We start from the raw sequence: 62837 nt of genomic DNA, 5'->3' as shown, positions 1-62837 counted from the left end.
AATGTATGCAGATATTTCTTTGATAGGTAAACCATCCGCTGCGTGAAAGTCTGACTCTTATTTCTGCCTTATACATGCGACAATTATGACACACTGTGTTGTGTAACTTTACAAATTATTTATGTCCCACAGAAAGTCTCATGATGTAAATATAGTAAAATATTTTCTGTTTGATTTCAATATCAATATATTTCATTTCGATTTAACATAGAAACACAAATGATTTATAAAGAAGATCACGCGGGTATGACCCTCAAAGATTAAAAGACATATAGTTTGAAAAAGAATAGAAACCAAAATCATATTTGCTGTTAAACTTCTTTCAATACAACAAATCTGCCACAGGTTATTCAAAGGTAAAAACACACACGGTGGACCAATGTACCTAACCTACATCTGTGTGCATGGACATTCGCATTTATACGCATGAATAAGAAGATATACGTATACAATGAAAACTGTAGAGACATTACATTTGTATCTCTCGTTTCCTTGACGCTTGCTGTTTAATTAGTGATATATTGGAATAATCGCATCAAGGCTGTATCGACGCAGACACCAACGCTGGTGTATGCTTCTAATAGCGTATTTTAAGGCCAATAACACATTTGCATTGAACACTTTCCAATTCTGATTGAAATGACACAAAAAGCTTCAAAACTGCAATAATTAGATTGTAAAGCTAACAAGATCGTTCTAAATGAAAACCAATCAGTCGGATATCAGGAATGTGAACTTAAGATCGAAAAAGTGGAAATAAAAAGAGATTACTACAAGGCATAATGCAGACAGTTCAAAAAGAGAGAGAGAGAGAGAGAGAGAGAGAGAGAGAGAGAGAGATGGTAATTTGCAGACTTGTATGTTTAGAGCCTGTCAAAAAGACCCTGATAAGGAAGACAAGAATATGCATGAAAAGTAAGATTAATTGAAATCCTCATCCACATTTCAACTTTTAAATTAAAAAATATTTAGCAATCCACCTTATCAAGGTTTATCAAACATCTCGATTTTGTGGGTAGTTACGACTGAAGCGGGTCTAGTTATGTATCACATGCAAAAGCCATGTACGATGTGAGACTAAAAAGACGTTACGACATTACGGCCCCATTTCAGTGAGTGGAATACAACTGTGTTATTCAGACAGCGCACACCAGCAACGAAGAAGGAGGCAATGCAGTGGTGTCACTAGGGGGTGCGGGTGGTGCGGACCGCACCGGGTGACACCAACACAGGGGGTGACACCAAAATGACTGTCTATAACATTCTTGAATTCTTGTGCAGGAAAGGGGTCCATGGGGCACTAAAAGTAGAGGAAGCCGCCGGAAAAAAAGAATCGATCGGGATGTGGGACTCGGCTAGGATTAGGAAGAATAGGAAAAGAGCGGAGAGGAGGAAAGAGGCACAGGAGTTTGTCTCCAACCAAACACCGCACTGCCAAGTTGAACCAGCCCCAATGTCGATACCCACTCCTGTCTCCATATCGGCAACATGTCGGATTCCCCCTATCCCACCCGACCAGTACTACAACACTGCGACAGACTGTAACTACCGAGAAAGAAATGCAGAGTGAAGAAGAACCAGAACCACATTGGTAACACTGGTCAACAGTGAAATCATTACTGACTTGAAAAGGCCCTAATCTGTAGTATTTTGGTGTGCCGAACACGAATATAACCGTGAACAATTTGTATTGGCTCTCGTTTTGAAGATATTCATATACCTCATTTTCTATGTTTCACTGTGTAAATTTCTCCAGTAGGACTGCAGCAACATCCGGAATAATGATGTAACATTGCATAATACCATCATGCTCACATCATCCACAGTTGATTGCATCATTTTCTGATGCAATGCAATACTAATGCCATGCGGCTGCTGAAGTAAGTTGACGTCAGCAGTGTACTATACATGTGTAGGCCTATTATACTAATGCCAGGCGGCTGCTGAAGCTGACGTAAGCAGTGTACTATATAAAGCCCAATCAGATAGGTTCAGCATTTAAAATATTTTAGACGTTGTGCGAGACAGTTCAAGCTACTGTTACATAAAACTTATTATTTTATCCATTTACGTACAATAAAGAACAGTAATGCCTCGAAAGTGTGTTAATACCGCGGACAATTTTTGCTATATTTGTGGGGAAGTGACATTTGCCAACCAGAAGAAAAGTATCAATTCTCAAGTGAAGAAGGCATATCATCTTTACTTCGGATGCAAGGTTGGTGACCAAGACAAGCCTTGGGCTCCGCATATATGCTGTGCTACATGTACAACACAGCTTTCACAGTGGTTTAATTGGAAAAGGTCATCAATGCCGTTTGCAGTCCCAATGGTGTGGACAGAGCCAAGCAACCACCTAAATGACTGTTACTTCTGCTTGGTTCCTCCTCTTTCCGGCGGAATAACGAAGCGAAAGAAGTCGAGAATAGTCTACCCAAACATTCCGTCTGCATTGAGACCAGTTCCACATGGTGAGGGACTTCCTATTCCAGAACCTCCAGCAGAATATTCTCTTGATTCATCTGACGAAGACAAAGGTGAGTCGACCTGTTCTTCTCCTGGTCCATCAGCATGCAGTGATCCAGATTTTCACTGTGGTGCATCATCAACCCCACACAGAATAACACAGGAAGAACTAAATGACCTGATTCGTGATTTGGACTTATCAAAGAACAAGGCAGAATTGCTAGGATCAAGACTCCAACAATGGAATCTTCTAGAAGAAGATGTCACAATTACTGCATATCGAAAGCGCCACCAGCAATTGGAGCCTTTCTTCAGAAAGGAAAGTAATCTGATATTCTGTTCCGATATTGAGGGCCTCATGAATGCTTTAAAAATCACTCATGACCCACAAGAATGGAGACTATTTGTGGACTCTTCGAAACTGAGTCTCAAGGCTGTGCTTTTGCACAATGGAAACATTCTTCCATCTATTCCAGTAGCGTATGCTGTCCACATGAAAGAGACATACGATAACTTAAGGCAGCTACTGAATTCCATTGAGTATAACAAGTACAGCTGGCACCTCTGTGGTGATTTGAAGGTAGTTGCCCTTTTAATGGGACTGCAGCAAGGATATACAAAATACATGTGTTTCTTATGCGAGTGGGATAGCCGAGCAAGGGAAATGCACTACATGAGGAAGGAATGGACTCACAGGCAGAATGTAGCCATTGGAGAGAAGAATATCCAACACCCAGCTCTGGTTGAGGCTCAGAAAATCTTGCTACCACCCCTTCACATCAAACTAGGTTTGATGAAGAACTTCGTGAAAGCCATTGACCGGACTTTGCCAGCATTCCGATACCTGCATGAAAAATTCCCTCGACTCAGCGAAGCAAAGATTAAAGAGGGAGTTTTTGTGGGTCCTCAGATTCGAGAGCTTTTCAAAGATGACCGGTTCAACAACTTGCTGGAAGGTGACGCGAAACAAGCATGGAATGCTTTTCGCCTAGTTTCTACAAACTTCCTCGGAAATGTTAGGGCAGAAAACTATAAGGAACTAGTAGAAGACATGTTGATGAAGTATAAGAAACTTGGCTGCAATATGTCTCTAAAGATTCACTTCCTTCATTCCCATTTGGATTTCTTTCCTAGCAACTGTGGTATTGTTAGTGATGAACACGGCGAACGTTTTCATCAAGATATCGCAACAATGGAACAAAGATACCAGGGAAAATGGTCCACTACAATGCTGGCTGACTACTGCTGGACACTCCTCAGAGATGCTCCCGAACAGCTGTACAAGAGACAGGCGAAGAAATCTAAGATGTAGTCAATGACTTGATTTTTTATAGGTAGGCTATTACAGTTGACCTTTTACTATTGGAATGCATTTCGTTATGTAAACATTAATTTCTTGCAGATTACAAAAAAACTAGAGCCAATTTTGCAATTTGACTGTCATATTCGTGTTCAGCACATAAAAATTGATAAGAATTGACTAATTTTATTTCAGTAACATGACTTTTGTAAAAATTTGTTGTCCAGTGTAATCTGAATACGAATCCGTAGAGCAGAAAGAAAGAGAAAGAAGAAAGAGAAAAGCAAAAAGTCAGAAAAGAACTAATAGACTTGGGACTGCCTGATGCACTGGAAGACAATAGGAAGACTAGCCACCGTGAAAATGCCTTAAAGTACATTGCCCGGCGGTCGTTGAGAATATGGCAACAAAAACCATCACAGTGGCAGTTTTGAGTGCACGTAATGCGAACAAAGTACTGGGGTATATACACCTATTTCATCAAAACAGGCCTAGTACGAACAGCAAAAGAGAGGACGGAAATACACGACCGGCACCAATTTCCGGAAGAGATGTACCACGAGAGAAAGAGCGCAGAAGATAGAGTGACAGAAGATCTTCGGAGCCGAAAATACAGTCTGCCGCAGTAAAACAGCCCTGCAAGGGCTACATCTTGGATATTGCGCTTGCCACGTAAGACCCGCATTTAGTCACACAGCTCTCTCAAATTGTCTAAAGTAACTGGAAATAAGAATAACGAATTCAAACTGACATTGTGCCACAAATGCCCTTAACACTAGATTAAGATCACTAAAAGAACGAAGGAAGGGAAACTTATACCTGATGATTGGGGTAATTGCGTCTTTACTACATGTTTGCTTAGTACCAAAATTCAGATCTACTTAAATCTTCCAGTTCAAAATGATATGATTTTATGCAACACATACATGAAATAATTAGGGACAGCCCGATCATAGATAACAGGGCGAAATTTGACAATATAGAAGGGCATAAATAATGGATAACAATTATACCCGAGGCTTTCATTCTGACCCGAAAGCCTTATTTGGGCGATAAATGTCTGGCTCGGAAAGTATCCTAGCCGAGTCGAGACACCCCAATTAAGATCACAAAATTTTACTATTACTGTAAACAGACATGATTGGTTAAATTTTGAGGAAATATACGAGCACACATAGTACCCGAAAGCAATAAAATGCATAGCAGGAAAATTCACAACTCAGGAATATTGGATTTGGCTGTGACTTTCACTTGTTTCGTGTTAAGTATAGGAGCCGTCCCACTGACAAATAGGAAACGTTAATATAAAAAATAACGGTGACAGACTTAGGTAGAGGGTGAAGGTTTGGGGCATTCGGGTCGCCTTTGCTTTGTGTGGCTTTATTCGGTGGCATGTTACAGAGGTTATCACAAAATTTAAGCGGCACGTAAACGCATTTAATGTAGCGAGTAGGACATGCGTGTAGGCGGTACACAACAATAATCCAGAGGGAGAGAGAGAGATAGAGCAATTACAAAAATGACCTTCAGACTTGAAAATTGCAGTTTGAAATTTGGGATTGTGGTACATATACTTCTGCTATGTACTGCTTTGTTTTAATACAGGTAACCAACTACATGGACCTTTTAAACCTCACTTGTGTATTTGATTTTTCATGATTTTTTTATACTAGGTCGCTGATTGCAGCATTATTAAATTTGTACATAAAAACTGGCCCATGCCCTTATAATACACACTGCATACTTGTAATCTGATACGCTATTTATTTTCCGACTGTCTCTCGTTACATTTGGCAGTATTCCAAATGCATGTCAATAACTATGGGATCATAAATGATTCACCAATGTAAACACATCTTTGGTTATAAGTGAAAAAGGTGTTAGTCTTTTGTTTCCCTACAAAGTAAGGTGAATTGAATTAGTACGTTTGTCCATAGCTACAACTGTATATGTGCACTTCGGTACATTTGGGATGGGTGGGTAGGTGAAAGGCACACATAAAATTGAAAAAAGAAAACTGGATATGATGGGCCATTATGATCATAACTGACATTGCTAGTGTGCCGTTATAATATTACCTTACTTCATAATTGTCGTAACTGTTTACAAAGACCATCCTGACGACACGTCTTTCAAAACCCATACAAATATTTCCAATCTAATATTAGCTCTAAAAAGATAAAGTGTTTAGCTTGCTTGACCACTAGGACAAACGAAGTCATGTTACAGTCCTGAGTCTGCAGTATGACATACATCGTCTATCCTACCACGTGCGTTATGCACCCTATTAGCCCGTCTATATTTGCAAAATGTCATGAATTAAAACATTGAATACTATTAGTACAGTTCAAAGCTTTTCTTATCTTATCGCCATTAAAACAATTAATGCAGGATATTCTTGAATCAAGTAAACATAAAAATGGTATGCACTAAAATAACAAGCACGTACGTATATATTATAGACTTATCTGCATATAGTTTCAGACTATACTGTATCCTCTGCAAAAAGCCATTCTCATTAATATATTACGTTTCATGTCATTGTGCAAGCATGGAAATTCATTTGCGTATCGAAACATTTTTGTTTAATCTTTTCATGAATTCAAAGTTTGTGTCGTTTCATACTACTCCACGTGACGATACGATTGTTTAGCGCGTCACTTTGTGGCACACTTATTACGTCATTGACAATATTTGTGTTGTATGATACCCCGTAGTCAAGTATATTCATATATTGGTTGTTCTGACAAAAATAGCAGTAATTATTCTACAAACATTTCTAACTTGTTCTAGAAAAAATTACAAAAATGCTACAGAGATCGAATCAAAATTCTACATAATCCTTATTTTACATTTAATAATAATAACTGCTTTATCTAAATCAGAAAAAATATTTTTAATATAGATCCGTCGTATGTTTTTTACTAGAGTGGTGGCATTATCTTTATTTTGTTTAATTAAATGTCTAATTAGATGCAGATTTTCAATACTATTATATTTTGAGAAGAACAAAAGCATTCTGGGATTGTTTTCTGGTAGTTTACGTTGTTTGTGAGTTTTCGAAATTGTGTGACCATAAGTGGTGATTATTATTCTTCGTTGGATTTCTCTTTACGTGTCTTGGTTTCTTATGGTTCTGGTTGGTTCCAATTATCATCACATACTCTCATTCTCTCAGTGCCATTCTTGTTCCTGGTTTCTGTCACGTCATACGACAAAGGGACAAGAACTGCACTGGGGACATACTTTGGTTAACGTTTAGGTTCAAGGTGAATGAAAAGTTAAACGAAGAACACAAAAAAGCAATTAAACTTCTTTGAAAGTTACATTTTCATAATGTTTCACACAATGTATTATACAGCTAAAATTAGAACTATCATTAACACAGTATCACTGTTAATATTGCTACACTGCATACAAACTTTAAAAATACATTTACTCCTGAAGAACAGCAATTGATTAGTTTTCTACTTTGTTTTTCTATGTTTTGTTACTGTAGAAATCAATATCAATAACCTGTATCGAAAATTAATCAGTATATTATTTGTGAGAATGTCAATAATTTCTGTCTTGTATTTACTCAGTGCCGTGCCATTTTACATTAAAGCATCTAGAAAGAGAGGGTATCATTCGAGGCTTGATATTATTTTCTCGAAGTCTTCTACTCTATCCACAGGCACAGGCACAGTTTTTGTTGTTCATTGAGTGGTTTAATGATTGTTTTCGCAAAGAAAGCGCTCTATGCTCCCTATTACATGTTCAATTTAAAAGACGTTGCAAATGCAGACAGCTGATCGTTTGATAATACTTCTACCATAATCACTAAATCTTTTAGGTCTAATGATACTCTTTTTGTTACTGAATAGCGGGCAATAAACCCCATTCCGTGTTATACGTTTGTTTTAGAAAAGAGCAGATCTTAGGAATCAAAACCCAATCTAAATCTCTGCCAATTCATATTCACTCACCGTAACGAAATATCGCCAAGTTTAAACGACCGATCCGTCAGCAAGGTGTCAATGATAGTTACTTGTCAAATGTACACTCACCTCGTACATTTAGATTACGCCGGCTAGTTTCGTTAAAAGCCTCGAATAATGTTTACGTGGTAATTTACAGAAAAATCTTAATATGTGTTCGACAGTAATGTCGACGAAGAAAAAGAAATTTAGATTCCATTAAGTGTAGGTTTGATTGAGATGTTGCTAATGATAAAAAAAGAGACGGTTAGCCTGAATGCTTTAGATTGTAAGCTGTCCCTTCACAATTTCTACGTATTCATCTTTTTAATAACTGATTTGTTCCGAACGACAGCAATCCGTATGCATTTCAGATATGATCCATCGGATAGATCAAGACTTTGAAAATGACAATGCGTCGAGACCGTCCACATCTCCCTGCCATTTCCGCCCCCACCGTAACGGTGTTGCGCTCATCGTGGATCTTCGTGGATCTCGCAAGATGGCCTTATTGTCACAATATGTGTCTTTTTAACTTTTATCTCTTTTTTGATGCAGGAAATGACTTTGTCAGAACATACTTTTTATTTTTCATATTTGTTTTATTTTTATCTTCCATTAACCTATAAAAAGTATTTATCCTAATTAGTTAAAAGACGTTGTACTAACATGTTTTTACCCCGTACAGACAGTAAAAAGCACTAATATCGAGAATTTGGAATGTAAAATAGTTTAACCCCGATTTAGAGATATACTGAAAACGTAAGAGCAACCATTCTCCAAAATTAAATGATTCGCCCACACTTGATTCAGCCTGCTTGAAAATTGAATGATTAAACAAACACATATGACCAAGTTACACTAACACGCATGCCAGCCTCATATTCTTGATGTCTAAAAACTCCGAACTAAAATAAATCTCAGCCGCAACATGCAAACATGTTTATAACAATTCACAAGGAATTAAATTAGATTTCTAAAAGAGGAAGTAAATTACAACGTTCACGGAATACATGTTACTGAGTTCGATATTAATCACTAGATTGGTATTTTGTACATTACTCTAAACTCAAGTCATTGTCAATATGAACATTATAATGGCTAGGCTTCTAAATAAACTATAATTTTATGAGTTAAATCTACGACGAATATAAATATAGTTTTGCCATTAACATTAATAGTACCACCGTATTCATTTTGACAAATTTTTTATTGTTAAACTATATAGAAAAAAAATGGACTCATTTAAAAACAAAATATGTCCAATGCAGGATAATAGCCTCATGGCGTAATCAGGAAACGGATATCTAAATAGTGGATATAATTTCTCCTCCTGGGTAATGTTTACTGTGTGGGTCACTGGAATATCATAGCTGGTTGTTTTCATTTTATTCATCCTGTTTTGTTCCGTATTTACTCGTATCAAACGTTCGTTTTATGCTTCCCAACTAAGAAATATCGCTCTGTATTCTTTCACAAAGCTACACTATAGCGTACGCAAATAAACATTGATATATTTTTCTTGGAGTTTGTCGTTAGAATATCAAATCTGTTGGATATTTCTATGGTTGAACATTTTTTCTGACTTACTGTCATTACGGTTTCCAGTGTCTTCGGAGTTTACTCAGGAATTATGTAAATTCAGATCAAGGCAACAATGTGGCGAAAAATCCTATTTATATTATTTTTCCCAGTATCGTCTGAAACAAACATAATTGATCTCGATACTGGGAAACATTAAATAAATCGAAGTTTGTCTTTGGGGTGATCGTTACATTACCAGATGTCACCACAACTAAAACATTCAACCTTCAGCATAAATTAAACTATTTTAACTCTGAACATATTTAATTTTCCTTTTGGGGTTGTTGCTGTTTATATTTTCGAACTTATATTTTGCTAGCTACTGCTAACTAAATATATATTTGTGCTATGGACGCAGTGTTTACATGTCATTATCTACTCCAACATTCTTTGGTAGACTTCATGGTCGCACACAATACCCATCAGGAATGTTTGAGAGGCAATTTAGCACAACATCTATCTCTTTACTTCGATTGTACAAAAGTACACGTTCAATTATATATGAATCTAAAGAGAATACTAATCAACAGTTTGTCAAATGGATGTGGACTAAAACAAAGCATGTTGAGAATACGACATCCATCGATTGAGGGAAATCGGGTGGCACGCCAGTAATGTTTTATTGGGACTAGTCCAATACTTCATAAACGTGTTTGTGTGGATCCGCATCCGGTTGCCAAACCTGGTGCTGGCTGCGCCGATATGATGTTTAGGACCAACCCGACTTACAACCTTGGATTTAGACAGCGTCGATTAAACGTCCATTGAGATTCATTGTATTTTTCGTGTGCAATTTTCCTCAGTCATATATTTTGGGTTATCCGAACCGGCAAGGGTGACAGAGACGATGCAATTTGTTGTGCTACTTGTAAAGTTGAGTTATAAACGATTGTTGTTGTTGTTGTTGTTGTAGGGTTTAACGCCATTTTCAGCACATGATAGGCTATTATTGGTGGAGGAAGAACCCGGGAAAACCCCGGAAAGAACCACCGACCCACGAGAAGCTACTGGCAAGCTTTCTCGCATACCCACATTGGCTGAATCCGAGACTCGAACCCACGCAGACAGTTATAAACAGTAACAATATAGATCCCTGCCCTAATTTTTACGATGATCACAGCATCACTATTGTTGTCGTTTATGCAGTCTCGAAGCGCGTCAACTCTCTCGTTTCTCGTGCACGACACGTACTCGGAGAAAAAGGCTGTTCAGGGACAGTTTATATTGCGAATAAGTACCAACGATGGTTATAACGCTCCGAAACACGTGCCCTTGGCGTTTGAAGATGTGGATCATTCTGACAATCAAGAGAATAGTACGATAATAATTGACCAGCTAGGAGTGTTTTAAGTTTTTCGGTTGTCAAACGATCCTCAGGAACCCAACGAAAAAATTTCATTTAGCTTCGCAGAAATTAAAGTAGCAAATAAATATCATAAGCTATGGTCGTAAATGGATAAGCAGCTTGAAGCAGGTCCGCAGATTTTACAGACTGACTTTCTTACGTTATATCCTATTTATTACTTTTCACTATAACTCTTGGTATTGCATAGGTAGTCCGAGGTTGACATTTGCTTCCATGCACGTATTATGATCTGGCTTATCCACCCGGTTTTGCTAATTACAGATATATTGCGGTGAACCTTTCCAATAAGTTTATGTTCCTGGAAGTACGGGTGGCCAAGTAAGGGTCAATGACGTGACTACTGAAATTTCGTACAATCGTAATAGACTAATTTAATTTAATGCCGGTTTGCGAATATGTCCCCTGCCACTTTAGACCGTAATGTTAATGTTTGACCAAATTGTGTAATTTTATTGAAAGGTTGGGCATATCACGCTTACAGTTTATGAAGGTTCCTTCAAGAAAAAACCCAGCAAACTTTTAAATACTGATCATGATATGATGTGCACTTCGTTTTCGATAAATATTCTCTTTTTTAGGTACCCACCATAAATATACAGCTGCGTAAGATAACAATAAATATTAATCATTTTAGGTCAATCCTTTTAATAAACACAATATACTTGAGTGCATGCTTTGTATGGAAATATTTCAGGAACATTTTTTTCAGCCAATCAGTGATCTTCAGTTTTTAAATACGGTATTCTATATATTACTACACATAGCCTGGTTCCATATCTTGTAAATTATTTCGTTGCCTGCTGCCAGATGCTTTACCAATCGTAACGCGTATTGATATGTTCTGATCTTCTACGAGGGAGTAGTAATGGCACGCACTCTTTTTCTCCAACAACACATTGTGAAAGATAACATTTAGGGAGTGAATCAACTCTGCCGAGACAAAAATGAAAACAGTGCATTTGTGTCATAGTGAAGAACTAAACTGGTACAATATAGCATTGCCATATGGTATTTTAGAAGCGGACTTGAAAATGAGAATTACTTTTCACTAAAGACGTATATAATATCCAATAATGTATTGGCGCCAATAGATCACTCGCCATCACATACTCTAAACCTTTTCGTATCAGTTTGTGCTACATTCTCCTTGTCAGCATAAAGCCATGCTATGCTTATTTCAATACACGAAGGTTTATTTGCCCTTTTCCACGATAGCGACTCAATGTAACAAGGTCAGACAGTGAATCTTTACATTCAACTTTCAAAGGCGTATTGTCCTAATAGGGTCATACTTTCAAAATGACGGTGTAATGTTACATTCAACTTGTTAGCATATAGCCAGTTTGTCCACTCTCAGTCTTTCGATAAGTACTACTATCAAATTAACTGTTCATATTCCCATGTATCTATCTTTTTAGACGTATGTATATACATGTTTCTCTGTATCTATGTCTTTCAGTTTGGTCTGTCAATGTGTCTTTCTATATATTCCGTCTCTGTCTTTATTCGATCAATATAAGTGCGTATGCCAGTTTTATGTGATTTGTTAATTTCTGATTCATTTTTTGACGTGACGGTTACGCATACCTTATTTCAGATAACGACTGATGTCAAGAGAGTATTTAAGGAATGGGTGATTTGTAAGTTTTGAGTATTCTCCTATAATAGTGTCAAACATTTTGATAGTTTCTATATGTTTAACTTTTTCTTTTATATCAAGAATGCCACTCACTGGATACTTTGACAATTATTAATCTGTTTTCTGGATTAACCTAATCTCTCAAATTAGTAATGTCACTAGAAATTCTTGAGAGCGATCGAAACTGGTTAACTTTAAAAAAGCTTTCCAGAAATTTTCGATATATACTTTGAGAAATTACATTTATGATAAACCGAAAATATGTATCTCAAAATAACGTATCTTCTCGTTATTTTACAATAAATTTCTCTCTCTCTTTCTGAGAAGACAAAATCAAGAAATCAATAAAGCATTCAATAAAAACTTGAGTGATGCAGCAAATATTAAGCTGCCATGTGACAAATACAAACATGGTGAAGGTAATCAAGTGTATAGTATGTTCTTCGCATATGAAACTATGCCATATCAAGCATTATGCTATTTCATTATTTATGACATGACATTGTGTTATGTCTTTCATGATGCTGTATCAATCATTATGAAATATCCTTCTTTATATGACAAAGTTATTCTATCTTAATCATTATGCTATGAATTGTTACGTCATGCGTTATTTTATATAATTCTTAATGCTGTGATGATATATTCTCAATATGCCGTATCATTCTTTATGCTATGATTGTATGCTATATCAAGCATTATGCTAAATCATTAGTTTTGTCATGAAATTTTGGCTTATCAAGAATTATGCTATATAATTCTTAATGCTATGAAATTATGCTATAACAATCATTATGTTATATCATTCTTTATACATTAAAATAATGTTACATCAAGTTCAGAGGGCACCAAAAAACACATTTCTCCCATTGTTAGCAAGGTCTAATGTAAGTGAAGTTTCAATATCCACGCAGTGGCTCAGAGAATAAATTAAACAACTTTAATTTATCCATGCAACAATTTCATCCTTTTTTGCGAATTTGCATGACCTATTTATGAAGTTATTTCATGATTCTGTAAGTTAGCCCACGACCGTAAAACGTAAATTCAACACAAAACGGTATAAGATACATCATCTATAATGTATATATATATATATATATATATATATATATATATATATATATATATATATATATGAATATGAACTGGCTTTAGACTGGTACACGATAGACGTTTGCAGAGCTTATGTCAATATAATGTCGTTTATTCCATTACATTACCATATATCGTTATAGTTTGTTCTGTTAGTAAAAAGGTAAGATATTTAAAAATAGAAAATACTGTCATTTTGCAACGTCTACTAAGTAGTTAGGGCGTCCACCTCGGTTGCCGGTGGTCGCGCGTTCAAGCCCCGGTCAGGTCATAACAAAAGATTTTAAAAATGGTAAGTCCTTTACACAGCGGATGTGTGTAAAAGTTTGGAAATTAATACAGCATTACCATGGCAAGTACATAGGATGCTTTGTCACATAAATATAATCTGGTTAGAATAAATATTTCATATAATTTGCCTTTTTTAAACTTACAAAAAATGCAGCCAGTGTATATGTAAATATATAAAGACAAGGAAAATGGAATAACGTGTATGAAAAGTGAATATGTTATTGATTGCAATTCCTATTTCAGAAGGTAATCATAGAGCACTGTAAATAAACCATTTGAACGACTGTTTACTGCCCGGTTTGTTAATTGGTAAAAAAAAAAATGCTTGTTCATTGTAAATAGCAGCGGGTTGTAGCAGTGAAGCAGAGAAGGCAGTCAGAAAATTATTTAACTCAGCGCCCATGAAGCCCATTGGATGTTAATATTAATACTGATCCCTTATGCATTTATAGCTTGAACACACTGTACCTGAATCAATAGATCGATCATATGTAAAACCATTATGCAAACAGTTCAATTTTACTAGTAGCTTTGATTTCCTTAAATAGTACTTGATCTAGTATTAGGTTGTGACATTTACCTGGATAAGTAAACGAGTTCATGTATTCCATAATAATGAATTAAATAGATATGTCCTTAGAAAATTTGAAAAGAATGAAAGAATTAGCGAAAGAACGTTCTAAGTACATCAGTGGTGGTACAATTAAACGGTTAAAACTCTTATTTCATATCGTGCTCTCTGTTTCTTTATCTATATCCCAGTATTTCTCTGTCTATGATTAAACATTGGAATGTTAAATATTCCATTTTACTTAAACATATGCCGTGATAATGTTATCCTTTATTTAAGGACACGTGTGTATTCCAGATACCGATATTATGTTGGCCTGGAGAATAGGAATTTCATTATCTTCACCTTGCATATAACATACAAGTCCCCACCTCGCCATTTTAAAATTTCACGGTTATTGTTTTTTCAGTCACCCTGATCTGAGTTAAAATAAACTACAGGATATTATTTGGATATTTTAATAAAGTAGTTAACGTATTTCATTGTCTATAATTACAAATATACTGGTGCAAAATGATATAATGTATCTATTACATGGGCTTTCACTTAGCATAAGAAGTCTTTATGCGATAATTATTAGCTCATTCACATAAATATCGAGCTATTAATTTTAGTCTTCATTCGCCCTGTGCTACCCCTTTGATGAGTATCGGACCTTTTTCATGCAGGAAAAGAGCTGGCCAAACAACATATGCAATCTTTGGTCCTTTAGCTGTATATTCTCTGTACATGTCTCGTATAAATGTATGCCCATGTGTGGTTTGCAAATCGATGCATACTGGTGGAGTTTGAACTTGCATATGCCAACAAAGTTTTACGCATTCTTCAATGTATGTTCTACACGGTTCCATTATCTTTTTATATGTTTTCTTCTTCTGTTTCTTCGCAACAAAAGCCTAGATTTGAATGGAAAAACGAATTATTAATCTAAGATATACCATTCCTCTGCATCCCCCACCTCTAATTAGTCCCTCTGTCAGAAATAAACAATGTGCATGATGCCTTGAAACTTTATGGCATATCTTTAACTTAAGCGTTATCTATCCAGACACATATTTATATCTATATTGGTAGCCATGCAGATAGATAGATAGATAGATAGATAGATAGATAGATAGATACCAGTACTTCATCTAATCTTAGACTTTCATAGATGTTATTTATCTGGCTTTTGTCAAATATACCTACATGGCACGAAGAGGCAAATCCTAGGAGAGTCTCAGCTATATTTCTTTATTATAAAAAGCTTGAAACAGTAATTCATAAGTTTAGTATATGAGCAATTTACACTCAATGTACAGCCGTGAGGTTGCTAAAGGGCCATTCAAATCTGAAAGGAATTGTAGATTTAAAATTAACTTATGGACGGATTATTAATAAACTTTCTCCTCGTTTTGAAAATGTCATCGTTAGCTAGTTTTATACAGTGACGGAAATTATAACTAACTGCACCAAAAAAAATTATTTACAAAATATTTTACAAGGTTTTCTGCACGAGCCTCGACAGTTCCACATTGTTTGTAAGGCCTTTTGCTCCTGTTGCTGACGACTTTCAATTAGGTAACTTTTAAAAATTAAATATCATGGGTGCAAAAGCTAAAATGAATCTTTATGGGGTTTATTTGCATATTGGAAGTATGGTCATCTGAAAAGATATCTCACCATTCTATATAAAGAGTTAAGACAAAGCGACCGCATGTTCCAACCGAATTTCCCAAATTTTTGAACTGAATTTCTAATCCAATAAATGGCACACAACGGGTATCAGCTTTTCCCCTCGCCAATGTACCAGGTAATTTACTCAAGGATCAGTTATGATTCGGTTGGTGAATATTTCTGAATTTCTTTCTCGTACTATCACCTAACTGGTAGATAATTTTAAATAAAAAATGATTACCGTAACAATATTTGAGCTTGCGATGTTACTGCTCAGTTTTGTTGCTTCACTTAAATGCTTGGCGAATATTTCACTGACTTCATCCTTTTTTGTTACCTAAAGTAAAGCGATGACATAGGCAGTTATTAGCATAACAATACATTTTGTGCGCCCGTAGAATTATGGCAGCAAGATAAGTTTTTTTAGAACTGTGAAACATCCGTAAAATATAAATAACGGAGGTCATGACATCTTGAAATGCAAATTATATGATTGATCTGATATATACAGTTTTACACACGAACATCTATCTATAAATCACATTGACGTATTCATAGAAAGAAATATAATTTATTGTACACACTTCAGTTATCAATGCATGGTTATAATAATCAATCTATTGCACCAGTCCTAGACTGTAATGCGTTTCAAAGAAACACACACATTTTCGAAATATAGTTTAACAGTAAATAAAATGGTTCTCTCCTACGTTCTAAATGACATATTTATAACTTGTAAATTTGTTCGTGTTCAAGTCTATGCTCTATATGTCATTCACGTATTATAATGTAATGTTATAATGTTGAACGGTAATATTGTGGGTGTTTCGAATGTTGGCATTTTAGTTGAGTAAGGAGACCACCAATTAATAACGTTTTGCTTTATATTTGAATGCTAAAATGTATCTAACAAAATCTTCACTTTACATATATTTGTCATAGCTTGGTGTGTTCTGTTTTTCATGAGCAAGTATATGTATGTAACTTGTACAACATAAAATGTCAAATGCATTACATTACTCTGCACATTCCTTTATTGAATTAATAATGTTGAACGAAGATCTTAACATCACAATGAGGTAAAAACCACTGGGAGTAGACTAATTAAATTTAATATGCGTATTTACATGTTCATGACTTTGTTCAATTTTTATAACAATACGTTAATGAAAAGTTAGCTACTAACTTGTAAACTTTAATTTTTTTAACTTTTTTGAAGGGAACAAATGGAAACAAGAATAAGCTTTCTAACTTATATATTCTACAAGACAGATGGAGCAAATAATTGTAAGTGCCGGACAATTGCTCAGTTGTACCCAAAGTGTTATACAGTAGCATAATATATCACACATGTTCGAACCGACAGTCACACTGTACATCCATATAAACCTTGGTGAAAATGTTAGGTAAATTAATACTTAAAGGTCAACTTCTCCCACCCACCTTCCCACAAAAATATATGAAAGAAATTGCACAGCTGATCGAATACAAAATCGAGGCAAATAAGGCATCGCATGGAGGTAGAGAAGGTTCTTACTTCACTTTCTTCGGAAAACTCTACTGGATCACACATTATTTCTGCGAGTTTCAATTTCTGGCTATCCCGAATTTTTTGGCAGAAATAATATCCATCCTGTCGATTGCAGAAAATGACAGATATTCAGAAACCATCACAATCTGTGTCAAGGGGATACTAAACTTAAAGCTTTACTAAGGCTTAATAGTAACCAAAACGTATGTATATACATTACTACAAGTTTACTCAGATTTGTTTTAAAACAAAATAGTAATCGGTTGAACTTAGCACACAGTAACAAAACAATACGTAATAGCCCAAGCACGACCATACCAACTGAATGCATAGTTTTATCTTCATGTGTGTGTTTGCTTTACGTAGATAATTGTACTTTTCGGTATGGGTATATGAGGTCATTTGCAAAACAGCCTTGCTGATACAGAGTTGACGCTAATGGGGTATTTTATCTACAGATGGCTGCGAAAACAGAGTTTACTTCGAGACGGCAAATCCTATACAATGGGTTTCCTTTGCGTTGCATTTTTCGGGGGTGGGGGGGGGGGAGGAACGTAGCTTGTCGTACTCTCGGTGAGTAGCTGCTCGAATGAGAATGCATTTTGATCGCTCTGAGATGTGAACGTGGGTGACATTTGGAAGCGCAATTAAAAGTGTATTTGTGGTATAAAAGTGTATAGAGACCGATGCCTATAACGAAACAAGTTAACTGGCTTGGCTAATCCAGACCTGTTAAACCAGTTGAATGTACTCATTGTTAAAGCGTTCACCGTCATGGATCACTACCATCTCACCTCTGTCTGCTTGGGTTCTAGTCTCAGTTCGGCCAATGTGGGTATGTGAGAAAGCTTGGCGGTATCTTCTCGTGAGTCGGTGGTTCTTTCTGGGGTTTCACCAGGTTCTTCCTCCAACATTTATATTGACTGCTATGTATGGAGTATCGTGTGCTGAAAAATGGCGTAAGACCCGAAAACAACAACAACAACTCCTGATCGTGAAACTAACAAACTAGATTCAAATCCTACTGCCCACTGCTTCATCTGGACCATCTCTTCCCCTTACACCGTTACACTACTGTTACGTCAACGTTCTTTTCATGTATGTTATGCTGTTAAATGTTAGACTAGGGGCAGTATTACTTTGAATGACGAATTAAAGTAAAGATTTCATATATATATATATATATATATATATATATATATATATATATATATATATATGCATCATACACAAAACATATTCAAGACTATTATTTTCTCAATATATGTTGCTTGGTGCTCATCCGTTTAATATTTTCTTAATACAAAAAATTCATATTACTCTCCAATTATAATGGCAATTCGCAGCATTACTTCGCGGAGGCCTTAGATAACGACATAATATATGAACTTGCATTAAGAAATGACACTTAAAGTTGGCGAGTCTTACTTACCTTAAGAATATCATACAAAAGACAAATCAGAGTCTCATCAGATTCCTTTTGATTCGTTTTCGAAAGAGCTTCAAATGCATCCGTCCACTGATTAGAATAAAGCTCTGAATACATTTCGGCCAATTTTGTGGGCCTGTTTGGGTCACTGAGATCAGCTATAGAGGGATTGCCATGAGTTAGCTTAGCTCCAGCAAGTTCACTCAGCCTAAAAATAGAACAATGCAAATATTTAAATGATTCAACTCAGTAAGTATCTTGTAATAGCCGCTGTAATGGTGTGCAAAAGAGAGAAACAAGGACAACCTCTTGATACTTCACACGCACGCACGCATACATACATACATACATACATACATACAAACATACATACACTCACATCAATTGAAATTGTTGAAACAATACTATTATTGTGAGAACAAACGTTTCCCCGAAACGAAAACATGAGAATTAACTGCGACGCTTTGTTCTTTATTTTGCACATATAGTACTGCTAATAGAGTCGGCAAATCATCACTGTTACAATAAACATGTGTATACCAGAGAAGTAAGGTGAGGGTTCAATGTGTTATTTAATGAATTGGAACCAGGTGTACTCTTTTATAAAATAATAGTTATACGTTAACGCGTCATTTCCCTTGTCATTTTCCACATCCACGTGGTCTTTGTACCAGTACCGATTACATACCTCGTACGTAATGAGTTCACTTGTTTCACGAGTTCGCTGTTCTGTTCTGATAATTGCTTATGCTTTTCCGACATGTCTTCCAATTGTTTGGTTTTTGTCATGAGGTCTGCGCGTATGCTGCAGGGAAAAACATTTAGAAGAATCCAAAAATGTATCTGTGAATCAAAATTGGATTAATATTCGAAGTTGATTTTTTATTTATTTCACAAGATATTAACGGTGTTTCAATGCTAGTAGTATAGAGTGATTATCTAAACACAAACGAATCTGTTATGTTAAACAGGGTAAACCGATCCAGATTAAATAAGAATTTGACATGGGGTATGCACGCTGTACCCAATAGAGAATTTAACATGGGAAAAGAAGTAAACGGCATACGGATGGAAATGTATTGAATCGAATCACTAAAATATTGTTACAGAAAATATGTTTGAAAAAAAACATTCTCACTCTGGCTGGCTAGAGTAACAAACATGCGAGCTTTAGTTTGATTTCATTCTAATATTAGCAAAAGGCTGGCATACTTTTCATTTATACGTTTCTGAAAAGCACAGTTATATTACAACAATGTCGAATACACTAAATTATTCTGTCCGACTACATTGCCTATCACCATTGCTGGTAAATGGGAGTGCTAGCACATCACCACTGCTGGCAAATGGGAGTGCTAACACATCACCACTGCTGGCAAATGGGAGTGCTAACACATCACCACTGCTGGCTAATAGGAGTGCTAACACATTAAAATGTTACAATCTCTACCATTAACTGTAACGTTTTTTGTTTTATTCAAGGCCTGGAGTGAAAAAGAACTTCCACCTCAATCGGCGGTCTTAAACCAAATTATTGAAAAATCAGCTGATAAATCCTTAAATGTTTTCTTTAACCAATAGGGATTGCATATTTTGATCCAACTATTTCCCAAAGCCAGACTTGGAAGCATTATGTTATGCAGATACGGTTCGACCACGAGTGATAACAAAACTAGTATGTCAACTTTCCTTGTCCAAGTTGTAATTGTAATGATACTCTCACGCGCGGAATTTTATTTTACTATTTTACAGTTTGTGTAACCGGCTGTGGTTTATATTGGGTAAGTTGTCTCACTTGACGCTGATTTTCTCTACTATCAGTATTCCAGCTTTGCGAATACATCTTGGTATTAGTATTCAAAGCTCTAGAGCCAGTTACATGCAATATTTACTGATGACACATAACATAAATGAAACTAACAACGGGCAAGCACGGAGACACCCATAAAAAGCCCGAAAACAACTGAATACAAAGGATGAACAAAACCCTTGAAAACATCTGAATACAAGGGATCCATGTAGAGACAATTTGAGGTAAGGTTGTCCGATCTTACGTGATGTGGAGAAGAAAACTATAGGCTGAAGTCTAGATTAAATATATACAAGGCGTTGAGCGATTTCGAAACAGAACAATAAGTCAGTGCTCGAAGTTCGCCATTTTAATAAAATATTTATAGATTATCCAGCAGCGAGCCATAACAAAATGCACCCACAGTCGATTTCCAGTTTAAGTTGGACTGAACAGGTGGAGGTGGGGGCGGATGGCCTTGCACATGTGCTTCTCTGTGAGAAAATCCCTAACGAATTCAATAATTCCGAAACCATGTTCAAAAGAATACACGCATACAAATATACACAAACGAAAATTTATGTTACATTTGGACTTACTCCTTTCCTTCTAACACACTCGATGCATTGTCCGAGTTTTTTCTGAGCTGTCCAAAGTTCTCTGATGGTTGCATTTGTTCATTTTGCTTTTCTTTCTTTTCAACCTTTGACTTCTTTTTGTCTGTCGTACTAATCTGTTTTGGTTGTGGCTCGCTAACAGCGTTCTTGGCTTCCGCTTTTGAATCTCGACTCAAGTGTTCGTTCATTTCATGTGAACCTTTGACCGCAGATTCTGATTCACTTTAAGAAAAAGTGAAATGTATATGATAATGAAAATATTCGCTTTATTAATAAAATGCAGTCTTTATATTTAGATGTCAACTTCCCGTTAAATATAAACCAAGCAAGTCACATTTGTTTATTTGAAATAGGAAATCAATCTCATCGATTCAAACAATTTAAATCCCGTTTGTTTTATTTATATGTGAAATGCGTCTAAAATTATTGTCGTTTTCATTGTGCTTCTAAGACTTTTGCTGACCTTTGAGTGAGGTAAATTTATTTCTCACGCAAAGATATACACCCTCAAGTCACGGCGAATACAGTTGTATCTTTCAAGTTCACTTTGTCATCTTTTGAAATGCAGTTTGTCTACATTTTGCGGTACTTTCGAACATACTGTTTTGCAAATATCAAACAGAAGCACGTAATATAAACGAGGTTGTGTGCCACTGCATGTTATAACAATATAACATGCTATACAAGTTTATTTGTAAGATAATGATGATTATACGAAATTCGTGCGTCTGTTAAAACGACAATCTCTCAAGTGCCTATCAATATCTGAAGGAAAGAAAGCAAACGAAACCACAAGAAGAGAATACCCCACAAAAATCAACATAGAATCAATCTGAAATAAGAAGTTAAAAGTAATTGCAGTTTCAGATAAGTTAGTGAAAGGCCATAACAGAAGTCCAACAAAGGAGTAGATAGATAGATAGGTAGATAGATAGATAGATAGATAGGTAGATAGATAGATAGATAGATATATAAATATGTAGATAGATAGGTAGCTAGCTAGATAGATAGGCATACTCATATATTAGTAGTTAAGTGGGCCACTATACGTACAATGGAAATTAGCATTACGGAGACCCCTGGGCCACTATACGTACAATGGAAATTTAACATGGCGAAAAATCGTGGGTTAATATACGTACAAGGGGAATTAACATGGGAAAAAACTGTGGGCCGATATACGTACAAGGGGAATTTAACATGGGGAATAGATCGTGGGACTGTCTAGGGACAATGGGAAATTTAACATTACGGAAACCCCTGGGGGATATAGCCTCAAGGGACTTTAACATATGGAAATTGAACATGGTGGGTCTGTATAGCGTCAAGGGGAATTGAACATGGTGGGATTGTCTAGGGACAATGATGGTAGAGGGTCAAACACAACAGAGACAGAAACATACATACACTAGTACAAGCGTGAGATTTATATATAAAGCATTACCAAGACCTGAAATCTTTCTGGGGTGTTCAAAAATTTGCATAATTGTAATGATGCTATAAATAGCTATAATCAAGGAAATGCTCAACGACAAAATGGATGTGACTAAAAGTAACGTTAAAATGACGAAATTGTCCCAGAATTTAAAGGAAAATAAACATATCCCCGAAAATTAAGTTACAATGGTTTAGACTAAAATGGATAAAATTAGTAACTACTTACAATATCAACTTCTGTGACGATCGTGGATAAATACCTATGTATCTATAATCAGCTGAAATTCCTATGAAATCCCACTATCTATTTATAGCTCCAACTTGTGGGTTTTTCCTTTGGAAAATCCCACTATCTTTTTATAGCCTCAGCTTGAGTGACGTTCCTGTTTATGAATTCTAGTATATATGTATAGCTACAAAATGTGGAAATCCCCAAGTCGATATTTATAGTCTCAAAATTTCCAGCGTCAGTGACGTCACTGTACTGAACACTAGGGGATAAATGGCAACAGTGTTGCAAGTGGCTGACCTGAATACGCGCTACTGTAGGTAGGTAGGTAGAGTGTATCTGATAGGGATAAAGTGAGTTTTATAGGGACAAACAGAAACCAACACACACACACACACACACACACACACACACACAACATAGGCGCGCAGACTCACACACACACACACACACACACACACAAAGAGGGAAGAGGAAAAAACAAACCACAAATATACTATCCACACTCGGGAGGAAGAAAGAAAACAACCAAATATACGATCTACACAACGTACGCGAACACACACACACACACACACACACAACATACGCGCGCAGACTCACACACACAAACACACACACACACACACACAGAGGGAAGAGGAAAAAACAAACCCCAAATATACTATCCACACTCGGGAGGAAGAAAAAAAAAACAACCAAATATACGATCTACACAACGTACGCGAACACACACACACACACACACACACACACAGAGGGAAGAGGAAAAAACAAACCCCAAATATACTATCAACACAGAAGGGAGATAATACAAGCCCCAAATAAACTATCCACACAAACGTACGCGAACGCATACAAACCCCAAATATACTATCAACACAGAAGGGAGATAATACAAACCCCAAATAAACTATCCACACAAACGTACGCGAACGCATACAAACCCCAAATACACTATCAACACAGAAGGGAGATAATACAAACCCCAAATAAACTATCCACACAAACGTACGCGAACGCATACAATCCCCAAATACACTATCAACACAGAAGGGAGATAATACAAACCCCAAATAAACTATCCACACAAACGTACGCGAACGCATACAAACCCCAAATATACTATCCACACAACGTCGCTAACGCATACAAACCGCAAATATACTATCCACACTCGGGAGGAAGAAGAAGAAAAACAACCAAATATGCGATCTACACAACGTACGCGAACACACACACACACACACACACACACACACACACACACACACACACGCACACCACAGAGGGAAGAAGAAGAAAACCATTATACACTATCCACACGCAGTGAAGAAATAACCCTTTATATATATACTATCAACAGAGAGTGAAGAAAATAACCCATTATATTCCATCAACACAGAGTGAAGAAGAAAAAGTTTTTTGAAAGCACCTAAGCCCTCACCTGCAATGACCAACTCTGCCAAACACCTACACCCCACCCACCCCCACTCCCAACACTACAAAACCCATTTAACCCGTTATTTTATGGCATCAGTGTGTGATTTAGGAAACATCAAGACACAAAATGATGGACGAATAGACTGACTATTGTTTACGGACTTGCATGCCTAAAGAGCGTGCGTGAAGGAAAACATCCTTCCATTTCAATTCTAACTAAAACATGATCCAGAGGGATAAAGAGAGGTGAAAGAGCACAATTTCATAAAGTGTGAGTAAAAACAAAACACGCCATCCTTATTATACAATGTCAAGACCAAGAGACACTTACGTTTTCTTTCTGGTCTATTCTCTTTTAGAAGGTAGTATGAAATTTCACATCAGGGCCAACGCATCGGCTCCCATTGTCAATTTTTCCATTTCCATGTTTTTACTGGCACAAGTTCTTCATCATCTTCAATTTCTTCTTCTGAATCCCTCTTCTCTGTTTCGTCTTGTTTTTGTTTCTTCTCTTTTCTCGTAGGGCACTCTGAATTCCAGTGTCCTTTCTCCTGACAACGATATTAGGTATCTTGACTTTTGTCTCTCTTTCTTAGACGAAGCAGGTATTCTGGAGACAAATACCCATTTACCTTTGCAGATATAGCAAACTTCATTAGCACTTACACACTTTCGTATGACTCTCATCAAATCAACGACCAAAAGAGTAAGTTTTGTTGCCACTTTCGCCTGTGAATTATGCTTTCGTATGACTTTTAGCAAATATTTGACCAGCAGGTCGATCTGTGCTGACTCTTCCATCTTCTTGATCGTTTGAGAGTGGGATGAATACTCTGACGCTAAGACACTCTCCTTATATACATGGACCTGCTGCGTATGAAACCTAGTCAAATGTAATTTTGCAATAAGATGAAACGATTTCATTGAGGAAGTAAAAAGCAATGATGTACCGTATCGCCTCACACAAAACCTGAAGTTTTAGTTCAAATCCGTGTCAGCGATTTCGAAGACGACATAACTGAGCTTTAATCAATGCTCTCCAATTATGCCACAAAACCACGAGTCCTGATTCACGCCAAAAGAAATTTCGTTCGGTCCATAAAAAGTAGTATCACATCTGAGAAACGCAAAATCGAACTTCCAGAAAACTGAGAACGACGGCTTACACCTACAACGTAAATGTGTGAGTTCAAGTAGTGCGTAAAACTTAGTCAAATTAGATTTTTATAGTCAAGACGAAACGATCTCTTTTCGAACAAGAAAGCAGACACCAAGCGACAATGGCGATCCGTGTCACACAACACTTTTCAAAATGTATATTATCAGAGGTATGTTCTAGCGATCTGCACGGTTAAATTAAATGTTGATGTATTTTGCAATAAAACGGACACAATTTCCATGGGATCGCCCATGGTACGATTGTTCGTGCATTAGTTTAATTTTTAAAAATATTTTTTATATAAATCGCCTATAGGATAGACCCAGTAAAGCATGGTCATTCTCGTCACTGTCTGAATAGCTACTCAAGTCAATTCGAAGCGAACGCGGTAAGAAAATAAGTATAGCCAATGAAATGGCTTACAACGGGTGATGCATTGTTTTGTTCTAGGGCTGTGTGGCATAATAATCCCTATGTTCTTGCGTTGTTACCATTACAGTGCAGACAGACTGAAATGTGAACTTACAAGCCCTCTTTGTGTGTGTTGTACCATTTCCTCTTACCACATCAAAATACTGAGCGTCACAGTATTGGTTCGCGTTTTCAAGCTGACCATTTTTTTATATCTCACTTAAACATTTCGACATAAACACTCACATCGGTAGAGTCAGAACAGACGTGTTACAGTATTGAGGGGCATGTTATCTTTTCTTTTTCAAACTAATAAATTTGGGGTTTGTATGAAGTAAAGAACCGAAAGTACAGTGAAACTCAAGGATGATGACCCAATCTGTCTGTCTATTGATGCGTGTATTTACTTAAGAAGAAATATGACCTCTAAAACACAAAGAGATACGGCAAGCATGATTAGATTAAACACAACGATGTTTTCCTTCACGCCCGTGTAATTTAGAGTTTTAATCCTCTTTGAAGACAAACTTGGTCTCCTTTTGTAGGGCTTGAAATAATAAAAAAAAACTGAAAAATCTTAAGCACTTTGCTATAGATAATTTCATCAACAGACCAAACAACATAAATACCGTTACAACAATAGAAAGCCTTAAATCTTCTATCAAAAAGAAATGCATGAAAAAAAATTAAAGATTAACGATAACTAACCAATGAAACCGAATTTAACAAAGGCAATGACATGTGAAGAAATGCCTCTCACTTTGGAAAGGTAGGCGAATGTACTCTGTCATGCACCGTCAACTTGAAAAAAATTATAAACAGAGAGAAACCTGAATTCAAAATTCAGTTGTTTTTTTTTCTTCAAAATTATTTCGTTTCTTTTTTCTTTTTTCTTTCGGAACAAATCTAAGCACTAATATAGAGTGGAAAAGGGAAAATGCACATACAAGCTTTGATATTTCTGAAAAAAGGAGGGGATATTCCTAACGTTCATAACCACCTATATATGCTTGGACTTGTCTGTGACTTATCCACAAAACAAGATATACATATTTCTGGTCAAGCTGCAAGTGTGTGCGTGTTTTTGAAAATGGTAAAAATTGGATATACAATTTTCTCGTGACACTTATAAAGTGAAGAGTCTGTGCAAGTGTCAAAAGCCAAAGTCATATAAGTTTTGTATTTTGTACGGCTTGTAAAGATTTCTACTTTAGAAAATGTGAAGTATCACAAGTTATTATCACAAACAGAAGTGGAACATAGGGGCTTGCAAGAAAGAAAATAACCCAGACAGTTGGTGTCATCAAGAGTGCTAGAGACGGTACCCGAACTTGCTTGCCTGCTTACTTGAATTAAAGTGATTTTCGCTCTAATGGAGCATGTATCACTGGTTTAATAACGCACTGCGTGATTTTTAATTACTCCTGGGGAAGGAAAGAGAGCCTCATCCCCCAGGCTTTTATGTACTCACAGACTATTTTTAAATTTAGCCACTCAGGTGTAGGACTAACTAGTCCTTAACAACCTGACTGAAAGACTTTAAACATGAGTGGGAATTGTCTCACCACACACTCATTTTTTCTGTCCGAGCGTGGTAAAGGAGGAAAAAGGTGCTCAGCAAGACAGCCATGGATGTTAAGTACTCACCAAAACGCTAGCCCGTACTTATTTCAAATCAAGTCCCGTTTTTGCTAATGGACAATAAAAGGTACCAATAATGTGTTAACCACCTGTGCAATTAGTTCAAATCTAACGAGTCTGTTAAATTTCCTACTTCCTAACATATCTGTCTAATATTAGTACTTAGTGTACATAAAAATAGCCATACTGATCTTATTTTAAATTATTATGTCTAAGCGACATATACCAGTTTGGTCACTGTTAGGTTTAAAAAGTTAAGTTTGTTGTGGTGTTCCAATGGGTCAAGTTTGTGTCGAGAATAGTTTAGTCAAGGAGGGATAACAAGCCAAATATGGTTCCCTATTTAATAAAAAGCAATCTTTTGGAGCCCTAAAAAAAAGTCTGTTTTTTCTGTTAGAAGGTAACACGTCTCTCTTTTGCTTTCACGTTCTTTCCCGCACTCCTAGTCTCATGATTCTTGATATCAGGAAATGCGTAGCCATGATGGGCGGTAATGTAAGCAGCGGTTTCTACCAGTTGACTGAGGGGGTATCCAGTGTAGGCGTGTCTGTAGAATTGGGGAAGAACTCTGACCCCTAATCCCCATTGAGAAGGTCTTGGTTTAAAGGTGTCTAGAGATTTGTAGGCAACGTATTGTATGGCTGTAATAAACTGCCCTGCTATGTTGACGTCATACAATGCTTGATCTAGCCCCATTTCGGTGTACTTCTCAACGAGGGTCAGCGTCCCCCTCCTCCTCAACCGCCTCAATTTCCTCTTCTGGTTCTGATACTAATTCTTCAGTTGAGGTAGATAGTTTCAAATCCGCTGCTATGGTGTCTGTCGCTGTTATTGTTGTTGTGGTTGTTCTTTCAGCTGAGATTGCCTGTAGTATCGGAGTGAGAAAAGAACGTAGTGCCTCCGATAATTACATTTGAGTTTGCCATACCGTTTGTGTAACATAATTGGACCTTTGTTTTGCCACCACTCTTTCCGGGACGGGTTGTTTGTTAGGTATAGTCCACTGTTGACTAGCTGTTATTTGTGTTCTCGAGGTGGGTGGAGTGCTAACTGGCTAGGTCTGCATTTCTTGCTCCCGCTGCTGTTGCGTATATTTCTTCCCTCCACACCGAGTTCTGGACCTAATTCTTTAAATTTCGTTGTACCCGAACTTACATTATCCATATTATCACCAACAAAAGAAAACAAAACGCACAGACCTAAAAGAAACACTCATTCACTTTTTACAGAACATTACTATTTTTAAAATTTTGATAAGCGACGGAAACGAACAACTTAGAGTCACACTTTCTAACCAAGATAAAGAAATCATGTGCTGATAGACTCACTTCTGTATTTTTTCTTCTAACTGTTAACAAAGCCTCTGCCAGGTTCATGCTGTTGCTGCTGTTGCTGCTCTCTCTGCTGTTTATGAAGTTTGTACTTCTCCGTCCATTCTTCTTTCTCCTTCTTGAATTCCTCCTTGAAGAGCTCTTCTTTCAGGTCTTCAGTGACTTTCAACATTATGATATTGTCTATCTCTTCAGGTCTCGGTATCAGACTTGTCATGACCCTATGCAAATTCACATAGGCTTCGTTCAACTTGGCTTATCTTGAGCACATCTTCGTAGGAAGATGAGTCGACAATGGATGGACAGACTGGAGACACAACACAACACAACAATTTTGAATTCAAGAATTTTGAATTCAACAATTTTGAATTCAAAATTGTTGTGTTGTGTTGTGTTGTGTGCAGAGGCTTTGTTAACAGTTTTATCGACACCAAAGAGTTCTTCTTCTCTTTCCGAAGAAGCAGACCTTATCCTGTGAGAAAGCCTGTCGTCAGAGGAGGCCGTCATCTTAAAACCTAAGCGATCGCCATAGCTTCAACTTCCAAAAAAAAAATTTCAGGGCTACCCCATACTCTCGAAAAGAAATCACATTCCATTGCCTATGATACGTTAGTCAGTTAGAAGAAAAAATACAGAAGTGAGTCTATCAGCACATGATTTCTTTATCTTGGTTAGAAAGTGTGACTCTAAGTTGTTCGTTTCCGTCGCTTATCAAAATTTTAAAAATAGTAATGTTCTGTAAAAAGTGAATGAGTGTTTCTTTTAGGTCTGTGCGTTTTGTTTTCTTTTGTTGGTGATAATATGGATAATGTAAGTTCGGGTACAACGAAATTTAAAGAATTAGGTCCAGAACTCGGTGTGGAGGGAAGAAATATACGCAACAGCAGCGGGAGCAAGAAATGCAGACCTAGCCAGTTAGCACTCCACCCACCTCGAGAACACAAATAACAGCTAGTCAACAGTGGACTATACCTAACAAACAACCCGTCCCGGAAAGAGTGGTGGCAAAACAAAGGTCCAATTATGTTACACAAACGGTATGGCAAACTCAAATGTAATTATCGGAGGCACTACGTTCTTTTCTCACTCCGATACTACAGGCAATCTCAGCTGAAAGAACAACCACAACAACAATAACAGCGACAGACACCATAGCAGCGGATTTGAAACTATCTACCTCAACTGAAGAATTAGTATCAGAACCAGAAGAGGAAATTGAGGCGGTTGAGGAGGAGGGGGACGCTGACCCTCGTTGAGAAGTACACCGAAATGGGGCTAGATCAAGCATTGTATGACGTCAACATAGCAGGGCAGTTTATTACAGCCATACAATACGTTGCCTACAAATCTCTAGACACCTTTAAACCAAGACCTTCTCAATGGGGATTAGGGGTCAGAGTTCTTCCCCAATTCTACAGACACGCCTACACTGGATACCCCCTCAGTCAACTGGTAGAAACCGCTGCTTACATTACCGCCCATCATGGCTACGCATTTCCTGATATCAAGAATCATGAGACTAGGAGTGCGGGAAAGAACGTGAAAGCAAAAGAGAGACGTGTTACCTTCTAACAGAAAAAACAGACTTTTTTTTAGGGCTCCAAAAGATTGCTTTTTATTAAATAGGGAACCATATTTGGCTTGTTATCCCTCCTTGACTAAACTATTCTCGACACAAACTTGACCCATTGGAACACCACAACAAACTTAACTTTTTAAACCTAACAGTGACCAAACTGGTATATGTCGCTTAGACATAATAATTTAAAATAAGATCAGTATGGCTATTTTTATGTACACTAAGTACTAATATTAGACAGATATGTTAGGAAGTAGGAAATTTAACAGACTCGTTAGATTTGAACTAATTGCACAGGTGGTTAACACATTATTGGTACCTTTTATTGTCCATTAGCAAAAACGGGACTTGATTTGAAATAAGTACGGGCTAGCGTTTTGGTGAGTACTTAACATCCATGGCTGTCTTGCTGAGCACCTTTTTCCTCCTTTACCACGCTCGGACAGAAAAAATGAGTGTGTGGTGAGACAATTCCCACTCATGTTTAAAGTCTTTCAGTCAGGTTGTTAAGGACTAGTTAGTCCTACACCTGAGTGGCTAAATTTAAAAATAGTCTGTGAGTACATAAAAGCCTGGGGGATGAGGCTCTCTTTCCTTCCCCAGGAGTAATTAAAAATCACGCAGTGCGTTATTAAACCAGTGATACATGCTCCATTAGAGCGAAAATCACTTTAATTCAAGTAAGCAGGCAAGCAAGTTCGGGTACCGTCTCTAGCACTCTTGATGACACCAACTGTCTGGGTTATTTTCTTTCTTGCAAGCCCCTATGTTCCACTTCTGTTTGTGATAATAACTTGTGATACTTCACATTTTCTAAAGTAGAAATCTTTACAAGCCGTACAAAATACAAAACTTATATGACTTTGGCTTTTGACACTTGCACAGACTCTTCACTTTATAAGTGTCACGAGAAAATTGTATATCCAATTTTTACCATTTTCAAAAACACGCACACACTTGCAGCTTGACCAGAAATATGTATATCTTGTTTTGTGGATAAGTCACAGACAAGTCCAAGCATATATAGGTGGTTATGAACGTTAGGAATATCCCCTCCTTTTTTTCAGAAATATCAAAGCTTGTATGTGCATTTTCCCTTTTCCACTCTATATTAGTGCTTAGATTTGTTCCGAAAGAAAAAAGAAAAAAGAAACGAAATAATTTTGAAGAAAAAGAAACAACTGAATTTTGAATTCAGGTTTCTCTCTGTTTATAATTTTTTTCAAGTTGACGGTGCATGACAGAGTACATTCGCCTACCTTTCCAAAGTGAGAGGCATTTCTTCACATGTCATTGCCTTTGTTAAATTCGGTTTCATTGGTTAGTTATCGTTAATCTTTAATTTTTTTTCATGCATTTCTTTTTGATAGAAGATTTAAGGCTTTCTATTGTTGTAACGGTATTTATGTTGTTTGGTCTGTTGATGAAATTATCTATAGCAAAGTGCTTAAGATTTTTCAGTTTTTTTTATTATTTCAAGCCCTACAAAAGGAGACCAAGTTTGTCTTCAAAGAGGATTAAAACTCTAAATTACACGGGCGTGAAGGAAAACATCGTTGTGTTTAATCTAATCATGCTTGCCGTATCTCTTTGTGTTTTAGAGGTCATATTTCTTCTTAAGTAAATACACGCATCAATAGACAGACAGATTGGGTCATCATCCTTGAGTTTCACTGTACTTTCGGTTCTTTACTTCATACAAACCCCAAATTTATTAGTTTGAAAAAGAAAAGATAACATGCCCCTCAATACTGTAACACGTCTGTTCTGACTCTACCGATGTGAGTGTTTATGTCGAAATGTTTAAGTGAGATATAAAAAAATGGTCAGCTTGAAAACGCGAACCAATACTGTGACGCTCAGTATTTTGATGTGGTAAGAGGAAATGGTACAACACACACAAAGAGGGCTTGTAAGTTCACATTTCAATCTGTCTGCACTGTAATGGTAACAACGCAAGAACATAGGGATTATTATGCCACACAGCCCTAGAACAAAACAATGCATCACCCGTTGTAAGCCATTTCATTGGCTATACTTATTTTCTTACCGCGTTCGCTTCGAATTGACTTGAGTAGCTATTCAGACAGTGACGAGAATGACCATGCTTTACTGGGTCTATCCTATAGGCGATTTATATAAAAAATATTTTTAAAAATTAAACTAATGCACGAACAATCGTACCATGGGCGATCCCATGGAAATTGTGTCCGTCTTATTGCAAAATACATCAACATTTAATTTAACCGTGCAGATCGCTAGAACATACCTCTGATAATATACATTTTGAAAAGTGTTGTGTGACATGGATCGCCATTGTCGCTTGGTGTCTGCTTTCTTGTTCGAAAAGAGATCGTTTCGTCTTGACTATAAAAATCTAATTTGACTAAGTTTTACGCACTACTTGAACTCACACATTTACGTTGTAGGTGTAAGCCGTCGTTCTCAGTTTTCTGGAAGTTCGATTTTGCGTTTCTCAGATGTGATACTATTTTTTATGGACCGAACGAAATTTCTTTTGGCGTGAATCAGGACTCGTGGTTTTGTGGCATAATTGGAGAGCATTGATTAAAGCTCAGTTATGTCGTCTTCGAAATCGCTGACACGGATTTGAACTAAAACTTCAGGTTTTGTGTGAGGCGATACGGTACATCATTGCTTTTTACTTCCTCAATGAAATCGTTTCATCTTATTGCAAAATTACATTTGACTAGGTTTCATACGCAGCAGGTCCATGTATATAAGGAGAGTGTCTTAGCATCAGAGTATTCATCCCACTCTCAAACGATCAAGAAGATGGAAGAGTCAGCACAGATCGACCTGCTGGTCAAATATTTGCTAAAAGTCATACGAAAGCATAATTCACAGGCGAAAGTGGCAACAAAACTTACTCTTTTGGTCGTTGATTTGATGAGAGTCATACGAAAGTGTGTAAGTGCTAATGAAGTTTGCTATATCTGCAAAGGTAAATGGGTATTTGTCTCCAGAATACCTGCTTCGTCTAAGAAAGAGAGACAAAAGTCAAGATACCTAATATCGTTGTCAGGAGAAAGGACACTGGAATTCAGAGTGCCCTACGAGAAAAGAGAAGAAACAAAAACAAGACGAAACAGAGAAGAGGGATTCAGAAGAAGAAATTGAAGATGATGAAGAACTTGTGCCAGTAAAAACATGGAAATGGAAAAATTGACAATGGGAGCCGATGCGTTGGCCCTGATGTGAAATTTCATACTACCTTCTAAAAGAGAATATACCAGAAAGAAAACGTAAGTGTCTCTTGGTCTTGACATTGTATAATAAGGATGGCGTGTTTTGTTTTTACTCACACTTTATGAAATTGTGCTCTTTCACCTCTCTTTATCCCTCTGGATCATGATTTAGTTAGAATTGAAATGGAAGGATGTTTTCCTTCACGCACGCTCTTTAGGCATGCAAGTCCGTAAACAATAGTCAGTCTATTCGTCCATCATTTTGTGTCTTGATGTTTCCTAAATCACACACTGATGCCATAAAATAACGGGTTAAATGGGTTTTGTAGTGTTGGGAGTGGGGGTGGGTGGGGTGTAGGTGTTTGGCAGAGTTGGTCATTGCAGGTGAGGGCTTAGGTGCTTTCAAAAAACTTTTTCTTCTTCACTCTGTGTTGATGGAATATAATGGGTTATTTTCTTCACTCTCTGTTGATAGTATATATATAAAGGGTTATTTCTTCACTGCGTGTGGATAGTGTATAATGGTTTTCTTCTTCTTCCCTCTGTGGTGTGCGTGTGTGTGTGTGTGTGTGTTCGCGTACGTTGTGTAGATCGCATATTTGGTTGTTTTTCTTCTTCTTCCTCCCGAGTGTGGATAGTATATTTGCGGTTTGTATGCGTTAGCGACGTTGTGTGGATAGTATATTTGGGGTTTGTATGCGTTCGCGTACGTTTGTGTGGATAGTTTATTTGGGGTTTGTATTATCTCCCTTCTGTGTTGATAGTGTATTTGGGGATTGTATGCGTTCGCGTACGTTTGTGTGGATAGTTTATTTGGGGTTTGTATTATCTCCCTTCTGTGTTGATAGTGTATTTGGGGTTTGTATGCGTTCGCGTACGTTTGTGTGGATAGTTTATTTGGGGTTTGTATTATCTCCCTTCTGTGTTGATAGTATATTTGGGGTTTGTATGCGTTCGCGTACGTTTGTGTGGATAGTTTATTTGGGGCTTGTATTATCTCCCTTCTGTGTTGATAGTATATTTGGGGTTTGTTTTTTCCTCTTCCCTCTGTGTGTGTGTGTGTGTGTATGCTCGCGTACGTTATGTAGATCGTATATTTGGTTGTTTTTTTTTCTTCCTCCCGAGTGTGGATAGTATATTTGGGGTTTATTTTTTCCTCTTCCCTCTGTGTGTGTGTGTGTGTGTGTGTGTGTGTGTGTGTGAGTCTGCGCGCGTATTTTGTATGTGTGTGTGTGTGTGTGTGTGTGTGTGTGTGTGTGTGTGTGTGTTCGCGTACGTTGTGTAGATCGTATATTTGGTTGTTTTTTTTTCTTCCTCCCGAGTGTGGATAGTATATTTGGGGTTTGTTTTTTCCTCTTCCCTCTGTGTGTGTGTGTGTGTGTGTGTGTTTGTGTGTGTGAGTCTGCGCGCGTATGTTGTGTGTGTGTGTGTGTGTGTGTGTTCGCGTACGTTGTGTAGATCGTATATTTGGTTGTTTTCTTTCTTCCTCCCGAGTGTGGATAGTATATTTGTGGTTTGTTTTTTCCTCTTCCCTCTTTGTGTGTGTGTGTGTGTGTGTGTGAGTCTGCGCGCGTATGTTGTGTGTGTGTGTGTGTGTGTATTGGTCTCTGTTTGTCCCTATAAAACTCACTTTATCCCTATCAGATACACTCTACCTACCTACCTACAGTAGCGCGTATTCAGGTCAGCCACTTGCAACACTGTTGCCATTTATCCCCTAGTGTTCAGTACAGTGACGTCACTGACGCTGGAAATTTTGAGACTATAAATATCGACTTGGGGATTTCCACATTTTGTAGCTATACATATATACTAGAATTCATAAACAGGAACGTCACTCAAGCTGAGGCTATAAAAAGATAGTGGGATTTTCTAAAGGAAAAACCCACAAGTTGGAGCTATAAATAGATAGTGGGATTTCATAGGAATTTCAGCTGATTATAGATACATAGGTATTTATCCACGATCGTCACAGAAGTTGATATTGTAAGTAGTTACTAATTTTATCCATTTTAGTCTAAACCATTGTAACTTAATTTTCGGGGATATGTTTATTTTCCTTTAAATTCTGGGACAATTTCGTCATTTTAACGTTACTTTTAGTCACATCCATTTTGTCGTTGAGCATTTCCTTGATTATAGCTATTTATAGCATCATTACAATTATGCAAATTTTTGAACACCCCAGAAAGATTTCAGGTCTTGGTAATGCTTTATATATAAATCTCACGCTTGTACTAGTGTATGTATGTTTCTGTCTCTGTTGTGTTTGACCCTCTACCATCATTGTCCCTAGACAATCCCACCATGTTCAATTCCCCTTGACGCTATACAGACCCACCATGTTCAATTTCCATATGTTAAAATCCCTTGAGGCTATATCCCCCAGGGGTTTCCGTAATGTTAAATTTCCCATTGTCCCTAGACAGTCCCACGATCTATTCCCCATGTTAAATTCCCCTTGTACGTATATCGGCCCACAGTTTTTTCCCATGTTAATTCCCCTTGTACGTATATTAACCCACGATTTTTCGCCATGTTAAATTTCCATTGTACGTATAGTGGCCCAGGGGTCTCCGTAATGCTAATTTCCATTGTACGTATAGTGGCCCACTTAACTACTTATATTATCAATAATGAACATCAGTGATATTTATAATTTGTTTCACATGAAAGACTTTGAGTGAATATGATAAATAAGGTTGAAAAATTTGCAATACGCAATTAAATAGCATTCTGCCGGTATGATTAACAATATAAAGCATCGCTTACGTTTTAGTGACTTTTATAACAGGAATCTATTTTAAAACTAAAACTGAGAACCAAATATGTAAGCACATACTATGAAGATAAACGGATTTTCGGACGCAGAACCAAACCCATATTACATTTGGTTCAGGTCATATGAAATTACTAGAATACCTCTTGCACTGGGTTTGTTTGGAAATTTCCCCAGATTGTATAAAACTTTCGTGATTCGTGCTGTCGTTGCTTCTAGATGAATCTGCTTGATCCAACTGAGATGATACATCATCTTGTGTCTTGCCCTCAGTTGGATTTTTTATTTCTTTTAGAAGACCGTCTAATTTGGACTGCAAGGAATCCTTCTCTTTCTGCAATTTTTTGACAGCCCTAAGATAAAAAAACAAAACCAAAAACGTTTAAACCTCTGCTTATGTGGTAACTCTTTATCTTTTTGTATCAAGATAAATAACCCACATTATTGCTGTATCTAAATGAGCGCCTGTTAAAAATGTTCTTTTGAAGAAAAAAGATTTAAGAGTCCGGCTTTGACTTGCAAGTTAACAGAATTTGATGAATGTGTTCCATCTGATAACGAATAGTGCAAGTGTGAACCTTATTTAGATTTATCACATGCAAAAATATATTTAATAACTATACTGCGCACACACAAATGAGCTTCGGTTTGACATTAACCTTTCTCCTTTGCATACTATTCACATGAACAGCAATAATAATGCATTGTGTGCACAAAAGAAAATTATTGCAGGCATAACATTTGTGTCAGTAATCATTCGTGTCTATGCTATTTTTATTGTGTTGAAGGTTTAAGGCGAGTAATATGTTATAAATATGCACCAACTTGTAATAAAATAATAATATCAATGAATGTAATAATAATAATAATAATCATGCTGCAGATGATTAAACAATTATTATTATTATTATCATTATTATGTTTATTATTATTTTTATTACTATATAACTCGTTATTATAGGTTCAAAATAGTGTCATGATACATTTTTTCATATTTCGCGTGTAACTCAGAAATTTAAAAAGCCGATATATATATATATATATATATATATATATATATATATATATATATATATATATATATATATATGTATGTACGTATGTATGTATGTAGGTGGGAAGTTAGGTGGGTAGGTAGGTAGGTATATCGATAAAAACCTGTGTATGTATGTATGCATGCATGTATGTTTATATCAATGTTTGTTTATTTGTATGTATGTATGTATGTATATATGTATGTATGTATGCATGCAAGTTTCGTTTCTCGAGCATTCAACAAATAGAAGATGATTTCATTTGATTAAAAAATATTAGTATTAATATGTAGAAGAACAAGTACTATTCAATTTAATCTGATTAAATGGGCCTACGTGACCACGTTGATACATACTTTAATTAACTCCAAGATTACACAGTTGACTTGAAAAATGAAAACATTCTATTTTTGGTTTCAGTAGCAACGAACGTTACCAAGCCATACAAGATCAAGGGTAAGGCTGATTTTGTTGTGGCCGACTCTATAATGAGCCGAGTATGTTATAGTGAGATTTCTTAATTAAAGTTGCATAGGCCGAATCCGTTTTGTGCTTTCTTCGTTATGGGCCGAGATCTCCAATTACGGATGAAAAATATCAGTGATTCACTCGGAACAAGCAAATTTTATTTTCTATTTTATTCTCAGACGTATCTGCTGGTAATAGATGAAATAGACTGAAGTACCAGATGTCTTATACTATCCCATTCGTCAATAGCAGTTGTTTATAGTAAGTTTCTCCTATGTCAGGGTATATTGCGCAAAAAAAATCAGCAGAAACATGATTCTGTTTCATGATTCGTGGCAATAATACACATAGACAAACAATTTCTTTGTAGGAAATATAAAAGAAACATCTTGCGGGATTTCAACATTGTACAAGCAGCAGGGAAGTTGAACAGACCAGTGCGTCCAGCCAAAATAAACCTTCCTACGAGAACTTTCTCCGTAGAAGCCTCAGAATTCAAAAATAAAGCCTTCTACGGAAGCTAATTTTCATGCATTTCAGACCGGATGCATCGGTTGGTCGCGCCGGTGTGTTAGTAAACATAGCATCCGAGACAGGAAAAATAAATGAGGGGAATAATTTTTTGTTTTTTGTTGCATGGTGGGGCTGCTTTGGCCAATTTTACGTCGCATTAAAATAATATACTTGAAAATAATATGAGTCGGAAAACTAGCACAGTTGGAGAGCCTCATTCTGCTAGATTAGCGCGAGAACAATTAGCGGCACTAAAGAAACTTATTCCAGTAAAAGAATTATTCAAGGAAAAGGTCCGAGCACACGAAGATGCAGAGCAGGGATTTACCGAGTTATCGTCGAAATTATTGAAGCCAGTTACCGAAGTAACCGAAAGAGTCTTTTTTGGCGACGAGGACGATCCGGATATCAGGAAACGTGGAATTCTTCCCGTGTTGAGAGGTGTCGAGGAACATTCACGAGTATTACCGGAACGACTAGCAATACTAGCACAACAACACGGGCAACAACCAGGACGAGGAACCCCTGCAATTGGTTTTAAAATAAGTAAAGGAAAACCTGGAGGAAGAAAACCACCTATAGAAAGAAAAGCGTTCCATCTCGAGAATTTAAGAGAAAGTTTCACAGAGGAGGGATGGGGAATAATATCACAGCCGCTCTCGACGTTGTATAGTAATATAGATCAATTTGGTGAATTTGCGGAAAATTATTTTGATATTCGAAGAGGATATCTGACTGATATAGGGAAAAAAAGATACGCAAACCGTGAAAATTGGTATAATATGTTATATAAAGTTTACTCGGGAAAATCACAGGCGAGAGAAACGGATCCATATTACAGAATATTTTTAACAGCCGCAAAGGAAACGTATAATTATAATAGGAGACAGGCGGAAGAAGGAAGGCGACAAAGGGAAGAAGAAATTCAACAAGCGAAAGAAAAAAGACGACAGGAGAAAGAAGAAAAGCCTAAAACTTCACGAAGAAGGAAAACAGAACCAAAAGAAAAAGTTCAACCACAGGAAGAAGATATTCAACCACAAGAAGAAGATATTCAACCACAGGAGTTTGAATTTCGACCACATGAATTAGGGGCCAGACCAAAAGAAAGAAGTCAACCTCAGGAAAAAAAGAAAAAACCCAGAAGTAAAAAAGATAAGAGCGACCAGGAACCAATAGTTCAACCAAGCGACTACAAAAAACCTGCGGACGAGGGAGTTCGAACAGCAGAAGAAAAAACTGTATCTGTTTTAAGAGGGAAAATTGATTATAGTAAACCTGCTAATATTTATTTGAGGGAAGACAAAATCGATATGTTCAAAGATGAAGGTGAAAGGTTAGACGTCGCTGCGAATTATACTCCAGTGAATATAAGAACATACGTGAAAGAAGAGTTCCGTGATTCGTTTGGACCAGGAACATGGCCGCAGTTAATTTATTTTGGTAGTTTAAGAAAACCGATGAATTTACTCGATATCGGATATTCAAATTTTAAAAAGGAGGTCGATGAATATAAAGAAATAATTACAAGAAGATCATCATATCACAGTCCAAGCACGCCACCACCACAATATCCTGGAAAAACCGCGACACCAGGGGGAGATCCCTCCCCAGGTACGCCACCACCACAAGATACTAAAATAGGAAGCGGATATACTATTTGTCCCGACAGCGTCGTCAACGATGTATCTCGCCTTGAAATATTAATAGGAGGAAAGCGAGCCGGAAACAATTCTTCTGAAATAATCAACGAGGCCTCAGATATTTGCCAGCGATTATTCCGCGGTGGTGTTATTGATTCTTACATTTACAAGGAGCTCGTTGACGAACTCATCGATTAAAACAACACAACTGAAATAACATGATTGTTCACAAACATCAACGCAGACCTAGACAGGTCCGCATAGCTAACTCTCGATTGCCTGTATATAAATATATTCACGGCAATGGATTCGGCGATATTGTTGGAAGCCTCGTCACGCGAGTAGTCCCTAAAATCGGACCCACAGTTAAGCAATTCGCATCAAAGGCAATAGGAAAAATTGGCGAGACTGTCATCTCTGGTATTGGTAATTTGGCCAGTAAAGGCTTCGATTTTGTCAAAGGTAAAATATCAAATTTGGTGCGTAAAAAAAAGCAGCCCGTCAAATTACCTAGCACCAGTGAAATGCCCCCCGAGGTCAGTAAAGCTATAAACGACGCAGCAAATAAAAATATAAATGAGCTAGTACAGGAAGTTGCTAATACAAATCTCGCAAAGGAAGTAGCAAAGGAAGTCGCGAACACAAGTTTTATTTCGGGTAGTGGTCTTCGTTTTAGATGAAATTCTTATTAATAAATGTTCGCACAAGTGTCAAACGAAGTGTTCGACATGGACGAGCCTGTAGGTAGAGACACATCCGTGCGAGATTTCCAGTATTTCTCGTACGTTGCAGTTGAACCAAACACACCCAATCGTTTGGAAATTCAAGTTCACGATACAACAAGATATTTTCTCCCATCTGAGGCATATATCGAAGTTATCGGGGAAGTTGTTAAAACGGATGGTACCAATTATGGAGCAGATTTTAGAGTCGGATTTGTTAACAACGGTATTATGGCATTATTGAAGAGCACCACTTATATGATTGATGGAAGAGAAATTGAGTCAATTACCAACGATGTTGATTTGGCAACGACGATAATAGGCCTAGCTAGATACTCGGATGATTTTACTAGATCAGCTGGCCCTAGTATGATGTTTGCCAAGGATAATTCTGATCGTCCCGAAAGTAGGCCGTTTCTTATCAGACAACCCAACGATCGCGCCGCTCCTGCTGCTCTCGCTCCTGTCGAAGATATGATCATTAAATCTTATCCTGATTATAATCTCGGATTTTTCAGGCGAAAGTCTATGCTAGCACCAGGTAACAGAAGATTCTCTTGTGCTATTCCGTTATCCCATATATTCGGATTTTGTAGGCATTTCAGGAAAATTATCTACGGAGCAAAACACACCGTTACGTTTGTCAGAAAGGAAAATAGCAACGATGCTATCTGGCGAGAAGGTGCTATCGATTACGCTACTGGCGTGATAGGTCCCAATGATGCCGCGAATAATAACGGAATAGTAAGATTACTTAAATTTACTTTGTGGATGCCAGCGATAACTCCATCAATAATCGAGGAAGAAAAATTATTGTCATTCATGAACCAGGGTGGTAAATCTGTTATGTCTTGGCTGACAACAACAACAGATTCCACAACTACCAATATTAATGGTGATTTTACCTGGCGTATTGCATCGCAGCAGGGTACCTCTGCACCTAGGCATATCTTTATCGCTTTTTTGCGTACCGGTAGATATCATCAATTATACAGTCACATGATATTTGATCACATTGGAGCAACAAATGTGTCGTTGAGAGTAAATGGCCAACAAGAACCATCCGAGGAAATATCAATTGATTTTGAAAATCATTCGACGGCTCGTGCGTATCATCGCTTGTTAAGTTTCATGGGTCGTGATCAAAATATCGATACCGGATTGCAAATATCACAGCTAGATTTTAATAAACTTTATCCTATCTATTACTTTTCCCTGGAGCATCTTGATCTGGTAAAGCAATCTGTTGTTGATATCCATTTCAAAGCCAGAATTAACACAGGTGGACTTAATTACAAAGCGATCGCGGTTATTCTCAGCGATAGAACAATGATCTTGGAAGGAATTAGTGGCAGAATAAGAATCATCGACGCTCCTGTCGAGAAAATGTGACAAAAATCTAGATTTTCTAAATTTAGATTAAACGATTATTAATATGCCATACGAACACGTCAGCGTAACTCTGACCCCGGGTCAGATGAAAAAACTCCATACAGCAACAGCAAAGCGATGCGGTGTGAAATTAACCCTGAAAAACGATCAAATTCAGGGCGGGCCTAACAAACTGTCGCTAACTAAGAATCAACGTGAACGCTTTACCAAAGCCAAATCAGCAAATTCTGGCGTTCATGTGAATCTTAGTATAGGTGCCATCAGAGACATGGTCAAAACGGGCGGAATTTTCCCTTTCCTAGCTGCTATTCCTGGATTATTATCCGGGGCTCTTCCGGCAATTGCAAAAGCGATAGGATTAGGTGCGGCCGGAGCTGTAGGCGACAAACTAGTACACAAAGTAATGGGAGGGCGATACGGTAAAAAAAAAGGGAAGCGGCCTTTATCTAAGACGCCCCCCGTACGGATCCGGCCTAAGATTAGCACGGCCTATTCAAATTTAGATTTATTCAACGAAGCAAAGAATAAAAAAATAAAATTTTTCAGAGGAGTATTTATGCGGGATCAACTACCAGAAAAACCAAACCCCACCGAGACAGGAATAATAAATCTCGATTCAAATACTGGCCCTGGCACACACTGGGTCGCCTACGCGATTAATCCTCGCGAAGTTGTTTACTTTGACTCGTACGGACTAGCTCCACCAAAAGAATTTATCGATTACGTGTCAAAGTTAAATATTCCAATTTGGTATTCGACACTTCCGACGCAGACGTTAATGGATCCACCGATATGCGGTCCTGAATCAATTAATGTCCTCGACGCAATTTCAAAATCATCCGGTCCGTATCATAGAATCGTATTTGAATATGTCGTAGATAAGTATCATGGTTGATATTTACGGGAGATTCCTCTACAGGAAGAAGGAAGTAGCCGACGTCGATCTATCAAAATTCGCCACAAGGGATGATATTAACAATCTTCTATCGCTGTCAGAGGTAGATCCTGGCGAAGTTGCTATTTTTCAGAGCCGCGAAGGGAGATTACAAACAAGCAACGTCAAAATAACTGATATAATCAAGCGAGACGAATATAACGATCGCATTAATCAATTTACTAGCCTGTCAGATTCGGTATCAAAATCCATCGCTGATATCGCCGATATTATAGCGAAGTTACCCCTAAAGGCTAATATCGCGGATGTGGAAAAAAAAGACAACGAGCTATCAGCAACGTTGCTTCTAAAGGCTGATAAAACATTATCGTCGTTGGCATACCAACAGGCAGTTACGAAATTGAGCAAATCGACAAGGAATTCACATATAGGATATCAAATATAACCGGCGATGCTGAACCAGGAATAAAAATATTAGCACACGAACCAACGTTGTCATCGATAATCGAAGTAAAATCGCCATATGTCGTCGATATTTACCAGTCATCGATTAGGACAGTTCTAGGTTGGCCCGAAATCGCACCTCTGGCAAAACCAGAAAAATCTGATTTTATTATTCCAGGTTGGCACGAAGAAGCTCCTCCAAAGCTACCGGAGCCAAAAAAATCAGATTTTACCACCGACGAAGGATGGTACGGAGATATCAGACATAAACCTATAATCCACAGCGCCATTAATCTCATGAACAACCACAAATTTAACCTGGTAATGTTCGCTTTTACTTTTAGGGACGAAAGAATTCTCTCGTGGTTGCCTCTTCCTAAAATTCCCTCCGGTGTGAAAATCTTCGACGCTACCAATATTAACAGGATAATATTTCCCATAGACGGTATCTTGGTAAGAAAAACCATCGACGAATTTATTCAAGAACATAAATTACAATTAAATTTATTGCGGGAATCCTTTCATGAATGCATCTTAAATAAATCAGGTTCATGTAGCGAAATTATCGAACGCGTGAAGATTTTAAATCAACTCGCGAATGATGTTGAATATTATCACAACATGTTCATTCGGGCGATAATCGACGATATATCAATTGCCGATTATGTTCTTCCTATTAGCAAATTCGAGTTGATCAGAAATTCAGGAGAAAAACAAAAATTCATGAGAGTATTTGGATTAACCGAGGAAACGCTACCAAATTTCAAATTTCCCGATTATGATGTTGATAAAATGAGAAAATCCGTCACTGATACCATCGATGATTTATTTCCGAAATTACATGCCGCGTGGACTAAAAAAATACAATCAGAATCGATTCTCAAACATAATAATGATCCTGCCGGGCAAGGGCGGCATATCTCGCCGGGTATCGTCAATATAACGGAGGTTATCGCGATTTATCTTCACGCGGACGTCGTTGAAGGTAGCTACAACGTGGATTCGTCTGTGTCAGAGCAGGCACAGCAGGGATTTATTTTATATTCGTTTTCACCTAGCGCCTCTCCGGGTTTTTTGATAATAAAAGAGCCAGTAAATCCGTTTTATCTGCGATGTCACAATCGATTATTATCGAAGATAAATTTCAAACTGACGGATCAGAATGGAAATTTACTTGATATACGCGAGGAAACACTGAGTATCAACTTGCTGGTGAGATCGTAATCTTTCCGCCAGAGAAAAATAACCAAAAAAATAAATAAAAACCAGGAAATTTTTCAAAATTAGTAAATTTCTTAATTTTGATGGGGTAAATACCCGTCAAATTGAGTAATTTATATAATTTCGTAAATCTGTTGGGGTAAATACCCGTCAGATTGTGCAATTTATGTAATTTTATGTTTTTGATGGAGTAAATACCCGTCAAAATTAAGAAAATTGTACAATTTCAGTAAATAAATTAATTTAGTAAATAATAAAAAATAATAATAAAAATCAGGGAAATTAAGAAATTTGTGTAATTTTATGTTTTTGATGGGGTAAATACCCGTCAAATTGAGCAATTTACATAATTTCGTGAATCTGCTGCGGTAAATACCCGTCAAATTGAGTAAATTATATAATTTAGTAAATTTGATGGGGTAAATGGTAGTCAGAAATAAGAAAATTGTACAATTTCAGTAAAATGATTAAAAAAATAATAAAAATTAGAATTGGAATCGAAGATTCTTAAGATGCTTGAAATTTTTTTTTTTTTGTTGATAGAAATTTTTAAGAATCTTAAGAATCTTCGATTCTAATTCTAATTTCGAGAATCTTAAGAATCTTCGATTCTAATTCTACTTTCATCGACTAACTTTTTTAGCTGCCTGACTCGCGAGCTGGTAATTTTTCTCGATTCATATTCGTCTGATAAACTCGACCTAACTTTTTCTACCAGCGTCGATAATTCAACGAAATCCTCGATTTGATCATCGCTGACAGTCGCAAGCGATTGGTACATCGCAATTTGGATTTTCTTTATGAATTTATATTCGGATGGTAGCGTGTACCTGTATTCGAGTTTCCCTTGGATAATCGTTTCAAATTCGGACCGGATTTTACCCGTGTCCAAATCTGAGGATAAATTTATGTTTTTTTTCAGATCCTCGATGGCTTCGATGACGTTATTTATATTCTCCTCGTTCATTTATATTATATTTGTAATTTTAATTAATTTTAGAAAATCCTGAGATTTTTAATCAGATATTATCGGAATATAATAAAACTCGATCCAATCGCCAAATCGATAAGAAAATGTCGCGTTGATTATTTTTTCTGTCGCACGACGCACCGATGCTGGATTAATACTAAAATATCTTGCAGCGGCACTCATCGATGTGAATATGATTTCTTCATTTGTTTCTCGATTTATCAATTTAACCGCCTTAGCTAGTCGCTGTCCGCCGCCGGTATTATTACCAGATTTACAATTTTCCTTCTGAGTCACTGCTCGGAGGTTGGATATCTTGTTATTAAGTTTATTTCCGTCAATATGGTCGATAACAAGGCCAATTTCGATTGGTCCGTAAAAACACTCGTAAACGAACCTGTGAAGAATATAAATCGTTTTTCTTCTTTTTTTATTCTCGTTGAAGGTACATATCAAATAACCCGAATTACAAACCTTACCGACACGATTCTTCGTTCTGGTATTTCTAACGATACCATCGGACGACGCTTCGTATCCCTCGATCGTTGGATGAGATTTAAACTCGCATGTCATTGTTGTTTCTGGAATAGCTGATTTTGGATTCATTATATAATAATTATATGTCTAAATCGTTATTTGCCTTGAATCGATTAATATAATCTTCTTCGCAGGTTATCACGGACGAGGATCTTTTTTCGTAATACCGACGCAATTCTCGATAATTCTTTCCTCCACAAGCCAGACACAATCGAGTTTTTCCTCGCGTGCCAACTTGACAAACTAAACATCGCTGTGGTCCTTTACTACCACGCCGAATCGCATGTATGTGAGCGCCGCAATAATCGCCTCTACAGGATTTGTCACAGAATTTTGTTGAGCCGATTAGTATCCATTTGCAATGCATTATAATTTAAACATTTGTCTAAAATATAATCGATGGATGCATTTGATCTTGATGAGGCAGAATATATTATTCCTGAGGTTGATCGAGCCAAGAAAGAGTTCTTCGATGATGGAGCTGTTCACACTTGGTCGACCTGGAAAACAAATTCTATCGATGCCACGATGAATCTGGAGCGAGCTAAGAAAATAATCGAGCATATAAAGATCGAACACTCCGAAGAGCGATTTATCTTTGGAATAAAATTTATCGCACAAATGCCCGACGATACTTGGATTATTCGCGATAAACGAGATCCAGTGCGTGGCGGTAAGAAAAATGTTATTCTCGATAAAAATTCTAAGCCCGGATTGTTATTGGGAATCGATGGTCCTTATTATGCTAGATCCTATCCAGCCAGCGCTGTTGTTTATGGAATTTATCGGCTAAATAACAACCCGGACGTAAAAAATCTACCTGCGATGAAAGAATCACCGATGATAAACTGCGTGGCTGAACGTGTTATCGAACATATGAAAAACGCTCGACGTGGATCTGGTTTGACCCAGTTGAGGTTGGATAAAATTAATGCGTGGGCGAAGACTGTCGCTGATGGTGCATCGGTGGACGATGTAGCTGCGTTGAGCAAAAAACTTAAATTTCCTATTACGGTGAAAACGTTATCAGGAGAAATATTATACTCGTCGCCGTATAGATCCCGAGGAGCGCCAATCGAGATTGTCGATCACAATTCCCACGCGTGGTCGCAGTCGGTAATGACATTTCCGCGGGATCGTATGGTCAAATTTTATCCCACGGAAAATTCTACGGAATTTTCTGCGGAGAATAATAATTCCGATTCCATGTTCAGATTTATCAAAAAAATAAGCGCATCTGATCCAATATCGATATGGTTGTTCTCGAGCGAAGAAAGATACGGTCAATTTATTTTGCCATGCGGTGATATTTACAGGGATGAAATATTACACGAGTCGATGAAAAAACTTGCGATGAAATATTCGTCGAATCCCGATCAGTTACTAACGAATTGCTTTACAGTTCCGTCTGTTGCCGCTCATGCCGCTAGAGAGAAAAACTCGTGGAAGCCTACAAGAAACGAATTCCTCGCTGATATTCAACTTAGTTGTATCGAATACGGCCATGGTGGATTGTGGAATACCAAGTACGATTTCGAAGATATGATTTCCGTTGACATGAGCGCGTGTTATCCTGGAAGTTTCCTCGGATATGGCGATTGTGCCGATTATTTTGCTAAATTCGGCCATCCTACCAACGAAATGACAAGGGTAGCAATTAACGGACCGTTGCCTGATTTTGTCATGACCGGATTCGCTTGCGTCACGTCGTTCGAGTTTGCTGAAAATTTACATAAAATTTGTTATATTTGGTTTGGCAGGCATTTATCTCAACGCCGTTGGGTTCCTACGGTGTTATTGAGATATATGCTGGATTCGTCGATGTTAGTGTCGTTGACGGTGAGTGAGGCGATTATATCGTATAGGAAACAGACCGATGTGTGGTTGCCGACGGACTGTGACAACGCAAAACATATAGGAAGAAAAATAATTGGCAAATTTACTCAGGGTGGATCCGTTGATCACAAACATCGACACGCTAGGTTGTTTATCAACGATGCGGAGATGGATTTTATAATCGCCGATACGGTATCACGAGGAATATTTTGCAATAGAGAGAATATTATTATTGATGGAGTAAAGTTAGGTACCGTGATTAGTTACCTTGACGGAGAATCAGCGCAATATACGCATCTACGATCATCGATGCTCGCCTATGTTAGTATAAATTTGCTGTCGATGATAAACAAATTTTCTGATATCGCGGTAAGGGTCGCGACGGATTCGTTTTATATCGATAAAAAATATCAGGACAAGTTGGAAAATTTAATCACCGATGGTAGTTCATGGGGAGCATGGAGGATAAAAAACGAAGATATCCTAGATTATTGTGAAGACGCTGATGTTGAAGATCGCGATGAATTTCATCGAGATAAATTTGGAGAATCTTCGGCGGCCGCATCTGCATTTGACCCAATTTCACGCAGCAAATTCGTTTACCTAAATGGACCTGGTGGTAGCGGTAAAACAACGCGAGCAATAAACTTATTTGCAAATTCTGACATGATTGTGTTGACTCCGACTCACAGATTAGCGCGAGAAATAAAACAACGTGGCGTTAATTCTTGCACGTATCACAGTTATTTCAAGTACAGCGGTGGATCATGGGACTCGGTGCGAATGGGAGACAAATATATCAACAAGATCATAATATTTGATGAGATTTGCACGGTGAATTTAGATATATTAAAATCGATATTAGCTTGGCTGGAAGGGAAAAATACCGCTGTGATAATGTGCGGAGATCATGGCCAACCTGATCCTATCGATGGTGAATCGCCTCAAGAATGGCTCAGAAACTTCGTTGATTATTACGAATAAATCGACGCTGATTATAGATCGACTGATATTTTGTTGACCGAGTTTAAAAAATTGATTCGATTACAGCCGAATAAGATTCAATGTGACGTCATGAGAAAAATAATCGACGAGACTCCGATGAGCGATTTTTTAAATTTGTGGCGTCCCGATCATTTGATCGTCGCTAGCAGGAAAATTGTTCGTGATATTATTCAGGAAATGTTATTCAAGCTGCATTGCGAGAAATTTCCCACGTTGCAGGTACCGTTATGCTACAGGCCCACTGATACTCGACGACAAAATATTAATATTATTTTGCCATGTGGGAAGGAAAAGATTTTGGTCCTAAATGATATTATCTTCGTTGATATTAGTCTCGTTAATGGCGCGATAAATGCAGAAAAATCACCGTGGAAACTAGGCTACGCAACAACGATACACTCGTCGCAGAGATTGACCGTAGATGGCCAAGTTTGGATCGTCGATGATAGAATTTCTTGGTCAAATTTGGTATATTTGGCCGTGTCGAGAGTAAGAAAATTATCTCAACTAGGACGAATTCGAGTAAATTATCTTAGTGACGCTGGCGGTAGTTGAGTATCTTCTGGTACTATTTGTAATTCTTCCTTGGTAAATCCGCGTTGAGGCGCTAACGAATCTAGGATATAAATCGCTGGTCTTCCTGATGATCTTGTTACGGCAGATATTTTGTGTGTTGTAACACTCCAGGTTGGGTCGGTTGCTCTTTTTCTGCCTCCTTCGGCCTCGCCTTCTTTATATAAATACCTGACTGTGACGCTACCTAGTACAGGTTGAATTGTGGAATCTCGCTTTAGGGGTATATTCGATTTTGTAATTGCAATTGCGGGTTTCATTGCTATCGTTCGAGTTACTTCGTTATTCAGTGCGTTAATTACATGAGGCAATCTTGATACCCAATCGTGAGATCGATTATCCTGAATAAATTCACGCGCGTATTGGTATCCGAATAATCGTTCTGCGAGAGTTTTATTGAATCTTTCGACGATAGCTTGATTGTGATGAACACCTACGATACCGCGTCGGATTTTCACATTATTTTTTTTCATCAATGAAGTAACCGCGCCAAGAAATTCTCGACCTGGATCAACCTGGAGAAGATTCGGCCATGTTAACGGGGATCGGGAATAAATTTCGCTAAACGCCTTAGCGATCTCCGTTGCTGTTTTATTCGATAATGGCTCTGCTTCTTTATACCTACTAGCGATATCAACGACTGTTAAAATATATTTGTACGTGACGCCGTCAACGGTATCGTGAGGAAGAAACATAAGATCCGCTTGATGGACTTCATTAGGTACACTGACAGTGAAACTTGCGTATGGTATTTTCTTAGGCGGAGGAAGATATATTTGCCAAATTGCCTGTTTCGATAGCCACGATTCAGCGACGGATTGTTTTACTTTAGCGGCCTTGGCAAGTTTGGCAATCGCTGATTTTCCTCGCCAAAATCCTCGCGGAGAATAATATATCTGCTCCATATTATTTACCAGCGCCGAGTACTAATTTACCTTTCATCGCGCCTTTTACCAGCCAGGTTGCTAATTTCTCTTTGAAACTTTTATTAGGAATCGCGTCTAATGCGTGAATTAGCTTGATATCAGCGAGATGCCTTTGTTGTAAATCTCCGCTGCGATATGCAAGATCGTGGTAGTAACAAGCTTTATCGATAGCGTTTACCGGATTTTCACCCTGAAATGGTTGGTCATTATCGTCGAGTCTGATATCGAGCCTTGTTCCGGGTCCACAATAATTGTACCCTGGTAGATGCTTTTCTCCGGGATATTTTGCCCAGGGCGTTCCAGGTAGATTTGTCAAGGAGGCGGCAATGTCTCCTCCGGTTCTTCTAGTTCTTTTTTTTACAAATCTGAACTTGCGTGTCTTGCAAACTTCGCATTCTCCTGCAATTGCGTTCCTGTTGTTACGTGTAACGATTTCGGTTGGATTTATCGTAGCTGTGTGCTTGCGACACTTAACACAATATAGATCCATGTATTTTAGTAACATGAATGTAATTGATTTTTCAGTCACGAAACGACGCGAGCAAATAAAACATCATGCGGTATTACCGAATTCGATTAGAATGATAATCATCGGTCCATCTGGATCTGGTAAAACGCAATTGTTATTAAATTTGATCATGCGATGGCTAAAATGGGACAAGTTGTATTTGGTTGCGCCATCCGTTGAAGATCAACGCTGTTATCAAGTGCTAAAGGAATTTAGCGACAATACCGACGAAGGCACAATCGAATTCATCACAGATATCAATGAAGCTCCATCCGTGGAGAATTTGGACGGTGATATTAATAATCTTGTTGTTTTCGATGACGTTATGCTGGACAAGCAAACTAATCCGGCTAGGATATTCTCGCGTGGCAGACACAAGAACACCGATGTTATTTACGTAACACAGAGATATACGCAGATTCCAAAGGTGATTAGGGACAATTGTAATATTTTATCGGTGTTCAATGGCGTAGACACGCACACGTTGAGAAATATCCATCAGACCTGGTGCAACGGCGACATGGACATAAATAAGTTTAAAAATTTGTTTAGCCGCGCTCAGGCAACGCCGCATGGTTTTATTACGATAAATCTTCACGATCCACGCAGTCGGTATCGAATTGGTCTCGATCAAATTTATTCATGAAAAAGCTGCCCCACCATGCAACAAAAAACAAAAATTTATTCCCAATAATTTATTTTTCCTGTCTCGAACGCTATATTTACTAACACACCGGCGCGACCAACCGATGCACTTGGTCTGAAATGCATGAAAATTGATCTCCGTAGAAGGCTTTATTTCTGCTTTCTAAGGCTTCTACGGAGAAAGTTCGCGTAGGAAGCCTTATTTTGGCTGGACGCACTGGTCTGTTCAACTTCCCTGCTGCTTTGTACATCTGCTTAACAGGTATTCGTATTTGTTACTATATCAAACCAGTGAACACCTTCTTGGTCAGAATGATATTAAAGTCTATGAAAAATACTGTTCACTCCATCTCTGTTGGAAAAGCGAACAATTCAAGGGTTTACATATAACAATTATCTTAATGTCTTATTGTAACGTATTATGCATATCATTAGCCCAGTCTGTAGAGGTACTCGCATTCTATTTTCAGTTAAAATGTCAAAATAATAGGTATCTCCATTTATATTTTAGAGGATTTAGAGCAAATTGTTTCATCTTTGTATTGAGCTACAGAAGTGAAAATATAATTTCTTCTGAAGTTTCAATCTTGACTTTGATAATTTATTCGGACAATGATCTTAATCCATTTCTCCAAATTTGTTATAAATCGTTCCTTAAAATCAATCTTTGATATTTTGAACACCTGCGATTAACCCTTCATATTTTGATACACAAACTTTGTACAATTTTATAAAGAGAGCGAATCAAAGAACTTAGGATGCGGGTACCTCGCACATACATATACACATACACATGTATAATTTTATCTCGGTGCAGCAAAATGTAGAAGCGTAATGTAGCAGAACGATGTAATGTTAACCATCAGCAGGTGTGGTGATGTGCACAGATTACTTCAATCGTGTTGTCGCTATGACAAAGGATGAAACCAATGCATTATGACATATCTATGATTAGATATCAATAATAGTTTATATATACTATGCAGTTTCGACGTTCCACATTTATACTCGGATATGATAACACTGTTGTCTCTAAAGAACTATAGATGACTTTAGGTTCTACTTACATAAGTTTCTTCAACACTTTTGTTGCACTTGCAAAGGTTTCATTCAGCTGCTCCTCATGTCTTGAATTTGTCATTTTCCCGTTTTGATTATTGCCTGTCCTATAATCGTTACTGCTTGAGGTACCTGCAAGTGTCGCATGTTTTGGGGGCTCACTTAGGGTGATCTCAGTTTCCGGTATATTGCTGTCCGCAGAAAAGTTCTTTAACTCCTCTAGAAGTTGAACTACATAATCCGCGTCCCTACAAAGATGATACGCTATATTATTTTATATGATGTAACATCCCAGCCGCTCATTTAAGTGATATAAGGGAGTATTGCTCTTGGTCCTGTTATGACATCTTTCTGTTCTTGTCGTAGTAATTTTTTTATTTTGGACCTAACCTGTGAAATAGGGCCTATAAATAATATATGTATGCCCCACTTGGACTCGAACCGACGACCGACATCGCAGAAGCGAATATCTGAACAAATCATGTAATTCAATAGGTCATGGATAGTTACATGTAAAACGTCGTTTTTTTATATCTTTTACCTGACCACAGGTTGTACACTTTTTGCCTGTACAACTTTCCAGTCCACATACACTGCATGAACATTGCCCCTCCACAGTTTATACCGTATAAACATAGTTATTCGAGTGCGATACGAATTATGCAAAAACTAGCATTATTATATATATATATATATATATATATATATATATATATATATATATATATATATATATATATATATATATAGAGTGTGTGTGTGTGTGTGCTCTTAAAATTGGATAATTCAGATTCCTTACAGTATGTAATTCTTTTTAAATTAAAGTTCTAAATTTAATATGGAGACTAACGCTTTTCATGTATATAAGATTCTGGGGTGTATCACTGAATATGAGAATTTTGTGATAATAAAATATTACTAAAGAAAGTTTCTTTCAATCAGTTATTAGTGTTTAAAAACAGGAAGATAATGACCAACATTAAAGCATATTAAGAAAATGCTGAAGTACCGTTTCCATTTAATCTGAATGTCTGAAATTTCTCCAGCTTTTCTAAACCCTTCATATGATGCACTCTCCTTATCAATAGATGATGACATTTGACCGACAAGGGCGGACAAATCATTATTAGTTTTCCCTTCAGAAAGATGCTGTGTTTCTTTATGAAGAGCTTCCAAGATGGACAACAGACAGTCCCTCTCTCCCTTTATCTCTTCCGAAGCACTAAGTAAAATGAAATATAAATATTTAATACCATAATTTCGGTATGTACTGCAATATGTTTTTGCAGTCGTTAAATCAAAAAACATGTATCCACTGACCCTATTCATTTGTTAATTACGTAAATAGGATGCAAGATGATGGTGTTCACCTGCAATATAATAGTTGATACATTTTGAAATTAGTTTCGATTGTACGATTAACGGCTGCTCTTGCGATTATTAGTGGCGACACCTAAATATTGGCAGTTGGTTTGTCATATACTGACTCATAATTTTGTACTATTCACGCAACAGTAATTTGACAAAAAAGAAAGCATTTAATATTCCTGTCAGAACTGACTTCTGAAACTTAAAATATATGTCCAATGTAGCAATAATACTTTAGTATACATGGCAGACTTTGTTGGACAAATCAATGAGTTTATATTATTAACTGTCAGGTAGCTACATCCATTATTTCAATGTTTATTTGTGTACTATTTGGTCCCCTATATTTCATTTATCTTGCAAAATTTATAATACTCATTAGAATATTAATGAAAACAGCTTAACATTGTTAAATCTCGCAAACGATAATAGACGCATGCATAATTAAGAGAAGGCACATGTTGTTGGTACAGTATATTACGTGCTAAGTGGCCATATTTGATTCTAAGGTATTTATCATTCTATTTTCTTGATGAATAGTCTATTAATTTTCTTAGCTAAAGTTTAGTATCATTATATCTGTATGCGTCTGATTTGGATTTTAAACGTAGCTTTAAAACATTTTCAGTCATATCGTTACGATGTCTACAGTGTGGCAGTTTATAGTGATGTCTAGCACTGGGGCATCATGCCACATACATGTAGCATGGTGTCCCACCTAGTCACATTATTCTGACACCAGGCCGACTAGTCCAAACACTAACCTCTTAATGCTGAGCGCCTAGCGAGTCAGCTGTTAGTATCATTTTTATAATTCTTTGGTATGGCTTGGCCTGGGTTCTAACCCTTGACATCCCGCACCCGAAGCGTACGCTCTAATCACTAGGCCACCGGAGCGGTAATTATATTGTATCATTCATTAAAGGTACCACAGTCGAATACAACATCATACCTACTGATTACGAATAAATGAATCGTATATGTTAATAGATCAATACATAAATCATATTTGCTAATAAATACATATATTAAACGTGTACGTTGATAACTCTTACATTGACAATGTGTGTTGATGCATCCATACAGTAACCATTATGCTGACACATCCATGTATTGATTGCGACGTCGAAGAAAGGTAACTATTGTTTTGAGTTGATGAACTTTGCATTGATGGAACACGTTCAATACCTATTGTTATATCTGCTGATCTTCTTCATGTGGATGTGTAGATTAGGTTTATCAGTTATTTCATTCGTGTTTGTGGGTCTATGATTGACGAAAGGTTTTAGTCTAGAGTGTCTTAATTGTTGTTTATTCATTAACTGTGTTATAAATAATCATCACTTTCACGTGCTCTTCTCGAGTGACTTCCCTCGATTTAACACAACCTCTTTTGATCATGTTAGAGCCTCTCGGATGAAAAGACTACCTATGCAATGAACAGAGGAATTAACATTAGCTAAATTTGTCTTTAAATATGAAGATATACAATATTAATGTAAGCTGTTAGGGACACAAAGCAAAATGAAAAATCGGATGAAGAAATTGCCGTGGTAAGAAACGATAGAAATTGCGACGAAGTAGGTGATATCAGTTTGAGAAGAACTGAGATTCTTGTGGCAGCTGGTATGATGAAAAAATGATGATAAGAGTGTTTTGCTTTTCTATTAATTGATATTTATATTGTTGTCGTTATGTGATTTATTCAGTTATAAAGAACATACCTATTTTGATTGGTTCGTGACCCAAAGTATGGAATATTAACCATTTGTATGTGCCAAACTATTTGACACAATAAGACGTTTTCTGCAATCTAAAATCTAAAATCAGGTACAAATTCTGACTTTAAAATGATGCTACATATATCTAGTTTCTATGCTAGTTTTTATCTTAATTTATAAGGGTGAGAAAATAAGAATTTAGACCTCCTTATTAATACCGCTTAATGAAAGAGTTTGAAGCACATATCAGGTTCTTTACTTTTCCGTGAACTTTTTGAAGATGAGGTGTTTTGGACTTACAGCTGTTTTATATATATATGTTTATTCTATCACTTTCCTCGTTCGTTATGACAGTCCAAAAGTGTGTAACCTGAAGATGCATGGACCAATGTGATTTTAAACTTCGTCGAGACTAATGAGGAGGACGAATTACTTTAACCAGGTAGAATAAATTATGAAAGTTCTATGATATTACATAGAAATGCTATTTTTGTCACAGTCATGAGGTTCCACTGTTCCACTATATTATGATACAGTCTTTGGTGCGATGCGAAATAATATAAATATTACTTACATATGTTCTTTCAATACTTGTCTTGCTCTTGCAAAGTTTGTATTTAGCTGCACAGCGTGTCTTGAAATATGAGGTTCTATATTGTCGGTGTTTATTTCCTGATCTGTTTCTCTGCCTCTGCTACAAGCACACGTCACGGAATTTGGCGGCTCACTGAGGACGATCTCGGTTTCTTGTTTAATGTGTGTGGACATTCTGCTCATCTCCTCTAGAAGCTTAGCCGCATACTCTGCTTCTCTATAAAAAGGCATGATTTCGTACTATCTCCATATTAACCAGCTTTATTAGAATTGTCATTGTTATAATGAGTTGATGGTTTGGTTGTTATCTTGGGGCTGGATTTTTAAAATTGAGACTGAAAAATATGTCCCATCTGCTACTCTTCAATTCAAACAAAAATCTGAGGTAATGTCTAATCAAAGGTTATAACGGTGGTTATATCTATCAGGGCAAATATGTACATTTTCAACACGGCTACACGATCTACACATTCTTTACATTTGATGCTAGCTACTGCACAGCTTATATCGTATGATAATGTTTTCTCAGTGCTAATTTAATTACGCATGATAAGGTAGAACGATATTTTTCCCTAAGGGAGTTTTATGTTAGCAACATGTTTTCTTTATATAGATATATAGATAAATAGATAGATGGTATGCGAAATGGGTGTTCTTAAATTGTGGCAGATAAGATCGCTGAAAGTCGTTAAATATTTCCATATATAAGATCATAGACAATGCCAATAATGAAGTGATACAAGTGCTTTCAGAAAACAATGAGCATAGGGAATTATCAAATATTAAAACCTTTAATCTCATACCTTGGTTATTACATGCAATATGTGATACATAAATGTATATATGGATATAAGTTTTGATTTGTTATTTTTATCTCTGTCATTTTATATCATCATTTAAAGAAGACCCTTCGTACCCTTGTAACACTAAATATAGTTGATGGACTGTTTACTGATAAATCCACGATCTGTTCATAGGGCAGTAATTGTTCAACTATCTCGAAAGGAAGAATCTCATCCGACTGGTTAGTTTAACCACTTGCTTTATTGTATGCTGTTTTTTTTTCGGGGGTGGGAAGAGGTGGGGATTATTAAGTTCCTTTGACAGTTTTTGAATGAGTATTTACTTTGTCAAATTTCCTAGTCGATATCATGAATCCCATTTGAATGTGTTGAAATTATCTTCTGATCAAACTCAGGTAAGTAATTTTTACATTTCATTCATTATAGTTATTCCATTTAATGAGAGAGTTAATGTTGTGGAAATTCTGATCATTCGGTGAAAACCGTTCATATGAGAGAGTTTCAGACACCAAGGTTCATAAAGCCCACGTGTTTTAAATCTGATATTATATATTGTTATTACATGTGAAGGTCACAAACACCATTTAAAGTCGTTATAAAATATAAAGGTTCAACATTAATAGTTTCTTCAGAAGGATACACCATTCCAATGACATGAAAATACATATCTAGCAAGATTAAATCTAAACGTTCAAAGAGTTCCAAGTTCTTTGAAGAGTACTGTTTACAAATGTAAGGACCTTAAAACGTTAGAAAAAAATTTTGATATAAAAATCATAAAATTATTTAATACTAGTGTTCATAGACTTGCTATGTCCTCTAAAACAGAATAACATTACATTTGTTTATTGCTTTTTATATAAATTATACAATTAAGTACTATTAGTGTTTATATATTTGCTATGTCCTCTAAAATAGAATAACATTACATTTGTTTATTGCTTTCCCCATACACGCCTTTTTGCAACTTTTGTGCGTCAATATTGTAACGTTGTATACCGTAAGCTCGACAAAAGTACGCTATTGCATACACTTCAAGTTGCTATGCTGATCAAATGAATGCTTCATTATGCCTTCTACTATAATAGTAATGTCAATGAGAGAAACGGTTTTGAAAAGTAACGGAAAGTTAACAAATGGCTACGAAATGCTCTTGAAGACAAGTGTAAATAGACCAAGAGCTCATGTAAGTAGATGTCGATTTCTCGTTTCTCATGCAGAGACAAAAGTGAAACTTTATTTTAATGCTATGATTTTGAATACAATGTCACAGCTCTGGGCAAACAACTCATCACAAACGTTTTAAATCATTATCAGGAAGTCTTAAAACTATTAGAAAAATGCAATGACAGTATACGTACTAGAAAAATAGCAATGGACTCAACTGCAGACAAAGAATCTTACGTTTTTACTTCATTGAATGATTGTATAACCGCTTCAGTATTTTTTGCCAGTTCCAGAGTTGGCTTGTCATTTTCCATGTCTTTGGGTGGTTTTAAATCCATTTGTGGCTTTTCTTCTCCATCTACTAGTTTTTTATGAAGACCATTGAGAATCATTTTCATGTGTTGGTTCTCAAATTTTATTCGTCTTATTTGCCTGCAAAAAATGAATTCATATTGTGTTTTCCAGATGCATTTGTGTGTTATCTAACATTATAAACAGTCTACAGAAAAGGCGCTATATTAAGTCCACACCCTCAGTAGTATTCGTAGTACATGCTATGCATGTAACACCATTATACTGTACACGGCTCTACTTTATAATAAGAACAAACATTAGAGCCTTCTTAATATACTTGTATGTATTTTATCATGAATTTCTCTCATGTAGTACCATTTCTTTTTTTAGCAAAAGTAGAAGAAAAACTTTCATTGCAATTTGAAAATTAAACTATATGGGCAAATTTAAAGACAGGATTTCAAGCATTTGTATTTGGAAAAGTCTATGTTGTTATTGTGTTTTGCTGTTAGAGGCGGGTGTAATCCACATACAAAAACGTTTGATATATTTTGGATCAATTATACATGAATTTCTAAATAGGACCAAAATGTGACATTGCAGCCTAAAGTGTAGGCCAGATAAAGCATCTGACTCAGCGATGGGGTTTCCATGCTGAAGCTAAAGTAATCTGGATCAAAGTTAATTTGCAAAATAGAATATGAGTGAGTACGATATTCGAAACAACAATTTATTTCATTACATATAATAGTGACTCTGTTTGCATTTGTCTCTCTCTCTCTCTCTCTCTCTCTCTCTCTCTCTCTCTCTATATATATATATATGATTAGAAAATGTTGAGTTTGAGTTTCTTTTTCAGGCAAATCTATCCGATTCTGTGAGATTAAATGACAACACTTGTCAACCTAAATAAAATCAAAATACACTCAAAGGAAAACATATACAACAAAGCATTGAATTGCCGTATTTAGCTTATTGTATGCCATAAGAACAACCTTTTCTATGTTTGAGTTAAGCATAACAACTGTATGTGATGTGTTCATGCAAATGTAGAAGAGGGGTGCAAAGTTATTGTCAGAAAGAAAGGTAATGAAATCGAAGGTTTTATATTATTAACTTGTTTGATGAGATTGTAAAATTAACTGTGCATACACCAGCCTACTCTTTCCGACATCGATAGAGGCGAGAGGAAGATATAGAGTGAAAGGACAGAATACCATAGGTCAGTCTTGTAAATATTACAGAGTCATAATTTATGGGTACATAATTAAAACAAAGACAAACGTTGTTTGATACTGGCCACTTTCGTGACTTTGTATTGAACATAAATGATATTAGTGAACCACAAATTTGCTATGCATTTACAGCATAACGTAACTCTGTGGACAAAGTCTATAGCGTAAACGTGCACAGAAATTGAATAATGAGACATAACGTATAATACAGGCATTTTTTGACGCTGCAACCGCCGTAAACATGATTGTTATATACTGAGCAGACTCAACCTAAACTATGCATTTACATCAATGTAACTTTGAACAAAATATATCAAGTAAAGGTGCTAACAAATAAAACAGTGAACCGAGCGGCATTATAAAACACAGAGACTGAAGAAGCCGTATAACCTTGCAAGTGATTACTGCAGGTGCAACCGCCTAAACAGAACAAATGGAGAAAGCAGAAAAATAAAATAACAACAACAAAAAACCCCCCCAACAACAACAATAAACAAACATATCATTAACAACAAGATAGCATATTCCAGCTATATACGGGGAGGTATTATGGAGTGGAGGTGGGAAAATTTTCTACAGAAAAAGAAAACACTTCCGCACCCCCAGAAGGACGCCCCAGTCCCATGCAGAAAAAATCCATCCGCGCACAGCCGGTGCAAAGCATTGCGATTGACTGGGAAAAACACGTGATTAAAAGCTTTAAATATATTGGCCCTTGACAGCGGGTTGCACGACAAATCTGGCGGGAAATTGTAGACCCAAACACACCTCCCAGAAATGTCATTACGCGAGCGTAAACCGTTTTATAGCTGGATAAAGGACAGTTGGGATGCTATTGGTAAGGAAACAAACCTAAGCGCCCTGAATCGTCCAATACATTTAAAATAACTGAAATAACACGGAACACAACGGATAGATAAAGTGTAGGATTTTTAACCAGGATAAACAGAACATTCCCTATATCAAAGGTGTGCAAGAAGGCAGTGGAACATATATTTTAAAGGAACATAAGGAAATGTAAACTCATAATTAAGATCTTCAAGTAGATTAGTCGTAAGATAACAGTTTTCCATCTCCAGTGACAACGGTATTCAGTGACATTTGTCAACGGTCTCATGCCGGTGTTAAAAAAAAATATCACAAAATAATATTTTTTAATGTTGTCACCGTTAAAATCTAACATTTTGTTTCTTTTGTCATATGATCAAAAGCGAGGTAAAATTGTCCGACAGCATGTATTTTGATCATAATACAAACATACTCTTACCTATAAAAACAAGTCTTTAAATATAATATACAGACAATAGAAATATTTAATAGAAATATTTGAGCATCATTGCAAGCAAAAATACACATTTGAGCAGCGCGACCTTGCGCTTAATCGATTAGTTATTAAAGAACGAAAGGAAATAATTCAGTCTTATAAATTTGATACTTCACATTGAGATACAGACATATGACGTAATTGAAATCTAAATAATTTGAGGTTTACCGACACAAAATGAGGCGTTGTAAGCCGAGATTGCATTTCGCACTAATCGTTCCCAAACCTATCAATGCTTCTCAAAAAGTCTCCTGTAACAAACTTATTATTTCCAAATTTTCCAACAGTTTCGGATCGATATATGTTTTAAACTTCACATAATGCACTTGGCTAGACAATTCAAGTGAATGGCGTTTCAAACCACTAAAAGGAAAATCTTAAAAATGATTGCTTTTAGCAATATGCAATATGCAAGCTCTGATATCTTTTTTTAAATGAGATACACCGAGCTGAAACACACAGTATTGATAAGTCACTTGTGCAAAAGAGATGACAAAACTGATAAGCATGTGCGAAACTACTTCTTTATCTTTTATATTACTGTTGCATTTATAATTCAACAAACTAAGATTCCCAATAATCATTTTCTTCAAAAAGTCTCTCTTGATATGATTTGATATATAATTCGGATTTGATTTGTTACCGTAAGTTAGTGGTTACTGTAATATTCAATGGTATAAGAAGAATGTACATTATTTTTCTTTCTACCAAACAATTCCATGTCTTGATGCATCTAAATCAGAAAACCGATCTGATTATTCGTTTCTAAAGCTTGTTTAACTGCTGTAGAAGTTTTAGAAAGCTGAACAGCAAATTAAGAAGAATCACTTACCCTGCAAAATCTACTAAATACGTATGCATTGTCCTGACGGTCTCCATAATACTCTTTTTCGGAGCTGGAATTATTTCTTCATTGTTTTTTGTGTCATCTTTGAACATTCCATTCAGACGAATCAAACATTTCTCGAGGAAAAGCATTTCGTTTGTCCTTTCAACTTTAGATCTGCAAAAACATAAGAACATATAACTCTATGTAACAAAATACCAAATCTAATTTGTTTTATACAAATATTCACCTATTTGTGTTCTGTACAATATATTCAATCGATATTATTAAGAACTTCCACAGATTAGACTGGCACATCGACCTACCTTGCAATATATACCTTAACTTATTCTGGAAGAAATGTAAACGACAGCAAGCATTACTTACGCCTTCTTTGCGGTCTGAACTGCAATTCCCGATACGCTAATGACCTGCTCCGACTGTTTCGTCTTAGACCTGATTAAAAGTACAAAAATAAAATAAAAACAAAACACGATTAGAGATGATAACGTTTAAGTTTTGTCTTCGACGCCAGAAATTATTATGCCACATATTAATATAAATAGTGTTGACTCTGATGCTGATAAGTCTAATATGGTAGAG

General features: G+C 36.8%; 1 protein-coding gene across 3 annotated transcripts; it reads right to left on the bottom strand.

Annotated features, from left to right (window-relative positions):
* Window positions 1–14783: 14783 nt before the first annotated feature.
* Window positions 14784–62324, bottom strand: LOC149797658 (uncharacterized). 3 transcript variants are annotated; one of them, XM_089960452.1, is made up of 12 exons: window positions 62241–62324; window positions 58793–58987; window positions 56566–56802; window positions 53912–54124; window positions 52911–53150; window positions 36655–36864; window positions 21276–21515; window positions 19576–19692; window positions 18891–19095; window positions 17465–17560; window positions 16169–16264; window positions 14784–15167 (listed from the first exon to the last, which is right to left on the bottom strand). In XM_089960452.1, exons 1-12 carry the CDS (start codon window positions 62285–62287, stop codon window positions 14889–14891), a joined length of 2175 nt encoding a protein of 724 aa, XP_089816578.1. In that variant the 5' UTR covers window positions 62288–62324; the 3' UTR covers window positions 14784–14888. The 3 variants fall into 3 exon arrangements, with proteins under 3 accessions (XP_089816578.1, XP_089816579.1, XP_089816580.1); XM_089960453.1 differs by lacking the exon at window positions 19576–19692; XM_089960454.1 differs by lacking the exon at window positions 53912–54124.
* Between the last annotated feature and the right edge of the window lie 513 nt (window positions 62325–62837).

The sequence above is a fragment of the Sinohyriopsis cumingii genome, chromosome 6, assembly GCF_028554795.1.
Source record: "Sinohyriopsis cumingii isolate HCF-2022 chromosome 6, ASM2855479v2, whole genome shotgun sequence".
NCBI lineage: Eukaryota > Metazoa > Mollusca > Bivalvia > Unionida > Unionidae > Sinohyriopsis > Sinohyriopsis cumingii.
The sequence above is the reverse complement of the archived record's forward strand: the minus strand, read 5'-3'. Positions and strand labels throughout refer to the sequence as shown.

Excerpts from the sequence above, each read along its gene's own strand:
- LOC149797658 (XM_089960452.1), bottom strand. The coding sequence starts at position 62,287 with ATGGAGACCGTCAGGACAATGCATACGTATTTAGTAGATTTTGCAGG. Across the intron at positions 54,125-56,565 it reads CAAGTATTGAAAGAACATAT|TGCTTCGGAAGAGATAAAGG; the intron begins GTAAGTAATATT and ends CATTTTACTTAG. Across the intron at positions 15,168-16,168 it reads CAAGCTCAAATATTGTTACG|GCTTTTGTTGCGAAGAAACA; the intron begins GTAATCATTTTT and ends ATTCAAATCTAG.